Consider the following 72,089-nt stretch of genomic DNA (forward strand, 5'->3'; position numbering starts at 1 on the left):
TCTTTGGGTTGGAGCCAGTCAAGTGTGTCGTACATAGAACAGTGATGGGTCAAATAAGTTTGTGAGTGTCGTCAGAGGTTTAAGAACAGCATCTCCATAGTGGATTATTGGTAGTATGAGTTGCTGAGCTAATTCTTTTCCTGATATCGAGGGTAAAACAATGGATAGATCTATACAGTTGACCAAGACGAGCGTTTACTATTATGATGCAGCTGGGTGAGCGCACTCTGCCGCCGTATCATTCGATTTGCCTGTCCTTAAAGTTGTTACAGCCTGGGCCGGTTTAAATAAATCAGGGTAAGCTCCACCCCCACCGCACGCCGCCCTCAGTGGTGATTTCATTTTGATGTGAATCCACGTGGAACTCGAAGAATCAGCAGTAAAGTGGCCTCGGACGTCCAGTGCCTCCAGAAGTCAAGCGTGTCATGTTGGCCTCGAGAGTTACAAGGCGAGGGATGGAGGAGGGGGGGGGGGGGGGTTGTAATGAGGCCGTTGGGGATAATAGGACAGAGAATGGTAAAGCTTCTATAGACATTATGAAGTATTGCTAGCATATACAACACTATAGCCTGTACTGTGGCTAAGGAAACTCTCATGGAATGTGCCTGGAGATATTTGCAACAAAACATCCACATTTTCAATCATTAGCAGCAAATTCTACCAGACGTGAAATCCATTTTGGCAAGTGGCATTTTTATGAATATCATCAGTTATTTCTGGCTTCATTTGGATCTAGTAAGACACGTTCAGATCAAAACGCTTCCACTGCCTGGATAAACATTGGCACTAGAACCATCTGTGGTTTATGTCTGTGATTGAACAGAGGGAACCGAGTTTGTGCAAAGTTCCAGGAATCCCAGCGATCAACCTTGGAGTTGGTCTGCACATGTTTGAGGGAACAAACAATAAAACACGTCGTGTGTTATGGAAGAAAGAAAACCCAAGGCTGATGTGTATCAATTTGCATGAATTAAAAAAAGAAAAGAAAATCTATCATTAAACATCACATCCCCTCCTGGAGCCGCCGCCTTAACGTGGTGGAGGGTTTGAGCGCCCGAATGATCCTGGAGCTCTGTGGTCGGGGGCTTGGTGGCCCTGTAGGGTCCAGTGTTCATTTTGAAAACATATTTTAGTTTGGTTTTAGTTTTAGTCTTTTGACTAAAATGTAATTTAATTTTAGTCGAGATTTAGTCAAAAAAAGCTTTTCAATTTTAGTCTAGTTTTAGTCGACTAAATTTCAGACTAATTGAGTGGACTTTGCATTGATAATATTCATGATAATCATATTTAATGTTGTTCCTCTGCTTCATGTTTCTGCTCCACATGAACAAAGCTCAGAGCTGATCCTTTAACAGAGAATTTACATGATCTGAGGCTCTTTCAGACGCTTAATACAAGTTTGGATGATTTTAGTCTCTCCTTTTCATTTTTATTTAGTCTGATTTTAGTCGACTCAAATATCTGGACATTTTAGTCACAGTTTTAGTCTCATGAGAAACTTTTAATTTAGTTTTAGTCCAATTTTAGTCACAAAAACATCACTTTGACTAAAATTAAGACTAAATATTTTAGTCGACGACATTAACACTGGTAGGGTCAAACAGGGCAAACAGGTCCTCTAGGTGACGGGTCAGACAAAGAGCGGTTCAGAAGCTCCTCATGAGAGACCAACAGGCCCGGTTAGAACCATGAGGCCGTCCTTCTGTGGACCCACCACCTGCAGGAGGAGCCACAGGGGCTGGTGCAATGTCATCAGCTGCCCCCACGACCCGGCAACGGACAAGTGGAAGAAGATGGATGGATGGTTAAACATCATCAGTGGATACCGTTTCAGATGATCAGAGGAGACAGAGCTACAGTTTCTCCATCCTCCAAGGTCATGCGGGTGGAGTGGCTGAAGGACAACGAGATCATGGACCCGGCCGAGGACAGGAACTTCTACATCACCGTGGACACAACCTGATCATCAAGCAGGCGCGTCTGTCCCACACGGCCAACTACACCTGTGTGGCCAAGAACATCAGGGCCAAGCACAAGAGCTCCACCGCCGTGGTCATCGTCTACGGATTTCCCATCAGCCAGTGCTCCTCCTGTGACCAAAACAGGGAAGATGGCGGCCGCGACACAACGATCTCTCACCAAAGAAAAGAAAAAAGAGTGGAAAAAGAGTGGTCTGTGAGATCAATAAAGTATCATCTTATCTCCAGTAGATTGCATAAAATAACAGAAAATAACTTAATGAAGTATTATTAAAGTAGATTTTAAATGTTTGTTTTTTTAAATGTTTCTCTGGAGCTCCGCCTTATAGAGCACTGAGCACAACTGCACGATCACTCAGGCTACACAGAAATGAATTACAAAATAAATCTAAAACATCGCCTATAGAAATGCTGATGTGTTTTTATTTATTCATGTTAAGGGGTGACAACAGGAACCACTAAATGAAAGTGTTGGTTGATCCAAACTCATTCCTCACGTTTTAAACATATTTGTAGCATCTCGATTTTATACAAGGATGAATTCATTATCACGTTTCACAACTGCAGGGTCACGTTCATACAAAGTAAAGCGAGCCGGCAACTTCAGGAATTTGATAAATGCTTTATATGAGCGAGAATATGGCTCTAAAGGTGAAACTCGGAGAAATATTTACGTTATTCAACTTAAAAGGTGAAACTAGTGTGTGCTATAGACTCATTACATGCAGAGTGACATAAGACTTTATTTGTTAAAGTGTTGATTCTTACAGTCCATGTTCAAAATATAAACATTCTGTGAGATTTTTTCATTTGTGGTTTTACGAGCTGAGCCATAATTATTAACATTATAACAAATAAAGGCCACACATACAGGTGTCTCACTCTGCATGTCATGATCTATCAGATGTTAGTTTCACAGTTTAAAGGTGCATTATGCAACTTTTCATGTGAGAAAAGAGTCGATATTTGAGCGTATTTGACCTTGTACGGCTCCAGGATCAACTGTTTGAAAGGGAGCTTTGTACACAGCAAAAATTGGGGTGTTAATTTGACTCAATTAGAGTCAATTTTAACACTTTCTCAGACTTTATATGGTAAGACACTTTTCTGAGTTAACTTAACATTTTCTAAAGTGTTATCTCAGTTAACACTGAACAGGGTTACCAATTAACCCTTATGTCGGGGTTATAGTTACACACAGAGTATTCAAAATAACACTCAGAGTGTTTATAAATAACACTTTTTTGAGTTACTTGCAGTAACTTAAATTACACTTTATGGAGACTTAATTTTACCCTTTACTGGAGTTAATTCAACATTTGAAGGAGTAATGGCTTTACACTTTACGGTCTTAAATACCAACCTACTTTTCAAAATAAAATCCCATGAGGCATGTTCCTTTAAAACATTTATTCACATTGTGAATGGTGGAACAATGTACATAGCTTTCTCTGACATTTTAAACAAACGTCTTTCCTCACATTGAAACACACTGAAAGCATGGTAGTGATCATCAAAAGTGTCTGTCCACAGGAGGTCAAAAATGTTACAGTCATCAACAAGTAGAACTTCACCAACTTCAAAAAGGACAGGCAGGTTTACCTCCATTGCAGTCCAAATCACAAGTCCAGCTTTACTGTATGTTCAACACCATCAACTCTCGCCCGCTTGTTGAGAACGCTTCTTTTGATGTTTCAGGCAGATATTGTTGACCAGTGACCACATCAACCACTGCTAGGTAGCCGCTGTCATCTTCTTCGGTGGCCCAACAGCGAGGATGTAGGGATGTTGACTTTTGTGATTCTGGAGATGTTCCCCAAGCTGCAGCATGACTGAAAAAAAATACATGACACTATTATTCATAAATGGTAAATTTAAAAGATTGAACACTTGATATTCATTCAAAAATGTATTACCTTGTAAAAACAACACAACAAGTCGTTCAATAGCATCAGATGCACTGATTTTGGGGGCTTTTGGTCCTCCAGGCGGTGGTGGAAGGAGATGAATCAGGAGCAACAGGGATTTCAGTTTGTCATCGAAAGCTAAAAGCAGATAAATCATTGGACATGGTAAATTACCTTTATGGAAATTAAAAGAGATAAATGCTATCAAAAGGACTAGTGTCATTTTAAGTGTGTGCAGGCTATACTCTACTTTTAAAAATACTACCACAATGTGACAACACTCACTTCACCAAGGGTATTTACAGATGATGCTTTGTGCTGTCTGGATCAGGCATCGAAGCTCAGGTGTTGAGTTAAGCTGCTTGGCCTCTCGGACGATGCCTTGGTTTCCTCGTCAAACAAAAGTGTGATGTCCTGATTAACCTACAAACAATAATACCAGACTGACCAGAACTGTACAAACAAGCCACTACTTAAAACATCAAAATGAACATACCAAGCCTTATGTGTCCAGAAACCTTGGATAGATGGAAAGGATGTGACTACTTTTAACCACCAGACTTGTCCTTCAACACGGCCTCAATTACTGATAAAAAGATGGAAGAAAACATTACTTTAGACGAGAGAACAAACAAATTAAAAAGACAAACTAAATACCTCAACTTGTTTCGCAGATGCGGCCTCGGTCTCCCCGACTCTTGGTTGCAGATGCTTCAGAACATACGCTTGCGTAAGACATCTCAGATGCAGATGAAAAAGAGCAGTCGGGAAATTCTTGAAAACAAAAGACGAGTTATACTTTACATTTTTCACACAGTAATGGCTATTTACATATGACAACAATCACACCATCATCTGAGAAAAGCGTTAGCACAGGTTCGCCTAAAGTCTGGTGAAGGTGGTCACTGAATATTTCTTCATCCACTTCTGTTCCAGTTGAACCCTGTAATGTGAGGTTTGCTTCAGGAAGCAAGCAGGACCTCTCAATTACTGAAAGACATTCACAGAAAACAGTTACAAAAAATATTTAATTGACTAGAATTATGAAACAACAGTCTACATGCAGCAGTTTGTGAGGAAATCATGCAAGTCTGGCAATAAAATTTTACATTTAAATATTGTACCAACTCTGCAACAATCCATTTTGTATCAAAATTAGTCTGGGTCGGCAATGAAGCTAAAATGGAGGAGTAAAACTGCAAATTCTCAGTCATCTAGGTGCTGATTTTAAAATGTAACCATGACATTTGCTCAAAAAGTCAAGGTGCATTGCTTTGAACCCTTCTACTTACCAAAACTCTCCAAATAAACATTTACTATAGAGGCCTGTCCAAAATTTAGTTTTGGCCACAATAGTTTTCAAGCATTACCGGCTAAGTTACATCAAAAAGACATCCACGATATAAAGTTTGATCAATTCGGCTCATCCTTCACTAAAGATGTTATTTCTCCTGAGTAGATAGGTAATAATTAAGGAATACTTTACTTTAAATTGTGCTTACCGAAGGGAGCAGCAGAAAATGTCTTGTGCAGGTCCAACGTGTCGTCTGTGTCTAAACTGGCTCAAACCAGTTCAAACTGGTCCTCTGTCTGTGCAGGTGGGGTGGGAGGTGCCAAATTAACTATTTAGGTGTTAAATTCACTCCGGACTAATCAACACTGACAGATAACTCCTATACTGGACACCATTTAACACTTAAAGTAATAAAATAACATTTTAAGTGTTAAAAACAACTCAGATATATTTAACCCTGAGATTTTAACTCTGCAGTTTTTGCTGTGTAGAGAAGCTGATCACTCATTAAGCCACAGGGTCACTACAAGGTCAAACACACTAATATACACGTTTTTCTTCTTTCTTTATTTCAGTGCTCACGACCACACCCATGGTATAGATACAGGCGACATCTCCGGAATCGCCCATATATGGTCATGTTTGAAAACAGTTAAGGGGGAAAACAATTTTGAAAAAATTTAAACTTTCTCTAATTATTCAAAAACTACTGTAACAAATGCAGAATTCTGAATATAGTTTTCGACTAAAGAAAGATACAAAGACATGGGGAGGAGCAAAGTGGTTCAACATCCCATAAATACATGAATAACGGAGAATGCTAACTTGATGCTACATGTTAGTATCGGTCTAATGCTAACGGTTAGCTAGCGCTAGCTACAACTGCCGTTTTTTCACTTCTACTGAACAATCTGCTGTGAGAAAATATCCATATGGGCCCGATTTACACCTGACTTTATTTGTATGTGATAAATGAGTTCATATTCCACCAGAACGTGGTTAAAAAGAGGGAAAAAGTGTGTTTCCCAAAAGATTCTATTTTCCCCCCTTGGCGAGGCCACGCCCCCTTCTATGACGAGATGCGTCTGTGTCTATGGAGCACAAAAACAAAACAGAACAAAGTAATAACAAATATCATTTTAACAGAAGAACCTTTTTCAAAAAGGAACCAAATTTACTGATCACATTTTGACTTTGATTCTGCATAAGTGAAATAAATGTAAACATTGAAGGGCGTCTTACATAACATTTTGGCAAATACTTTTCTCGATTAATGACGACTTCCGCATTTGAACATTCAAACAGTAAATGAAACTCATCACCGGCAACATTATCATTACAGAGATTACAATAATTCCCCATGAAAAGTTGCATAATCCACCAGAACCTAATGCACTTGTTAAGGATGTTCTAATTGTCTGAGTTTCACCTGTAGAGCAGCGGCTCCAGCAGATCCCAGGAAACACCTCAGACTCTCAGTCCAGCAAAGACACTGAACCCTGCAGCTCCCGGGCCCCTGAGGACCCCAGCGGGTGAGGAAGAGGTTCTTTGAATATATATATATGTATATTTATGTAGGCCTATGTATACTTGGTGGTTATACCGCCTTTGCTCTTCCCAAACCCGTCAGACCTTGGAGGCTCAGCAGGAAGGGCCTGGTCCGTACTGGGATGGGAGACCGTTTGGTAACACCAGGAAGCCTAGTGAATGTAGTGGTGGTGGTCGGAGGGGCCGATGGCACAGACTGGTTGCCTCGCTTCCGTCAGTCTACCCCAGGGCAGCTGTGGCTACAATAGTAGCTTACCACCACCAGGTATGGAGTGAATGAATAGTGCAATGTAAAGCGTCTTTGAGTGTCCAGAAAAGCGCTGTATAAAACCAATGCATTATTATTATTATTATTATTACTTTATGTACTCAGGTTTGCCCCTTGAGAGTCAGTGTGTCATTTGCAGGACGGATCTGCTTGAAACACATTTGAAACACGACAAAAACAAAACATGACAAAAGTGTGTCGTGTTTTAATCAGATGTTTTTCCCACAAATGTCTGAGTTTACAAAACAAATGTCCCACAACTAGAAAAAACTCCATAAAAAGCACCATTTCACACGCGCTTCTCCTCCGGCAGATGGCGCTGTTGTAAATGACATTACGCACCCGCACCTTCAGCCACGTCTGGATGATGTGCACGCGCTAACACAACACTGATATTAAGACCGCATTATTATTAAAGGGGGTCAGAGTGGATGCTTTATTAACGTGTGCACCATATACACAGTTAAAGCGGCTGGAGAACGTTTCCTCTTCACTTCCTGATGCGCAGTGGAGGCTTGGAGATGCGCACTTCCTGTATCCACATATCAAACACGTTCTCCGCGCCCGGGCAGCCGCGCGCGTCCAAAACTCGCCACAAAACCTCTCGCAAATAACGCAATCCAAACGCTCCACCGTGACGCCCGCGGGTCCACGACTTAGCCCGTATTTATATTTATAATATTTCAATCAAGTGCCACTGCCTGGTGCAATGCAGGTCCGGCGCAGCCAATGAGGAAAGCGGGCACATGGAGGATAATATTGCAGGTCCGCGGCAGCCAATGAGGAGCTGCGTCTCAAAGCACCACGGCAAACTCTCCAGTGTCACCGCGGACCGGCCACAGCGCACGGATCCTTCCGCGCGCGGGAAGTAGTGCCAGGGAAGTGCAGTTTTGGAGACACATACAAACACAAACACAAACACAAACACAAACACAAACACAAACACAAACACATAATAATACTAAAGTAGGAGTAACGACATCACTGGACTGTGCTTAGTTCTAACCAGGCCACACTTTCACACTTATGGTTGCTTTATTGCCTGGTTGTTAAAATGAAATAGTGCTTTATTTTTAAACACAGAACCGCCTTCTAAAATAATAGAAATAAACGTGTGTGACGGTGCAAGGCGTGGGGGAAGTGTCTCCTCTTCTGCACCAAGTCATGAAAAATGTACATAATTATATTTCAGTTTTATATTTTTTGCAAATTAAATTCAAAATCCAATCCAGAAAGTGTAAATAAAAGCTACAGAATAAGTGAAACCCCACAGATGATGAATACACTTTATTACTCATTACTATTACTTTATAGTGACTCTCATATAAGATAAGATAAATATGCGGCACTTTTGAACTAATATTGCACATCTTTGGCCAAGCATGTTAAAGCACACAGGGCTTTAATATGGGCTGGTATCGGTGCTTAAAGGTGTTTAAAGGTGTTTAAAGGTGTTGTACTTAATCCCCGGATATATCTTATATTCTAACCACTGGTGCATTATTAGCTGCATGTTTCCTGTGCATGAGTGCAGGGGTGCAGGATGCTCGTGCACTGCAGGCTCTGGACACAGTGATTGGCATGTGTCGTCGCTCCAGGCCAGGCCAGGCCAGGCCAGGCTGTCGCTGCTGCTGCTGCTGCTGAATTGAAATAAGGAAGTGAGTGATCCGACGCGGCGCTCGCGCTGGCGGAGGGATACGCGCAGGCATCCCCCCTTTTCTGAGCGGGGCCAATATACACACCGCTATCCCGCCAGTGCAGCTCCATCTAAGGACCGAGCACATCCCCGAGTCTGCCTGCCCATAACCCCACACGCGCACACCACCGTCCGACATGGTACGTATGCCATTCATTCTGCCTCTCCGCACCTACGTGGCTTTTCATGTCTCTGCTTGGATGTTTTTGTGGGGTTTGGGCCGCGTAACCCGCGCACATTACGCACGATCCGCGCTGTAATAACGCGCGCCGCGCCGACCACAGAAAACGCCCGCTTTCCGTTCCTCAGGAGCCTGTGCGCCGCGCGTTCTCCGGGCGCGTTTTCTACTCGTTTTTGTCTCGGCTCCGGAACAGCCGTGTTTGTGCCGACTATTGCGCAGTCCGTGTCTCCATATCACACGGCAGCGCACCCGCCACATCGGCCCAGGTCGCCCGGTCCGTCGGGCTGCTGCTCTCGGATGAAGTCTCGGACCACACCGGGCGGTATCGGCACATCCGCGCGCTGCTGTTCTGAGTAATTACGGCGTAATTCTCCTGCTTTAGGGCGCGTTTTTCTGTCATCCAAGAGGAAGGCGTGTTCGGAAGCGCGTCCCCTCCCCTGGCCCGACACACACGCGCGCCTTTTACGACCCCCTCACTCCTTTATGACACCGCAGTAAACGGGGACATTTGCGTTTCGTTTCGCCCCGATTACGCAGGAGTCTGGAGAAGGTGCGACCTCGGAGGGAAGCGCACCAAGGAGCGGCCTGAGCGCGGCGGCTTCTTCTCCTTCTTCTCTGACGCGCACCATCTCGTGGCGTCGGCGCGAGAGCTGAGCCATGATGGGGGGGGGATATGGCACTGGCATGTCGTGTAATGTAGAGTCTCCTCTGCTCTTTCCTCAACACAGGAAACAAAAGGCTGCGCGTGTGTTGCTCAGCGCTGTGTTGCAAGGCTGTAGCCCTGGCGTACGCGCAGGGGAACACGCAGTTCCGCCTTCAGGTCTGTGCGTTCAGACATGCGCCGCCAGGGCTCTGCAGGCTCATTTGGTTTGCCTGTGTGCAAATCATGTGGATGTGATGCAAATGCTGGCGAACGTGTGCGCGCGGAGAGGCCTTTTCTGCCCCCAGGACCTCGAGCTAAATTGCGCAACAGGGCGAGATATGTGTGTTTTAACTCACCCCCCCTATTCTAAATGTGTATTGAATTGGAGGCGCCCTGGTCCACCCTGACACCTGCGCCCTGCTCTCCTGAAACGGAGCCCTCCCCGCGTGACGTCACTCGCCACCGAAGTTACCGAGTGGAAATGATCTGCTGGTGGAAAACGGGGCCTTCACCATCGGGCTTGATAGATCTTTAATGTCCCCGGGGGAGTCAAGAAGCCACGGACCTCTGTGCCCCGCACCCCCCCCCCCCCTCCTCCTCCCTCCTCCTCCTCCTCCTCCTCCTCCTCCTCCTGCTCCTACTGATCACAGAACCCATATATGGTGTCGGGCCGCCTCGCAGTGTCACGTTGCCACAGCAGTAATTGGAGTGTAAAGAAGTATTGTTATGGGGTCAGCCCGCAGATCGACATCCACAGGAAAAGTGGAATCCGCGCACGTACGAGCCCCTCGTGCCGCATCAGTCAGGCCTCCCCCATTGAGATGGAAGGATCAAATAAGTAGTGAGGCCGCGCTGGCCCGATCCTGCTCCTCTTACGCTCTTGTTTGCAGGCGCGTGTTTAGTGACTGGAAGGACATCCGATCTGCCTGGATGAATCATTGATCACTTTAGGGGCAACACCTGCAGCCTCGCGCCACACTCAGGTCACACACATGAGATATGTGGAACCAGCTATGGCCTGGTTACAAAGGCTCTCCAAAAGTCTTTCATTCGCTGCAGTAGAACTGACTCTTCACATGTTTGACAGTGTCTGATTTTTCCTTGTAGTGAGTCGACTCTTAGGTGTAGCTTGTATAAACTGTTTACAAGCATTAGCAGTTAATCACATTATCTAACATTATCTAAGTGACGGATTAGGAGGTATTTGAACGACTGCCACCTCTATTGAAAGAGCAAAGAGTGCAGTGGGCTCTGGAGTGCAGGAGTGCCTGGCTCCTACTGTGAGCCATCTGGTGGACTGTCCCTCCTCCAGACACGGGGCCCCAGGGCCTACAGTCTTTGTCCATCCTCAAAGAGCAGAGGCTCTGTCACGGCGACATAGAGAAACTCTCTCTCTGTGTTGGGGCTTGTGTCGCTCAGTGGCAAAGTGTGTGTCACACCCATCTGTCACGCTGACAGCTGCTTTGCACCGTTTACTTAGTGAATGTAACAACACGCTCCAATTATGTGATAAACTCACAAACTCAAATCAGTGCATGACTCTCCATCATGTGACGGTATAAGGACGTGAGTGCAGCTGAGGCAATTGATAAAGAAGTTCAAAAATGGCTGTTGTTTGTGGTTTGTTCTGTTTTTCCGTAAACTCTCACCACAATATCCACGTTTTGTTTAGGAAACCGAGGTAAAAATGTGTCAATACTGGTGTTGAATTGAGCTTCGAGTTCTAAGCTTTGACACAGTTTTGTGTCAGAAAGAGAGCAGGTGATGCTCAGCCTCCTCCTCTGCACAGCCTTGTGCTGGAATGAGCCGCCTCCTCACCCCCTCACTCCTAACCCTGTGCTCCTCCTGAGGCTGCTGCTGGGCCCGGAGCAGCTCACTCTCTGCTCCATGTCAGGCCGGAGCTGAGCCTGGTGGTGGAGCTCTGCCATACGCCACAGTGAGCGCTGACTCACGGGAGTTTCCTCTGTGTCACACAGACTGGAAAAGACAGGACACACAGAGGGAAAGGTCTGTCGTGGACAGAGATCTGGCATTGGGTGGAGGATGGCCCCATGGTGGAGCTGTAACTCCAGCCCTTTACTTTTGGGCTTAAGCCAGAGGAGGATCCATAGCCCTGACTCACCACAGCCCACACCGTGGGCCCTCAGACAGACAGCGGGGAGACCCAGAGAGTGCAGAGCGCAGCAGGAGTAACATGCCAGTAATCAGAGTGACTCAGGGAGGAGAGGGGACACAAACAGCAGCCACCGCTGGGGAGCATGTTCCTGCTGGGTGGGATGTCAGTGCGGGCAGAGCTGCTTTGTCTCCTGACATTTCCTTGTCTCACAGATGGGAACTGAGACAGGAAGAGAGCGCGGGGCGGGGGAAGCAGAACAGGTTATTGAATCATGTCAACTAATCTCATGAGCTGCTGAAATTATCCATGAGGCTCGCTGGCTCCATCGATTTGTCCAAGCTCCGAGCTGAGGCGTTTTGTCTTTGAAAAAAATGTGAAAGGTCAGCTCTCTGGTGTGTCACACTCAGCTGCTAAACCTCTGTACGTCTACATACTCATACGTTAGAGTTTTAGTGATGGATCCTGTAACTTACCCCAGGAACAGGAGCTTTACTCAGAGTTATTGTGTGAAGTATTTGATGTGTCTTATGATTGGAATGTGTACTCATAGTCAATTGAGACACACAAACCATTATGTTTTTTTATGGATTTCCACTCAACATGGGCACAGTGTGTACAGTAACTTTTCTAAACTTATTTCCAAATCTCTCACAGCCCTCCTCGAATATGTAGCTTGTAATCTGAAGTAAACAGTAAAGGCTGAGACATACAAACACAAATGCCTTGCCTCTTTCAACTGATTCTGTTTTACAATGGTCTAACCGAACTCAGGGCAAAATTGTCCAACTCATACGACATTTGTCCTTTCGTGCCCCATATGAATCCACATACGCGAGTTTATGAGGCTTGAATCTCAAATAAAGTGGACAAATGTAATCACAAAACCACTAGCAGACTGCTTATACAATGGCAGAAACATGGCAGTGGACTGAAGGAGTTCGCTCTGAGGCACAATAGACTAATCCACCAACCCAGTCTCACACGAGACTGTGACAATGTGACAGTGGTCCACACACCAAAATGTGAACTATTTCACACTTTAAGCTTTTCATTTGTGGAATAGTCGCAATTATCTCCTCCATCAATTTATATTGGGGTCACGTGACTAACAACTACTTCCGTCGTTTGGAAATAAAAAATGGCGGACTTTTAGAATTTTTGGGGGACATAATGCAATATTATAGCTAATTTAGCCACTTAATTGCACATATAATCAAACATCTAGCGAGAAATGTGTAACTTTGAATCATTATTTTTGTGTATTTCAATTTCACGTGCTTGAATTTACGAGTTACATTGATCATTTGTGTCTCGCCTGCAGAAATGTGTAATTGTCGCAATTACACATTTGCGCGTCTCCTATTGAAACACAAATTGTGATCCCCGGTCAAAGAAAAAAAACGCTGATGGTTCCTGAATTAAAATGCAAATTGTAGTGATATATTTTTATAGCTAGCGCCAGACTAAAATCACAAGTGCAGTTCGAAATGATTGGAGCGCACACAGCAGTCTGGCGTTAGCCAGGTTAGTACAGCCACGTTAACAGTAAACCTGACAGTTTGCAGGTGCTTACACATGCCTCTCTGGTGCTTCAGACCAGTGCAACGCCAATAAAAAGATGAATAAATTATAATAATAGCGGTCAAGCCAATGTGCTTGCGTGCCACGAGTTTGGCTCATGAGTTTGGCTCAGCTGTGCGTAACGCGTAACGCGCAAGTAACCTAAGGACACCAAAACAGCTACAACAGACTCCTTATTAACTCATTATTACACCAGCAAATTTACGTTTAAACTTGCACACATGAGGGAACTCACCCTAGATGTCAAGCCGAATGAGTGCGCTCAAGCAGAATCCTGAAGAAACATCCGATGTTTCCTTGGCCATCGTCACGTCCACTTGTAGTTCTTTCATATCCAAAACAATGCTGCTCCAATGCTCCAATGCACAGCAGAGAGGCCTTACACCGCCACACATCTAAGCCATCAATCCACAAATTGTGAAACTGAATCCAACAACGTGATAGAGCCATTTAAGCAGAGTGGATATTAACAAAACAACAGTTACGCTGTGCAGCAGTTCAAAACTTGTGCTTCATGTTTGGTCACGTGATCGTTTTGCGTCACCCTGGATACGCGCAACTTTAATTCCAGATTTCTGTTCAAACCTGTCCACTTATACAGTGTTTATCAAAATCCAAACTTGGACGAGCGTTTAGACATCAAAATATGTAATAATAATAATAATAACAATAATAATAATATTATTTTTGGTCCCTCTGGCCACACAGCGCCCCATTGTGGAATTCTCTTGGAACTGCAAGTACAGTAGTTTTCATAGAAAGTGCTATTAATCATTTCTTTTTTATAGGATCATTTTTGTGTAATTGCACCCAATGATGTCCTATTATCCAGTTACAGTTACTAATAATAATATATATAATATATCTTTTTGTCACAACACAACACTGTTCACTTGCAAGTGTTATTACATTGTGTCAATACTTCCACTTGTTTCAATCTGTTCATTTAAAAAAAATTTTTTTTTGTGTGAAACAGGCACAGTACTCATTAACAAAGCAATACAATTATGATCAAAGTAGTTTGTATGTGTATTTATTCTACAGGAACAATATGTTTTATAAACAAGTACACAGACATAAAGGTTCTAAAGCAAGGGTCACCAACGTGGTGCCTCCGGGCACCCAGGTGCCCATTGCGGCATGTCCAGAAGCCCTTGAGACTTTTTCAAAGGTGTAAAACACTCCATTTTCTTTAATCTGATTCTTAAAAATGTAATTACTTCTGTTCTTGTGACTCAGTACAACTTTAAAATACAGCTTTTCATATAATATGGGGTCAGTATCCTATAAGTAAACAGTGTTCATTTTAAGTCCTTAGGATTTGTTTTTAACTGGTAGTTCTCAAACAAGTCAATGCACTTGAAGTAGCCCTCGGCAGAAAAAAGGTTGGTGACCCCTGTTCTGGAGTAATCATCTGTAGTCAGTAGATGAAATGTAGGATGTGAAAACCCCTCCCTGTAGTGTTGAGTAGTCCACAGCTGAGCAGGAAATTTAAGTGATTTTGACGAAGCCTTTTGGATGAGAGCCGACAATGATTTTTTTTTTCTTATGATTAGCTAATAGACACTGGCCACTTTTTTCTGTAAGATAATAACACTTTTTGGCTAAAATACAGCACCAATTTGTTGAAATACAATTAATTTTGCACAGCTGACTTATCTTCAATCACTATTAAACAAAATCTGATGGTTTAATTATAAACTTTGATAACTTTCTGTTTTGTCCATGTTGAACAGCTAAAGGGTATGTAAAAGTATGTCTGGAAGGAGGCATCTGGGCTGAAGTAAAAAAAAAAATAATTATAGTAGAGGCAATGTAAAGGCATTTTCTGAAAGCTTATGGCAAATGGAGTAAGATGATGTAATTGTAATGCCTGTAACCCACACCTGCTTTTAAATATTTAGGCTAAAGTACTGCATTTGGGCAGTTTTTAAATGCACATTTTACAAGAACCGTTATAGCTATCATCACAAACTAAATTTTGCTGGATCAGTTTTGACCTGATTGTTAATATAAGAGCACTTAAAACTAGGGGGCGCTGTAAATTATTTACATGACCAAAAAAATATTTAGTAAACATGTTAAATGGTATGATATTAGCATGCCAATTACATATGTATTATATCATATATTGACAATCAACATGGGTACAAATATTTGTTTTTAATAACTGTATTTTGAGGGAAAAAAAGCAAAAATAGAAAATTATCATAAATTACTACATTTCCCATGAAACCCTTTCTGCATCTGTAAGTCCATCGCCGCCATATTTGAAGTTCTGTAGTTGCCACATCAGGCTTGGACATTAGGGTTGTAAAATGAACAAAATCGAAATAAACCACCCACAAACTGTAGCGGAATTATTTATAACCTTTAGGAAATATGAAAACCATGCTTACTTCACAGATAACCTTTGCCATTTTAATGTATCACATTATTTACTGTCAGCCGAGTGGGTGCACTATTGTGTTGATACTAACTAGGGTTGACATCCTTAAACCTTGTGCGTTTAGACATCAAATAAACTAGCGGAACTACTTAATATCGATAAATTACTGAGGTAGACCTTAAAAATTAGGAAAATTATTTCGGATGGCTATTTATTTTAACTTTTTCCACCACTACGTGGTTTCCTTGGTAACCAAACAAATGTCATGACCTAACAGAAGTGAAATATGTATTTATTGTAATTCGTTGAAATTAATGTAATTAATAATTTTGAGAACGCTACCGTACATTAAATAAAAACTCTTCCCAAGTGTTTTTTCATATTAAGTTAAAGTTTTTGTTTTGTTTTGTTAACCCGGAAACACTTATGTCGTAATGTTCAAAGGGATTGTTGTTAGTGTTTGGAAGATAGTTGTTCTTTGATGGTCTAAAATACACTGACCACGAAGCTTTCCCATTGTAATTCTTGAGCTACTTCATAAAGGTTGCATATATTTAGGTTATGAATACATAGCTGACCATACATTGAAATTTAAGAACACAACGATCACGTGACCAAACATGAAGCACAAGTTTTGAACTGCTGCACAGCGTAACTGTTGTTTTGTTAATATCCACTCTGCTTAAATGGCTCTATCACGTTGTTGGATTCAGTTTCACAATTTGTGGATTGATGGCTTAGATGTGTGGCGGTGTAAGGCCTCTCTGCTGTGCATTGGAGCATTGGAGCAGCATTGTTTTGGATATGAAAGAACTACAAGTGGACGTGACGATGGCCAAGGAAACATCGGATGTTTCTTCAGGATTCTGCTTGAGCGCACTCATTCGGCTTGACATCTAGGGTGAGTTCCCTCATGTGTGCAAGTTTAAACGTAAATTTGCTGGTGTAATAATGAGTTAATAAGGAGTCTGTTGTAGCTGTTTTGGTGTCCTTAGGTTACTTGCGCGTTACGCGTTACGCACAGCTGAGCCAAACTCATGAGCCAAACTCGTGGCACGCAAGCACATTGGCTTGACCGCTATTATTATAATTTATTCATCTTTTTATTGGCGTTGCACTGGTCTGAAGCACCAGAGAGGCATGTGTAAGCACCTGCAAACTGTCAGGTTTACTGTTAACGTGGCTGTACTAACCTGGCTAACGCCAGACTGCTGTGTGCGCTCCAATCATTTCGAACTGCACTTGTGATTTTAGTCTGGCGCTAGCTATAAAAATATATCACTACAATTTGCATTTTAATTCAGGAACCATCAGCGTTTTTTTTCTTTGACCGGGGATCACAATTTGTGTTTCAATAGGAGACGCGCAAATGTGTAATTGCGACAATTACACATTTCTGCAGGCGAGACACAAATGATCAATGTAACTCGTAAATTCAAGCACGTGAAATTGAAATACACAAAAATAATGATTCAAAGTTACACATTTCTCGCTAGATGTTTGATTATATGTGCAATTAAGTGGCTAAATTAGCTATAATATTGCATTATGTCCCCCAAAAATTCTAAAAGTCCGCCATTTTTTATTTCCAAACGACGGAAGTAGTTGTTAGTCACGTGACCCCAATATAAATTGATGGAGGAGATAATTGCGACTATTCCACAAATGAAAAGCTTAAAGTGTGAAATAGTTCACATTTTGGTGTGTGGACCACTGTCACATTGTCACAGTCTCGTGTGAGACTGGGTTGAATCCACAGGAAACAAGGGGATGGAAAGTTGTTCTGTGGAGGAAGAGTGCCATTATGGACAAACTCGTGTATTCACTTGTGCTTCCGTAAGTGCTGAAATTATCCCAGTAAGCCTCCCAATACTAATCATGGATTTACCTCAATAGTAGGGAGGGCTGCACGCTATATAACGTCACTACCACAGTATTAACTAATGTTTTATCAATACAGCAAGACTCTAGAACACTAAGGTTGACCCGTTTGAGCTGTTCACTTATCAAAAACTGGACTGGAGGAGTATTTTGCTCCATTCATGCAGGTTTGAGTCGTAATGCTGTTAAGTTGAACCCGGAAATATAGCCCTTTTTTTTCATTTATTCCAGTGCCAGTGATTTGCTGGTGGGCCATTAGCTATTAATCGTGGCCTGTGTTTTGTTTTCATCATGTTTCAGTCCCCCTGCTGCCAGTGGAGGGCACTGCAAGGAAGAAACAACATGCTAAGAGAGCAGTTCTTACTCAACAAGTCTAGATATTAGTTTGATTCAAAAATGTGAAAAGCTGCGACATCCAAACCAATCCTTACATCCTGATCATGTCCACGTCCAACTGTTAACTTTGACTGTACTTAATATTGAAATTCAGTCTAGTGTTTCTTCTAGTATTGTCTTTGTTAGGTGTTGATTTTAAATGAACTCTGTTTGAGGGCTGTAAAACAACAGCGAGACAATCATCCACCAAATGAGGAAGGGCATCTTCATGTTGCCACATCACCTTGTGGAGCTTGTGCTTGTGTCTGCATGTGCAGCTTTGGGCAATCCAAGTCCAGCTGTGCCTTTGTTCAGCAGCATCCTATGAGAGAAGATGCTTCCATTCTTTCGTGGAAGGCAGTGTTAATTTCGTCGACTAAAATATTTAGTCTTAATTTTAGTCAAAGTGATATTTTTGACGACTAAAATTGGACTAAAACTAAATGAAAAGTTTTTCATGAGACTAAAACTGTGACTAAAATGTCCAGATAAGACTAGAAGACTAAATGAAAATGAAAAGGAGAGACTAAAATTATCCAAACTTGTATTTATTTATGGTTTATTTGGTAGGGACAGTGCAAGTTAATGAACAAGCCACACCGGATTGTAGCCTTAGGCTAATTTTCATCCGTCGTCCCCCATGCGCACTCTCAAACATCCTGGCCTATTGTACATGTTTTTAGTGGTAGGGGAAACCGGAGTACCCGGAGGAAACCTACGCAGACACGGGGAGAACATGCAAACTCCACACAGAAAGGCCCCGTCCTTGGTGGGAATCGAACCCGGACCTTCTAGCTGTGAAGCACAAGCACTAACCGCTGTGCTACCGTGCCGCCCACATTTGAGCGTTTGAAAGAGCCTCAGATCATTTACAATCACTACTAAAGGATCAGCTCTGAGCTTTGTTCATGTGTATTAAATATGATTATAATGAATATTATCAATGCAAAGTCCACTCAATTAGTCTTAAATTCAGTCGACTAAATTTACTTGCAATTTTACTAAAACTAGACTAAAATTGAAGATATTTTTTTGACTAAATCTTGACTACAATTGAATGACATTTTCGTCAAAAAACTAAAACTAAATAAAAATATGTTGTCAAAAGGAACACTGGTGGAATGCCCCTTGAGATGCAGCATCTCATTTTCGACGGGGTCCATGGAGTCCAAGATAAGACTCACAAAGTCAAAATGGAGAAATTCAATGTTACATCAGCTCTGGGGGTGTAAAACACAGGGACATCTGCAGTCAAGTAATAGTAACTTGAGGTATCTTATATACAGTGAATAAAAGCATTACTTTTACATATACGCTATCAAGAAGTACTTCATCCTCCAGTTGTATTTGGTAAAGCTTGGAGCAGTGGGTGACGCCAGGGCAGGGCCCCACCGGGGAGCACCGCCTCTCTGAAAAGCGAGCCCATTGTGCATGTGAAAGTGTTGGGTTTAGCACAGCTCTGCTCAATAACAGCTTCAGTTATTCACTCAGAGTGTGGCTTTTTCACATAAAAAAAAGGCCAGTGCCGCGTATATGAAGTGGGAATGAGTCACTGTCGGTGGATTCCATTATGGAGCTGGAAGGAGATGCTTCTACGCCGACACAGCAGGCTCCTGTTGGGAGGCAGCAGGAGACCCATGGAAATCACTCCACCTTTCATTATGTCCTCGAACAACCCCGTCTGTGACAAAGATAACAGCGAGTCGGACATTTTATTAAAGCCGTTCATCACTCGGGAGGTGACGCCGGTGGCTCAACACTTTCTGCTTTTGTTGACTTTGTTTTCTACGGAGCATAATGTTACTGGAAGGAGCGGTTACTTTTTATGATGGCAGATGGAAATGCAAATGAAATGTCACAAATGAAACAATGTGTGCAATGCAGTTTTAGTTGATAGGTGCGAATATTTAAATACTTCCGCACAACCATTCCCTGTGTGGAAAACATACTTCATTTGGATTATACGGTTTCGTAAGCTGCTCTGTAAACTAGTGCTTGCTATTTCGCCGTTTTATTACATTACTCTGTACAAGGTCATCCACTCATTCAAACCCCTCTCCTCAAGTGGTTCACCCAGTATTAGGGCTGCACGATACTGGAGTAACTTGCGATTTCGCGATAACGATATTATTGTAACTAGTATTTCAGCAAATTGTGTCAAAGCAAGACTTAATAAACACTACATCAGCAGCACAAAGACTAAAATGTAACTAATAGTGCTGAAAGATATGAAAATTCAAGGTATCGTCATCGCAACAGAAAAATATATTGTCGTCGCATTTATATCGAGATATGAACATTCAAAATATTAAAGAGGGGGTGTTCTGCTTTTTTCAGTCCCATAGCACCAGTCTATATCACACTACAATGATGACAAACCTTCTGTCGGTCTGTAAATGCAGTAAATTAGAATAACTGCCTTGTATAAAACGTCTCTCTCAAAATGGCTGTAGTGAATGTCTTGAAATCGGCCTCTGTCTCTTTAAGAACCTCTGAGCCTTTAGACACGCCCCCTCCACACGCTGTCTGTGGCATCAGTGGGGAGGGGGTTCTGCTGAGGAGCAGTGGTTGGTTACTCGGCTCGGAGGCGTCTCCAGGAGGTGGGGGCGTTCCTAGGAGGACTCAGGCAAACCTATCCCTAAAATGGCCGCCATCAGAGTCTTTACAGATGACTCAGAAATACGTGAATGTGCCAAGGCAACACTTCAGCCATGTTTTTAATGAGGGAGCGACAGAATAACATGATGGAAAGCTTGAGAAAGTCCATTTTGCATAATACCCCCCCTTTAAAATCGAAAAAAGCAAGATATAGATACAGTATATGATATCAATGACATTATAGATTTTCATCAATAAAACCGCACTCTTTTGTATTATGATTTTATTTTTCTGAAAATGTTTTAGTTTTCACCTAAGCCATAGTTATATCCCATCGTATCGAGATATCTGGCATGAATATTGAAATTTTGTCCATATCGTTCAGCCCTAGTAACTAAATTACGAAATGTTTAAATAAAACTTTGACAAGAACTTCATATGTGATCCAGATATTGCATCACCTAATATCTAATATCGCGATACGATTTTTTTTGCGATATATTGTGTAGCCCTACCCAGTATATTTGGGTATTAGACGGGATGAACCCAGCTTCGGTGCACTCTGGTGGGTCCCATCTGTGGCCAGGAGGGTGTCTGTGAGCAGCGGCGTTGGACTGGGGGGGTAAAGGGTGCTGAGTACCCAGGGCCCAGTGCAGGGTGGGGGGCCCTCAAAAGTGCTGCAAAAAGCGTTCTATATTGTCCTTTCTAAGTTTCCTCATAATGGATGCTATAAGAATCAAACACAGCCGGGCTGAAATACAACGGTTGCTACACAGAATTTTAAACAAACAATAATGATGGATGAATTTTCGGGCCCTGACACCCCTTTAACCTGAACGGATCCCATTTTCTCCAGTTTGGCTTTACCCTAATCAAAAAGATGCTTGGGGAAAAAGCACCAAAACAGCCACAAAAAATGAGAAGAAAACAAGGATGTAAACGCAACAAAAATGTGACAAAAATTCAACAAAATTCAACAAAAATTCAACAAAAACTCAACGAAAAAATGACAAAAATTCAACAAAAACTCAACAAAAAGTGACAAAAAACTCAACCAAAATGTGACAAAAAATCAACAAAATGTGACAAAAATTCAACCAAAATGTGACAAAAAATCAACAAAAATGTGACAAAAATTCAACAAAAATTCAACGAAAAAATGACAAAAATTCAACAAAAAGTGACAAAAAACTCAACCAAAATGTGACAAAAAATCAACAAAAATGTGACAAAAATGTGTCAAAAACTCAACAAAAAAATGACAAGAATTCAACAAAAAGTGACCCAAAAAAAAATAATTAAAAAAAAAATGGTCGGACAATTTTTTCACGTAGTAGGCTATATACAATTATGTTATAATAGAAATTAAATGAACTGCACTGTAAAATTGTCACTGTTATGTGGTTAAAGAACATAAAATATGAGCGGGGTCCACCAAGATCGTTTGTACCCAGGGCCCAGAATTAGGTGCTACGCCCCTGTCTGTGAGTGTGGGATCCATCCGGCATAGTGGCTGTACATGCATGTGTGTGTATTCATCGGTCGTTGTGTGTCCTGACCGAATAAAAACAATAATCCTCCCAAATATAATAGTCCGACGCCACGCTGGGCTTGCTCTCCATGTTGTCCAGACAAACATCCCTACAGGGACAATACAGAATCACTTGATAATGGCTGTATGCTATAGAAGTCCAGTATAGGATTTGACCTCATGACCAGTGTGTAAGTTAATTTCATATTTCCCCTTACGAGTCCGAGGCCGAGATCGAAATATCTTCATAATCCTGGTGCCGAGCAACATCCACACGTTCCAGAACCAGGTGCCGTCTTGACTTCGGGCTTTGTCTCGACTGCACGTTGGCAGAGCGCGGCGGATTGTACCGGAGAGCTGTGGTAACGAAACCAAAGCAAGCGCGTAGGCCAAGAAAGTGCTGAACAACGTGAGCAGTGTTTTTGGGCCGTCGGCGGGTGGAGAGGGCGAGGAATGCGGTGACGATACAAACTTTGTCAGAAACGTTGTGTAAGTTATTTGTTTGTAACCCTCCCTCCCTCTTCTGTTTTTCCGACCACAGGCTGACCAACTAACAGAGGAGCAGATTGCAGGTAGGAACAAAACAAATTCCTCGGCTTGACCACACAGCTCCCTCTCTCTTCTCTCTCTCTCTGTGTATTCAAATATTTAGGTCAAAGTGATATGTTCGCTGAAGCTTTCATCAAATCCTCAAGATGATTGTGTTGACTGAAAAAGCCAAATGAAACTGAAAAGCAGGGACTAAAAAGATTAAGCTGCTTCGAAAGAGCCCCGTGTCATTTAAAGTCACTAATGTTCAAATTATGGTTCATCAGTGGATCAGTTAATGGCCATAATGAGCTTTATCGATTCAACGAAACACACGGGCGGATAGAAGGTTCCCATCGGGGCAGTGTTCATTTCGTCGACTAAAATATTGAGTCTTAATTTTAGTCAAAGTGATATTTTTGTGACTAAAATTGGACTAAAACTAAATTAAAAGTTGTTCATGAGACTAAAACTGTGACTAAAATGTCCAGATATTTTAGTCGACTAAAATCAGACTAAATAAAAATGAAAAGGAGAGACTAAAATCATCCAAACTTTCTATTGAGCGTCTGAAAGAGTCTCAGATCATGTAAATTCTCTGTTAAAGGATCAGCTCTGAGCTTTGTTCATGTGGAGCAGCTCCATGAAGCAGAGGAACAACATTAAATATGATTAGAATCAATATTATCAATGCAAAGTCCACTAAATTGAAATACATTTTCGACAAAAGACTAAAACTAAATTAAAATATGTTGCATCGGGGCCTTTCTGTGTGGAGTTTGCATGTTCTCCCCGTGTCTGCGTAGGTTTCCTCCGGGTACTCCGGTTTCCTCTACCACTAAAAACATGTACAATAGACCAGGAAGAATGAGAGTATTTGAGCGTGCGCATCAGGGACGACAGATGGAAATTAGCTACAATCCGATGTGGTGTGTTTACATGCATGAGACCCGTGTACGTTCATTAACACGCACTGTCCCGACCAAATAAACCAATAAACTGCACTGGATAAAATGCCATCTTATCTTAGAAAAACAGCTTGATTTGTACTTGAAATAAGACTTTTGATGCTGATTTTTGACTAGGTTTCGACTCGTCTTGAAAAAATATTGCCAATGGAACAAGCATTAATTTGCTCAAAATAAGACAAATTAACTTGAACGCTTAAAATAAGACACAAAAAAAAACCTGAAATGAGACAAAATGGTCAAAGACAAGAGAAATCTGTCTAGTTCCATTGGCGATATTGTTTCAAGACGAGTCAAAACCGTATCAAAAGCAGCATTAAAAGTCTTATTTCAAGCACTTTTTTAACTTTTAAGATAGGATTTCATTGTTTCCAGTGTGTATGAACGTGTAATGAATTGGTGCAGAGGAATCAGGTCTATAAGGTGTCTTTGGACGTTTTACAGGGAACAATGTACAGTTTATAAAATGCAATGTAAAATAAATGACCATTTAATTAGAGGTCGATCAATGTGGATGCTTCGTGTATAATCCTGTGTGTGACGCTTCTAAACTAAGATGTGTCAGTGCTGAACAGTGACAGCAGGGGGGGGTTATTCGGGGTGCTTTAGGGCTGATTTTTTCAGGACGTTCATGTTCAGTAGGCAATTAAGAGGGAGCTTGTTTTAAAGAGGGGGTGTTCTGCTTTTTCCAGTCCCATAGCACCAGTCTATATCTCACTACAATGATGACAAACCTTCTGTTGGTCTGTAAATGCAGTAAATTAGAATAACTGCCTTGTATAAAATGTCTCTCTCAAAATGGCTGTAGTGAATGTCTTGAAATAGGCCTCTGTCTCTTTAAGAACCTCTGAGCCTTTAGACACGCCCCCTCCACACGCTGTCTGTGGCATCAGTGGGGAGGGGGTTCTGCTGAGGAGCAGTGGTCGGTTACTCGGCTGGTGACCAAAGCTCGGAGGCGTCTCCAGGAGGTGGGGGCGTTCCTAGGAGGACTCAGGCAAACCTATCCCTAAAATGGCCGCCATCAGAGTTTTTACAGATTACTCAGAAATACGTGAATGTTCAGGCATGTTTTTAATGAGGGAGTGACAGAATAACATGATGGAAAGCTGGAAAAAGTCCATTTTGCAGAATACCCCCCCTTTAAAGATAAAAATCTGCAGATTCCAAAACAAAACACGGTAAGTATCTGTCTCCTATGGTTCCGAAATTACAAGTCTACAACATAAAATTTCTAAAACATGATCTGAGGTGAACAAAGTCGTTACCAGTTTTCTTTGTGATGTTTCTCTGTTTCCCTTTGGGCCACTTGTTTTGCGAGGGCTCTTTCAAAAACTCTGACTGAGCTCTTTCGATGCAAAATAAACAGGAAGTCTTTATCACTTTCGGTTTCTAAAGATATCGGCCTTTTAGCTGCGTGATATTGGCCGATATCTTATCTATCAGCCCAATATATCGGTCGACCTCTACAATTCATCGATTAAAGAGACTAAACAGAAAGTGAATAGTTTTATAAAAATGATGCAAATGTCTGGTTGACTAAATTAGATTGTTTGATTTACATCTTTGTCGACTCAAACTAGAAAGTAGGGCTGCTCGATTATTGAAAAAATAATAATCACGATTATTTTTGTCATAATTGAAATCACGATTATTCAAACGATTATTTGTTGCCTTTAAAAAAAATCCATCAAAAAAGTGACAAAAATCCATCAAAAAAGTGACAAAAATCCATCAAAAAAATGACAAATCCAGCAGAAAAAAGACAAAAATCCAGCAAAAAAATTACAAAAATCCAGCAAAAAAAGACAAAAATCCATCAAAAAAGTGACAAAAATCCAAAAAGTAAAAATTTGAAAAAAAAAAAAAAAAAAATTGCAAAAAAAAAAATTGGAAAAAAAAAAAAAAAAAATTTTTGGAAAAAAATAATTATAATCGATTTTTTGCGATTATGCTAATTTGGTAATCGTTTACTGTTGTAATCGAAATCGTAATCGAATTTCGATTAATTGCACAGCCCTACTAGAAAGAGTATTTGACTAAAACCAAATGAAATTCCTCTCCCTTCTCCCTTCTCTCTCTCTCTCACTTGTTTACCAGCTGCTGCTCGATCAATCCCAAACTCGGTTACCCCGTGATCCGATCAGCCTCCTCCTCGTTCGTTCATTACGCCGTTACCTCCGTGTTGCCTGATGGAGAGCGGGGAAGCGATGAGTGCGTGATTGATTCGGCGTCCGTCCTTCCCCTGATAGATCATTAGCTTTTGAAAATGAACAGGAAACGGGGGGGGGGGGGGGACGGTGATCCGCGGCACATCCTGAGTCATGACCGACTGAAAGCATCCGAGCCGTCCTGTTCAAAGCGATTGGCTACAGTCAGAAGAATATCTTTATTTTTTTCTGATAAATAATTGATGTGCGACTAACAAAGGGATTTGCTAAACACCCTGTGTGATTAATTAGTTTGTGCTTTGGCTCCGAGGCTCTAGTTAGTGCACGAGTCAAATCACTGCTACTCAAATGTGCTCAAAAATCATCTGAATATGTGCTGTTTTCTAAAGGGTTCATCCACAACTTTAACCACATGAACAACTGTATTATATATTCATGATGCCTTAATGACACCTTCGCTTAGACTTTAGAGTGAACAAACAATGGTATTAGACTGGTGGTCAGTGTGGTCATTAATAGTGGAACAGCCCTAGCTCTTAAAGGAACAGGCCACCGTTTTTCCACACTGAGATATGTCCTTGCCTGAGCTTAGACGAGTTGATCCGTACCTGTCTGGTCTTTGTGCCCGTGGAAGAGCTCGGTCGCTTCCAACTTCACCCCGTTTGGAGCTAAGGGAATACATTGGGAGAGGCCAAATGCTAACAACATCTGTGGTCGTTTTGCGTGACTGAGCGCACACGCAAAGGCCAGACAGGTAGAACATATCTCAGTATGAAAAACGGTGGCCTGTTCCTTTAATGTCTTATACCTTATTTTAGTGATAAGTAAATTTGAAGCTAAACGATATATTGAGTAGTGGTGGGAACCTCTGGGTACCTCCCGATTTTATACGATACACGATACATGGTTCACGATACGCCGATATCGCGATAATTTGGATTTGAATATTTTATTTCGAGCCACACTGTAGGAGCCATTTTAGAGGCCTTTTGTATGTATTTGTTCCACCAGCCACTAGGTGGCACTGCACTTCCTGTTCGTGTCCAGGTGAGCCTATTTAAGGGCTGAAGGGAGTGGCCTCAGTGCTGCAGAGTGAAGGCAAACAGTTTTTGACCGTGATGTTAAGCTGTTGAAACATGGAAATAAAGTAGGATTCTTCACTTAACACATGAGTACTGGGCTCTTTCACGCGTGCTAAACACCCTTTTACTTTGCCAGCCTAGCAGACAGTGGTACAGGGCCGCTGGCCGCTACATTTAGTCAAAAACTAGCCTCAAGGAACTTGTTGGAACGCCTGGCTGTAAGTAGGCTTTGCGTATTATTGGACATTTTGCATTTCGACCGGGTGCGCCATTGGGGTGTAACCCACGAAGGAGGAAGGAGGAAGCCTGACCGCGGCTGCGGGTAGGGCGTGGGTCTGCGAGGCCTCCATGCACATGGTGGAGGGCCAGACGCTGGAGATTCGCGAGGACGCAGGACCCAGACGTGAACGGAACGGTGCGGCGGAGATTCGCTGCACTGCAAGGAGGAGGTACGATAGCAGCGCGGCAAGAAGACCCGGTACCGTGCGGTGGTGGATCGTACGGCCCGAGGAGCAGATGCCGTTGCAGCGCGAAGGCGGAGAGGAGCACCGCGAGGATCAAAGGCGGGGCTGTGCACTTCGAGGAGCGGACACGGTATCAGCGCGGCGGTGGGGAGCACCGCGTTCATCCTGGATCTTAATTACAGGCGCGGCAGAACGCAGCGATCTTTGTCCCTGTAATGGATGCCTGTGAAGACCCAGGAGCCAGTGATGGCTTTGAGGAGGTGGACTGGGAAGGGCCGGAGATATTCGTTCCACTGAGTGTTGCCTGTGATGAAGCAGGGGCCGGAGATGAGTTTGAAGAAGTGGACTGGGAGGGACCACCGATATATGTCCCAGTGGCGGTTCCGTGTACTGATGCAGGGGCCTGTATGTGTCACGTTGAGTCAGACATCACTTCAACTGTGACAGAGGAAGCCTCTCCAACAGACTCTAGTTCAGAGCTGTTGGTGGACAGTCCACAGGACGTGCTTCCCCAAACTGAGACCAAGGAGGGTATGTTAAACCTCAGTAAAACGAATGAGCCGGTGATTGTGAATTTTGACTGTGACAAAAATGATGCCCCAAGTAAAAATGTCATCTCTGTATTTGTTCAGTGTTGTTTGGTCAAGTTAAATGCAGCTTGCTTTGAAAATCAAGTTTTGGAAATTACTATATGGTCAGCCTTTTCTTTGCAAATGGAGAGCAATGCATTGACAGCGAAAGCTCATGACAAAGTAGCATGTATGTTCTATTTGAAACCAAGGAAAATGTTCAAACATACGAGATGGAAATGTAATTTTAGATTTGTGTAAAGATGTGTACTGATTTATGGCATATGTTTTTGTACCTTTGGATTATGATTGTGATAATGGATGTCTAACTTTTGGTGAAGAAAATGTAACTTTAAATCAAAATGGCTCTTGAATCAAAGGAATTGTAATTGTGTTTCACTCCGTGCTCCACAATTAAGGGGCCGGTGTGTAGGAGCCATTTTAGAGGCCTTTTGTATGTATTTGTTCCACCAGCCACTAGGTGGCACTGCACTTCCTGTTCGTGTCCAGGTGAGCCTATTTAAGGGCTGAAGGGAGTGGCCTCAGTGCTGCAGAGTGAAGGCAAACAGTTTTTGACCGTGATGTTAAGCTGTTGAAACATGGAAATAAAGTAGGATTCTTCACTTAACACATGAGTACTGGGCTCTTTCACGCGTGCTAAACACCCTTTTACTTTGCCAGCCTAGCAGACAGTGGTACAGGGCCGCTGGCCGCTACACACACAATAATTGATATAACTACAATGCATCCCGATTTTTTTAAACATACCATTTTTAACCTTTATTTTAAAGGAACAGGCCAGCGTTTTTCCACACTGAGATATGTTCTTACCTGAGCTGTGACGAGTTCTTTAGGACCTGTCTGATCTTCAGTCACGTAAACACAGCGCAGACGGCGTTAGCATTTAGCCTCTCCCTCTCTCCTCTATAGCTCCAAAACAGGTCAAGATAGAAGCTACCAAGCTCTTCCACGTTTTCCCTATTTAAATATGGTTACGTGAAGTGTTCCACTACAAAGTATAATTACACACAATTAAACTATGTGGATTTTCTAAGCGGATAAAAGGGGGAACTATATTGTAAGGCGTAATAATACCAGGAGTAGTTCGAAATCTGCACAGTAAAGATTACTACCATAGTTAAATAGGGAAAACGTGGAAGAGCTTGGTAGCTTCTATCTTGACCTGTTTTGGAGCTATAGAGGAGAGAGGGAGAGGCTAAATGCTAACGCCGTCTGCGCTGTGTTTACGTGACTGAAGATCAGACAGGTCCTAAAGAACTCGTCACAGCTCAGGTAAGAACATATCTCAGTATGGAAAAACGGTGGCCTGTTCCTTTAACATTCTAGTGCTGCCTGTAGTGCTGCCCTCTACTGTTCTGACTGAATTCTTGATTATTATTGGCCTCTATTGACGGTAAAATCAGTAGAGCCCTGCTACTGCGTTAATATGCATGACATCGCTCATTAATATGCATGACGTCATCAAAAGTATCGATATATCGGAACAAAAGGTATCGTATCGTCCCACAAAATATCGCGATATATCAAAAAAATATCTATCTGGTCACACTCCTAATATTGAGGCAGAAAACTTTGTGATGAAGTCTGTAGTTTTGATAATCATGAACCTATAAATCTAAATGTGATGATTACTGCACTGCAAAAAGTGAATATCAAGCATTGGCTTAAATGTCTTGAAATGAGAAAATGTTTCTTGTTTAAAGCAGTTTTATCTCATTTAGACTTTTTTCCTGATCTGACCAAGTTTATTTTGCTCTTTTGAGGACGTTCGTGACCAGTTCTGAGGTAAATCTCACTTGAAATAAGAAAGTAAAACTGCCAATGAGATGAGACCAATGTTCTTACCCCATTGGCAAAGAAAATGACTTGAAATAAGGACGAAACGTATTGAAACGAGTCAGAAACGTCTCAAAACAAGTGAAATAATCCGGGTCAGGAGCCCACCTACACCTTTCACTGTCAAAACATCTCAAATTCGGATTATTACGCTCAAATTGAGACTTTTATGTTAATCTACTTCATTGCTTTTTGCAGCGTGTAAACAGTTTACAGTAAATGCATTGATAAGCGTATTATGTAACAAATGAGTTGCAATAAATGAAACAAAGTTCACGTCTTAGTTCTCTTAACAGATTTGACTTTTGCTCTTACTAGTAGTTGTACCCATAATGCAGCAGTTTCAGTGTAACATTATAAAACGTCATATTCACAACATCACACCCATTGATTGACCTTTGTACGTGGATCAGAGCGGGGTTAGCTACGTGTGCTAACCTTTACCGTCTGCTTCTGTCCGCAGAGTTCAAGGAGGCGTTCTCCTTATTTGACAAAGATGGAGACGGCACCATCACCACCAAAGAGCTGGGCACCGTCATGAGGTCGCTGGGACAAAACCCCACAGAAGCCGAGCTGCAGGACATGATCAACGAGGTGGACGCGGACGGTCAGTAGCAAAGTTACCCGTGAAATCTGTGAAATGTGGACCGTTTCTGCACAGCATCACAGAAACACGCAGTCGAGTGTGACAGTGGGATATGCCTTCACCGACTGGAGAAACACAATTTATACTGGAGCCTGCAATTTACCTGTTCATTCTATTTAAGGCGAGACACTGCAGGTGAATGGGGGAAAAATAATAAATGTAGAGATGTCAATTTGAAGCTTTTGCTGAACATCACAGGTATAAATATGAGAAAAAAATGTAATGCTTTTTTTCTGTCATTTTATGTTTTCACATACAAAAATTTCAGCATTTTCAGCATTAAAACGGCCAACAAAATCAAAATAATGAATTGAGCCAGATTAAATGTTATGGTTTTATGTTATTGACATATCAGTAACTAAGATTTTTTCTGAGGGGATTTTGGATATTTTGTTTAGTTTTTCAATAAACTAATCATCAGTGAAAATATCTGTAAAAACTCAAATTCCGCCTGTTTTTGTGGTTTCAAAGCTGAATAAATCAGGCTAGGAATTAGATATTAAAAAATCCCTCTGAAAAAACCTTCCAAACCTTGTTGTGTCTCAGCCTGTAAAGTGTGGAGTCTGTGGGAGCTTCTATAAGGGCTCAGGCTCTGCCCGAGTGCGGCTTCTCTCATTCAGAGAAAACCAGCCCTGAAGTTTTGTAGCGAGTGCGCATGCTCGGCCCGTTCTTCCACTTTTCCGCTCCAGCGTCTCGTAGGAGGAAAAACACCATATTTGGGTGAAAGCGTCATCACGGGGCCCCTTAGCAGGACACGTGGATGTCAAATCTGTCAATATTTATGAATGAAAAACCCGCGGGAAAGACGGCCTTTCTACTTCCGGGTCGCCCCCACCTCGCAGACAAAACATCAGAAAATAAACATCGTCATTTTTATATCTGACATGAAAACTAAGATGTAAAGGGAGGAAAATAGATACAAATCTCCACTTCCACCACTGCGGGAAACATCAATACTTTCACCTAAAGTGTCCTGCCTTAAACAGAGAAACAGACTTTGATTTTTCATTTTACATTCAGGTTAATACGATGATGCCCCTATTTTTTCCTTGCAAAACTCCTTTTAATTAACAAAAAAAGGGGTTTCAAACAGATGACACAGCCCTTCGCTTCCTGAGGTTCGACTATTTTGCAAAGACTGAATCCTCATGTGTTTTGTTTTGTTTTCCTCTAAAAATCCTGTGTGTTTGATTGACATGACAGGGAATTAACCAGTCAGGGAAGCCCATGGTTCACTTGGCCCAAAAGAAACATGGTGGGAGAAAAAATCCCACAAAGACCTGAGAAACAGCACTAAACACTGCGTAGTTACATTCACGGTTCGCTCTGAGTGACCGAGTTATTTGAGCAGATCCGTCTTTGGTATTTGAGAGACATCATGCTGCTAATAAACAGTCGGGACGCGGTGATAGGGCTGCTCGATTATTGAAAAAATAATAATCACGATTATTTTTGTCATAATTGAAATCACGATTATTCAAACGATTATTTGTTGCCTTTAAAAAAATCCATCAAAAAAGTGACAAAAATCCAGCAGAAAAAAGACAAAAACCCAGCAAGAAAGTGACAAAAATCCATTAAAAAAAAGACAAAAATCCAGCAAGAAAGTGACAAAAATCCATTAAAAAAAGACAAAAATCCAGCAAAAAAGTGACAAAAATCCAGCAGAAAAAAGACAAAAACCCAGCAAGAAAGTGACAAAAATCCATTAAAAAAAAGACAAAAATCCAGCAAGAAAGTGACAAAAATCCATTAAAAAAAGACAAAAATCCAGCAAAAAAGTGACAAAAATCCATTAAAAAAAGAAAAAAATCCAGCAAAAAAGTGACAAAAATCCATTAAAAAAAGACAAAAATCCAGCAAAAAAGTGACAAAAATACATTAAAAAAAGACTAAAATCCAGCAAAAAAGTGACAAAAATCCAGCAGAAAAAAGACAAAAACCCAGCAAGAAAGTGACAAAAATCCTTAAAAAAAAAGACAAAAATCCAGCAAAAAAGTGACAAAAATCCAGCAGAAAAAAGACAAAAATCCAGCAAGAAAGTGACAAAAATCCAGCAGAAAAAAGACAAAAATCCAGCAAAAAAGTGACAAAAATACATTAAAAAAAGACAAAAATCCAGCAAAAAAGTGACAAAAATACATTAAAAAAAGACAAAAATCCGGCTAAAAAGTGACAAAAATCCATTAAAAAAAAAGACAAAAATCCAGCAAGAAAGTGACAAAAATCCAGCAAATAAGTGACAAAAATCCATTAAAAAAAAGACAAAAATCCAGCAAAAAAGTGACAAAAATCCAGCAGAAAAAAGACAAAAATCCAGCAAAAAAGTGACAAAAATCCAAAAATTTAAAATGAGATTTTTTTTTTTTTTAATTAAAAAAAAAAAATTGGAAAAAAATTGAAAAAAATAAATTAAAAAATTATAATCGATTTTTTGCGATTATGCTAATTTTGTAGTCGTTTACTGTTGTAATCGAAATCGTAATCGAATTTCGATTAATTGCACAGCCCTACGCGGTGATATCCGATGGCTGACATGTTTTACGGTGTGGAGGGTCTCTGGCGTTTACAAAGGCCGTAGGAGTGGCCGGCACATCAGGCCAGTGCTTTGTTGGCCTGTGTTACAAATGCATTAGGGATTAGGTGAGGCATCCATTACTGTCAGCAGATCAAGCACAGTCCAGCTCCCCGCTTTTTTACTACCAACTGTCGAGCCACCGACTGCGCGGGCCAACTGGCTTTATGTTCTGATGACGCGAGGCAATGTGTCGTTGCTTTAGTCACTGCGGCTCCATCATAGCTGACAATGTCCGGCCTGTGCTCGAGCAGATGGGGCAGCAGCGCAAGAGACGAGTGCAGGTGGAGCGATAAACAAGTGTCAGCGTCGGCCACATGGATACTGGAGACTGGTAGATTTTCATGAGGACGTAAAGATGCACTGGATAAATGTTGTGGTTTTAAAGAGGGGGTGTTCTGCTTTCTTTAGTCCCATAGCACCAGTCTATATCACACTACAATGATGACAAACCTTCTGTTGGTCTGTAAATGCAGTAAATTAGAATAACTGCCTTGTATAAAATGTCTCTCTCAAAATGGCTGTAGTGAATGTCTTGAAATAGGCCTCTGTCCCTTTAAGGCAAGGCAAGTTTATTTGTAGAGCACAATTCATACACAAGGCAATTCAAAGCGCTTCACAGTTGCACAAATACAAGAAAACAAATAGAATCAATAAAAACATCGACATAAAATTAATCAATTACAGTTAAAGGCGAGAGTGCAGATAAAATACTTTCAGTCAAAAAGAACTGTTTTCAGCCTGGATTTGAACATTGTCAGAGTTGAGGCCTGTCTCACATCCTCGTGAAGACTGTTCCAGATTTTAGCTTTAGCCTCACCGTGTTTAGTCCTGACTCTGGGAACCACCAGGAGGCCCCTCCCTGAAGTTCTCAGGGCCCGAGGTGGTTCATACGGCTGTAACATGTCAGAGATGGACTTTGGAGCTAAACCATGAAAAGACTTGTACACAAGACTTTAAGAACCTCTGAGCCTTTAGACACGCCCCCTCCACACGCTGTCTGTGGCATCAGTGGGGAGGGGGTTCTGCTGAGGAGCAGTGGTCGGTTACTCGGCTGGTGACCAAAGCTCGGAGGCGTCTCCAGGAGGTGGGGGCGTTCCTAGGAGGTCTCAGGCAAACCTATCCCTAAAATGGCCGCCATCAGAGTTTTTACAGATGACTCAGAAACACGTGAATGTGCCAAGGCAACACTTCAGCCATGTTTTTAATGAGGGAATGACAGAATAACATGATGGAAAGCTTGAAAAAGTCCATTTTGCAGAATACCCCCCCTTTAAAGTAAATCAGAATTACAAAACCATTGTAAAGGGACAGACAGCTCAAGTGCGTTGGGTATGAACTAGAGATTGACCCATTGATTAGTTGACGTTAGCATTAGCATGCTGCTGGTGCTAGCTTTTCACTCACTCTGCGATTGAATTCTCCCTGTTCAGAGCTTTAAAATGAGTATAGCATGTCCATCTTCACTTGGATTAAGTTGGTGAAAGTTGTGTTTTTAAAATGGTGAGAGCCATCGGATATTTGGGATTGACTGGCCCATCCCGTTATTTTTTCAGGACTGGTGCATCCCTCGTCTGAACGTTAACATAAACTCCTAGCAGGTCCAGTCTTAGACCTGATTGGGTTTCGGTCTCGTGCTTGTGGATGCACCCACTGGCCCAGGTGAACCACTGGGAGAATGGTGTCCTGCATACGTTCCTGCTCCACATTCTTCACTGCAGTTCGAGACTTTGTTTGAGTTGATTAGAGGAGAGTCGCTAAAGTTTGGGGGTGTCCTGGGAGCTGGCCGTCCTTGCCGGATCAGAGGATGTTTGCCGTCAGTACAGCAGCATTGCTCTGTCAGCTTATAGGATTTCGCAAATGAGACAGCATCGATCAGGAGCGTAATCAATCGCACCCAGGATCAGCTGTCCCTTTATTAAAAACGTCTTCTACCACTGCCGTCCTCGCCCTCCCTCCCTCCCGCCCGCCCCCCTCCTCTCGTCAGTTCCACCCAGGGGCAATCGCGCATGCACACATCACCAACATCCCCTTGTTCTGCCTCTGCCTCCCTCGGCTGATGCAATCTAGGTCAGACGGCAGCGCAGCTAGTAATGGAAAATAAAAGTGGTTACATAAGGCCCGCTCTTCGCAGCTCTGCACATCCAGTACCCACATCGGCAGCCATGGGACGTCAGGCGGCCCGTTGAAAATCAGCTTTATTTACCAAACGAGGCTGCGGTGATGCATTACAATTAGTGGATGAGAGATGGACCGGAGAGGCAGAAGAATGGGCTCCGGGCTATTTGACCCATGCTTTATGTACATTGCGCATCGACGTATCAAGTAAAAATGCCCTTGTTTACTACGACCACATCAGAATGCACCGACAGACTGTGGCGTGTGTATTATGTTTCAGATCGGGTCAGGGGAAGTATTGACAAAGCGATACAGTGTAGGGCACAAGAGAAGCAGTAAATGACTAAACCAATTCAATATAAATGAATCAGGCTGTGACAGTTCAAAGGAAGTCAGGTATAGGTCTTTATAATAACCATAGCTGTTATAGAAGCCTTTACCGATTTGAGCCTGTACAAATGTGCCCATTTTGTTTGCCATGTGTAAAAATGTTTGCATTCTATTCCCGCACAAATGAATAGGGAAGCCGGGCGTTTTGTCTTTCTGTGGTTTCTCGATCGTTGGATGTGCATCCGACGCCACAAAAAGCAGAAACTTAACTGGATTTGATCTAGCATGTAGCTCAGAGGACACTTTCAAGCAGCCATTTTCTACCTAAAGTCAAACCTCAAAAGGTCTGCACATTCATGAATGATTTCTAACTAGGCCGTGACCTCACCTAAATGTGGTCGATGCGTGGGCAGCAGCTGAAAACATCTGGATCGTTCATAAATTGTGATGTTTAGTTGCTTATGCTAAAAGCTATAGATAAAATACATTGAGTAGGCAAACGGACGCTGTAGCCGATTTGCTAACAGTCTGCACTCGGCTCCAACAGCGCCCCCTTTTTATTCCTATGACGTCCCACTCCTTGCAGAGATATGACTCAGGTGTAAAACTTGATGTAGGGCTGCTCGATTATTGAAAAAACAATAATCACTATTATTTTAGTCATAATTGAAATCACGAATATTCAAAAAAGTAAATTTGTTGCCTTTATTTTATTTATATATTTACTAATAAAAAAAACAATGCTGAATATTTTCTGTTTTCTGAACAGTACAAATGATTTCAAGTTTGCCTGGATTAAGGAGAGGTCTCTGTTTCACACCTCCCCCCTGCTGGCCGGCCCTCACACCTGCGCAAGCAAACTGAGCAGCGCGGCCTGATGACATCATCACACAGCGCTGTGTGTTTCTATGTCAGGCAAAAGCATGAGCCACGTCACGAGAAAAGCGAAGGGAAAATAATCCCAGCGCCGTGAAATAATGCAAGTCTGCCTTGCAAAAAAAAAAAAAAAAAACGATGCTAATGCTAATTATGTAATCGTTCAGTGTAATAATCGAAGTCGGAATCGAATTTTGATTAATTGCACAGCCCTAACTTGATGGATAATATCTGTAGAAAGCTTTAATCCTGAGTTACATTTCAGTGAAGTAGCATTTTAAATCATTGACATAGAAAGACGGCAACACATTATGCTAGGGGGCGTGGCCTAGCGAGGTTGTGGAAATCCTTATTAATTTCACGCTTTTAAGATGTTTTCTTTTCTCTTTTCTGACTATAAGCATGTTTAATGTGGCACACACAAAGTCAAGTATCGCCCATATATGGTCATGTTTGAAAACTGTTAAGGGGGAAAACAATTTTGAAAAAATCGACACTTATTGAATGTAGTTTTCGACTAAATAAAGATATAAAGACATGGGGAGGAGCAAAGTGGTTCAACAGCCCATAAATACATTAAAAAAACGGAGAATGCTAACTAGATGCTACATGTTAGCATCGGGCTAATGCTAACGGTTAGCTAGCGCTTGCTACAACTGCCGTTTTTTCACTTCTACTGAACAATCTGCTGGGAAAAAATATCCATATGGGCCCGATTTACACCTGACTTTATTTGTATGTGATAAATAAGTTCATATTCCACCAGTAAACGGCTAAAAAGAGGGAAAAAGTGTGTTTCCCAAAAGATTCTATTTTCCCCCTTGGCGAGGCCACGCCCCCTTCTATGACGAGATGCCGTCTGTATCTATTACGGATTGTTTTACAGAGCAGATTGTCCCTCGAAAGTTAGCTGTCAGCTTGTAGCATGGAGCTAATGTTAGCAATATGGGTTAGAATTCTCCGTTATTTATGTTTTGATGGGCTGCAGAACCACTTTGTTCATTTTTGTGTCTCTTTGTCTTTATTTGGTGGAAAATACATCCGTAATTCAGCATTTGTTTTAAGCAGCGGTGGAGCGAAAGGTAAAAGAGTAAACTCGTCTGTATTTATAACACGGTCGGCACGGCAACAGTGAAGTTTCCTCTACACATTTCACTTCCTGCAAGTGCCGAATGAGGAAGTGAAATAATAGAATGTCAAAAGAGGGAAAACTAGACAGCAAATGCATCAAAATCAATGATTATTTTTAAGATTAATGATTGTTTTGTCCACAATTATCACAATGTTCATTCAACAGGCAAAAAAGACAGAGTGTGATAATGCAAAGGCAACACATTCTCTGGTTTCTGATCCACCTCTGCTGCTGCTGTAGTATGACTAAACACCAGCCGTCTTTACACAACCTAAAGCTTTCTCCTCCTGCATCGCCGGTGACCACACACACACGCGACGCCCGAGCCTCACACCGTTTGCGTCAGCGCCTCGTGTGTGTGTGTGTGTAATCGCGCCATCATCTCCCACTCGGTTCACTCCTTACATTCTCTCCTCTTCACATCGCCTTTCTTCATCTGCCGCCCACCAGGCCTCCCCTCCCCCTCCCCCCCCTTCTGGACTCTGTTTGCCTCCCACCATTTTCTCTATTCTCATCGTCCTCCTTGCCTTTCGTTCTCCGCCCGAGATGCGAGAAAACGCTGCGGGAAATTACTCCAGGGTGGGCTCGGTTGAAAGAAAGAAAACGAAACAAAAAAAAAAAGCATCTTGGCACTTGCGTTTTTTTTCTCTTGAGATGAAAGTAGCCGTGTTCGCCGCTCGCTACAACCGGAACACAAGCGGAGCTGTCAGTCATCGCGCTGAATCACGCACTTTTGCCTTTCTCCCAAATTTATACTGATTTAATTAGATTTTTTTGTTGCTAGTTTAATAATATTGCCTTTATGTCAATGCCTGCATATCTGACTAATAGAGAATTTGCTTTGGAAATCCAATTAACTGTACGTACAGACATGCTCTTCCTACTGCCCCTTGGTTCCTGTTTTCGGAGGAACTATGTGCCGTGGGTATTTGCTCCGATGTCCAGAATGTGTTCTCGTCAGGGTTTTATTTTAGGCCAGTGTTTCCCAACAGGGGTGGACCTTGGGGATGTGTGAGTGCTGAGCAGGAGGCGCTCGGGTTTGTTTCATAACTATCGATTCATTGAGAAGAATAGACATAAAGTGCTGAAGTTCGATTACGATTTCGATTACAACAGTAAACGATTACAAAATTATCACTGTTTTTGTTGGTTTTGTCAGACACTAAGGTTAGAGATGTTAAAGATCTTTTACCTTTACATGTTTCAGCGCCATCTGCAGGCCGTCATCAGAAGTATCACCGGCGTGCGGTGACGTGTCACTTATCAGCTGTTCTTACTTCCGAGGCGTGACCAGTCTGACGGTCCCAACAGGTCCGTGACGAAGGAGCGTTTCTCCTGTCCCACACCTGGGACACCCTCCTCCAATGATTACGCCCCCTGTCGCCCTGAATCCACCGGGCAGCAGGGGGCGTGACCAGTCTGTCGGACCTGCTGGGACCGTCAGGGGGCGTGACCAGTCTGTCGGACCTGTTGGGACCGTCAGACTGGTCACGCCTCGGACGTAAGAACAGCTGACAAGTGACACGTCACCGCACGCCGGCGATACTTCTGATGACGGCCTGCAGATGGCGCTGAAACATGTAAAGGTAAAAGATCTTTAACATCTCTAACCTTAGTGTCTGACAAAACCAACCTAAAAAGTGATACTAGAACACAAGTAGAGACAATGAACGTTACGAAGATTACAAAATTAGCATAATCGCAAAAAATCGATTATAATTTTTTTTTTCTTTTTCAATTTTTGTCATTTTTTTTTTTTTCTTTGGCCATTTTTTTTTTTTTGCAAAGCCGACTTGCGTTATTTCACGGCGCTGGGTATTATTTTCCCTTCGCTTTTCACGTGCCACGGCTCGTGCTTTTGCCTGACATAAAAACAAACGGCGCTGTGTGATGATGTCATCAGGCCGCGTTGCTCAGTTTGCTTGCGCAGGTGTGAGGGCCGGCCAGCAGGGGGCAGGTGTGAAACAGAGACCTCTCTTTAATCCAGCGTTAATTCCGTCGACTAAAATATTTAGTCTTGATTTTAGTCAAAGTGATATTTTTGTGACTAAAATTGGACTAAAACTAAATGAAAAGTTTCTCATGAGACTAAAACTGTGACTAAAATGTCCAGATGTTTTAGTCGACTAAAATCAGACTAAATAAAAATGAAAAGGAGAGACTAAAATCATCCAAACTTGTATTGAGCGTCTGAAAGAGCCTCAGATCATGTAAATTCTCTGTTAAAGGATCAGCTCTGAGCTTTGTTCATGTGGAGCAGAAACATGAAGCAGAGGAACAACATTAAACATGATTATAATCAATATTATCAATGCAAAGTCCACTAAAATAGTCTTAAATTTAGTCGACTAAAACTAGACTAAAATTGAAAAGATTTTTTCGACTAAATCTCGACTAAAATTACATTACATTTTAGTCAAAAGACTAAGACTAAAATAAAATATATTGTCAAAATTAACACTGCTTTAATCAAGGCGTGCTTGAAATCATTTGTACTTTCATGACTGTCCAGAAAACATACAGTGCAGTGTTTTGATTAATAAATAAATAAAATAAAGATAGGCTTTTTTTTTTAAAGGCAACAAATAATCGTTTGAATAATCGTGATTTCAATTATGACAAAAATAATCGTGAGTATTATATTTTCAATAATCGAGCAGCCCTATTTGTTTGTACTTATGAAATATTTTATGTATGTGAACCCCTGCTTTAAATGCTTTAGTTGTCTATTTTTGTCTGTGTTTTTATTAACTCCGCTGAATGCCCCCAGTGCCCCTCGCTTCTCCTATTGTGAACTCTCTCGCCTCTCTCGGCCTCGCCATCACAGCCTCTCTTTCTCGGGCGCCACCAGCCGCTTCTGTGCGTTAGATAACAGGTTCTCGCATTGTTTCCCCAGGCCACGAGATCACCATCTGCCCCTTCATCAAACCCCAACCACAACCACGCACTGTCCCATCGCCATCCAGACCCGTCTCACGCTCTGCCGCTGTTAATCACCCGCAATCCCCTCTGCCGCGGGGCTAATCCTCCAGGGTCCCGTACTGTCAGTGACCTAAACACACCATCCCATTTCAGATGTGCACGTCGTTCGCCTTACGTCCGTCCCGTTGTGGAACATGAGCACACCCGCGGCGCCCCTCAAAGCTCTGCGGTCCAATCAGCAGGGCCTTCCTTTGCTCCTCCCCCCTGTGGCTTCTGTCGAACTCCAGATGTTCTCCTGTCAAGAGGGTCTGATCTCCCGCTAATCCCGCCTTGACAACAGCAACGTGCTATTGATCCAGCTGCATGTGAACAGGCCACACAGCAGCAGCTCGTGTTCGCTTTGTGCTCCGCAAACACAATCGCATTCAACTACTACATTAAACGACTGTGTCATGACATTGGCGGCTGACAGGAGGAAAGGAAAAGGAGACATGACTCAAGGCGTGATTAAAAAGTGACTCAAGGTGCGCTTTGAGGGAACACTTTCATAACATGGGTAAAAAGTTCATTTTGCGTCATTTATAAAAGGATCATCGAGAGTCGCTCTTATGTGTTTAAAGGAACAGGCCACCGTTTTTTCCATACTGAGATATGTTCTAACCTGAGCTGTGACGAGTTCTTTAGGACCTGTCTGATCTTCAGTCACGTAAACACAGCGCAGACGGCGTTAGCATTTAGCCTCTCCCTCTCTCCTCTATAGCTCCAAAACAGGTCAAGATAGAAGCTACCGAGCTCTTCCACGTTTTCCCTATTTAAATATGGTTACGTGAAGTGTTCCACTACAAAGTATAATTACACACAATTAAACTATGTGGATTTTCTAAGCGGATAAAAGGGGGAACTTGTCATGGTTGTGAGGTGGAACGAAGAAAGTAAAAACCCCAAATGCAGGACTGCAACAAAACTGGCGATGTTTAGTGAACGAAAACCAAAATAACAAAATCCAGAGACAAAACTAAAACAGACCGGGGCTGACATAGACAATGACGCGACAAAGGACAAGGGAAACACAGGGGTATAAATACAAGAGGAAACAGGGCACAGGTGAAACACATCAGGGCGGGGCAGGCAGGTAATGAGGGAAGTAAAGCAAAATCACAAGGACAGAACACATGTCAAAATAAAACACAGGACAAGACCAAAGACAAAACATGACAGAACTATATTGTAAGGCGTAATAACACCAGGAGTAGTTCGAAATCCGCGCAGTGATCTTCACTTTACTGTGCGGATGCCAAATTACTCCTGGTATTAATACGCCTTACAATATAGTCCCCCCTTTTATCCACTTCACGTAACCATATTTAAATAGGGAAAACGTGGAAGAGCTTGGTAGCTTCTATCTTGACCTGTTTTGGAGCTATAGAGGAGAGAGGGAGAGGCTAAATGCTAACGCCGTCTGCGCTGTGTTTACGTGACTGAAGATCAGACAGGTCCTAAAGAACTCGTCACAGCTCAGGTAAGAACATATCTCAGGATGGAAAAACGCTGGCCTGTTCCTTTAAGTGTGTGGCTCTGACAGTGACAGCCCTGGTGGTAGTGATTTATCTGGGTGCCTGAAGCCCTGCAGTGTACAGTGTGTAGCTACATCATAGATGAGTGGTCATGGGCTGTCCTGATTCACGCCGCCCACACACAAGTTTCCCGAGGAGGAGTTCGTCCGCACCTCCTCAGGCCGCTGCATTGTTCATCACAGGAGGAAGGAACACATGAAAGCGGCTCCTCTGTGTGATATCTCATGTTACAACATCACTGACCGTAATGTCCCCAGAGGAAAGATATGGCCCATACGAAAACGTAAATCCTGCCCGTGATCCCACAGAGAAACAGGAAAAGAGACAAGGCACCAGGATGGAAATCATAAACAGTTAAAGTCATAAAGTAACTGTTTTCTTCCAGTTTGATTTCTCAGTTATTCTCATATCAATGAACAAAATAATATCAGTAAATATCAATGTAGACCAGCTGTGTGTGTTTGACGGGACATTGCGTGCTGGATACTGTGCAGAACTGAACGCTGGTTGACGTTGTCCCACTTATTGATGCCGGCTTTTAAGTAATTGCAATTTTGTGCTGATTAAATGCGCCTCATTGATCATCCGTTTCAGGTAATGGCACCATCGACTTCCCGGAGTTCCTGACCATGATGGCCAGAAAAATGAAGGACACAGACAGCGAGGAGGAGATCCGCGAGGCTTTCCGGGTATTTGATAAGGTAAATGCACTTTTAAAAGCTTTATGAGAGAAGGATAGATCTGAATGCTCGGCAGAACAAGTTCATGCACAGTGTCATCCCTAAAAGAGGAACTGAAATGACGTCTAAATCAGTGGTTCTCAACCCAGATCATGTAGATAAAATATACATACTAGGGCTGAAACAATTAATCGATTAAAGAGGGGGTGTTCTGCTTTTGTCAGCCCCATAGCACCAGTCTATATCACACTACAATGATGACAAACCTTCTGCTGGTCTGTAAATGCAGTAAATTAGAAAAACTGCCTTGTATAAAATGTCTCTCTCAAAATGGCTGTAGTGAATGTCTTGAAATAGGCCTCTGTCTCTTTAAGAACCTCTGAGCCTTTAGACACGCCCCCTCCACACGCTGTCTGTGGCATCAGTGGGGAGGGGGTTCTGCTGAGGAGCAGTGGTTGGTTACTCGGCTGGTGACCAAAGCTCGGAGGCGTCTCCAGGAGGTGGGGGCGTTCCTAGGAGGACTCAGGCAAACCTATCCCTAAAATGGCCGCCATCAGAGTTTTTACAGATTACTCAGAAATACGTGAATGTGCCAAGGCAACACTTCAGCCATGTTTTTAATGAGGGAGTGACAGAATAACATGATGGAAAGCTGGAAAAAGTCCATTTTGATGAATACCCCCCTTTGATCGACAACTAATCGATTACTAAAATATCAACTATTTCAGTAATCGATTAATCGTTTTCTAGTAAACACAGACTAAAATAGAGCAAAAATGACATGACAATTATGTATTTTGGATGAAAACCTACTTTGTTTTTAAAGTGAGGGTCTGCAGTGTTTTGTACATTGTAAATTTCATGAATATCTGTCTTTGTCTCGTCCAATCAAAGCAGAATTAGCACAAAGAGCCTCCCACAAATGTTTACTTTAAGTTTACTCCATCAACATGTCCTCAAGCGACGCCACTTTAGTATAATGTGGTCAAAAAATTTAAAAAATACAATTTCCGTGCACAGCCAAGCGATTAATCGATTAATCGTGAAAATAATCGGTAGATAAATCGATTATCAAAATAATCGTTAGCTACAGCCCTAATACATACTTTTTTTTAGCTCATATTATAATATTTTATTGTTGCATATGTGCTATTTTACCAGAGGGCCATTATATGTTCGTAATTTGATGAATTTTACTGTAGCCATTAGTTTTTTTGCTTTTATTATGTCGGCTAATGTTCCGATTTCTCATGGTGTGACCCGAGCGGGGGGTCACGAACCCCCTTAACTGTTCTAATGGGGGTCGCGGCTCCAAAAGGTTGAGAACCACTGGTCTAAATTACACCTGGACTCGACGATCCCTTGTGTAAAAAAACCTTAAAATAGTTGTTGTGGTTTCCGACCCGGCCCATATCCGCTCATTAGTCGGCCTGAGGGGGATTCGTCCTCCGGCTTCGAGCCTGTGGGATTCTTTGTGGTTTTCACACATAAACCATGTTTCCAGGACGGGAACGGCTACATCAGCGCCGCAGAGCTCCGCCACGTCATGACGAACCTGGGGGAGAAGCTAACGGACGAGGAGGTGGACGAGATGATCAGAGAAGCAGATATCGACGGGGACGGACAGGTCAACTATGAAGGTAAACGTTTGAAATGAGTCCGTCCTGTTGTGTCGTTAGGGACGACGGGACGAACAACATTCAGGCTGTAAATGGAAGTTTTATCTGATATGTCCAACAACAGTTCTAATTTGTTTAGCGTTACTATGCCTCCGGCTAAGCCCCGCCCACCACCTTCAAGGTTAGTGCTAGATCGTATGCTCGGGAGGGACGGTCTGCTGTGAAAACGTGAGATATCATGACACAAATTAAGGTTAGGGCCAGGGAAATGGTTCACCTCTTAACTCCCGTCTGAACCGAGAGGAGCTTTTTCCTCACGTCATCACATTTTTTTTTTGGGTGTTCAACTCATTTTTGTATCTTTTTTGTCATTTTTTATCACATTTTTTTCATTTTTTCGTCCATTTTTTCGTCAATTTTTAATCAATTTTTTGTCATTTTTTTGTCTTTTTTTTGGTCAATTTTTAATCCATTTTTTGTCATTTTTTGTCACATTTTAATCAATTTTTTGTCATTTTTTTGTCATTTTTTAATCCATTTTTTGTCATTTTTTATTAATTTTTTAGTCATTTTTTTGTCACATTTTTGTCATTTTTTCGTCAATTTTTAATCAATTTTTTGTCACATTTTTTGTCAATTTTTTCGTAATTTTTGTCACTTTTTTGTCACATTTTTGTCATTTTTTTGGTCAATTTTTAATCCATTTTTTGTCATTTTTTTGTCTTTTTTTTGGTCAATTTTTAATCCATTTTTTGTCATTTTTTTGGTCAATTTTTAATCCATTTTTGTCATTTTTTTGTCTTTTTTTTGGTCAATTTTTAATCCATTTTTTGTCATTTTTTGTCACATTTTAATCAATTTTTTGTCATTTTTTTGTCATTTTTTAATCCATTTTTTGTCATTTTTTTGTCATTTTTTATTAATTTTTTAGTCATTTTTTTGTCACATTTTTGTCATTTTTTCGTCAATTTTTAATCAATTTTTTGTCACATTTTTTGTCAATTTTTTCGTAATTTTTGTGTGGAATTTTTGTCATTTTTTCGTCAATTTTTTGCTACATTTTTGTCACTTTTTTGTCACATTTTTGTCATTTTTTCGTCAATTTTTAATCCATTTTTTGTCATTTTTGCGTGACATTTTTGCCACTTTTTCACCAATTTTACGTCACTTTTTTGTCACATTTCCATCATTGTTTTTTTCCAGAAGCTTTTGGACTGGGGGTAAAGCCAAACTGGAGAAAATGTGCTCGGTTCAGGTGGGAGTTAAGGGGTTAATTTTAAGGATTAGGGTTAGGGTTAGGATTATTTGTATTTTTAGACAAACCAACTCATAGATCTATACAAAATCACAGCAGACCGTCCCTCCGGAGCAGACGATCTAGCACTAACCCACCTTCAATGTTGACACAAGATCCGATATCGCAAGAAGCAACAATCACCGATATCTCGCACCTGACTGAGATTTACACAGCGGGAGGCAACATAAAAATGTGCATTATTTTCACTTACGTCATGATCTACTATTTGTAAGTCTTGAAACAATTTAATGAAAGAAACAATAGGTTAAGAATCTGAACGGACCAGGCTGCGTTAAATATTAGCACGTTATTCACAACAGTTTTCGAATATCGCAGTTTTTTTTTTTTAAATATCTATTGCAGTCGTGACTTATCAATCCCTGGCTGTTACTATAAACAAGCTGGCCGTCCCGAGCCGAAGCAAAACACCCTCGGACTATTTATAGAGAACAAACGATACCGAATGGCCAGCAGCTAATATCATTTTTTATGGACAGACTATATAAAGTGGGAGTACATAATGCTCCGCTTAAGCGTTGCTAGCATAACGGCGCTTTGAATTTTTACTACCAACTTTGCCGAGTGGTTTTCTCCGACTGTTATGTTTTATGGCTTTGTGGTGCGAGTCTGTGTCATGTTAAGTTACCTTGAACAAACTAAAAACCCAAACGGCGAGATAATCCGTAGCCCTAACATGGTTGTTTAGTCCAGTGGTTCTCAACCTTTTAAAGCCGCGACCCCCATTATAGCAGTTAATTAGGATCGTGACCCCCACCCGGGTCAGACCATGGGAAAAACAGGGACATTAACCCCTTAACTCCCGCCTGAACCGAGCACATTTTCTCCAGTTTGGCTTTACCCCAATCCAAAAGCTTCTGTGAAAATAGCGACAGAACTGAGACGAAAACAATGATGGAAACGTGACAAAAAAGTGAGAAAACATTGACAAAAAAGTGACGAAAAAATGGCAAAAATGTCACCAGAAATTGACCAAAAAATGACCAAAAAATGTGACACAAAAATGTGACAAAAAAATGACAAAAATGTGATAAAAAAAATGACACAAAAATGTGACACAAAAATTACAAAGAATTAATAAAAAATTGACAAAAAAATTGCACAAAATTGACAAAAATGTGACAAAAAATGACAAAAAAATTATGAAAAAGCTACAAAAATGAGGTGAATGCCCAACAAAAAAATGATGGAAGAAAATCTGATGACGTGAGGAAAAAGATCCTCTCGGTTCAGGCGGGAGTTAAGAGGTTAAACCTATATAACTCTTAAAAAACAAAGAAAAAACAATGGCTAAAACAAAAATGTAAAAAATTAAATTTTGAACAAATAATGGCACCCTGGTAAAACAGCATGTTTGCTACGACACCATAATAATAATATTAAAATATATATTTTATCTATGTGCTCTCGCGACCCCCCAAATTTGTCTCGCGACCCCCTAGTGGGTCCCGACCCCCAGGTTGAGAACCCCTGGTTTAGTCTAAAGCCGGTGAGACAGATTAGAGCAAACGGCATGTGAGGACGCAGGCCAGACCGTTTCATTTTGACACATTTGTTCCTTTATGGGGCACCTGCGAACCCGCATATGCATTGAATACGAACAGTGCAGCGGTATAGACGTGCACAGAAGCTGCCAGAAGCCGCTTCACTGTCCCTCCCCCTCACGCTGTGCTCATTCTGCACAGGCCCGTTGATATAATTCTTGGCTGAAAAGTGTCCTACTTCTTCACCCCCTTTGTGCGGCAGCCAGAAAACGGACAGGCTGCTCGAGAACAGCCTCCATTGTAGTAGATTAATACCGGTCCAGTCGTCACGTTATTGTTTAACAGTGAAATCAAAGTATTACAGGGAAAAAAATCGAACATTCATTTCCACATTTCGCACATTTTTTTGGCTCAGTTGTCGCCCGTTGTGTCCGATTTACTTCTCCAATATGAATATTTTCCATAAATGTGTAGATTTGTTATTTCTGTGGCCTTAAAAACACTATAAAGGCAATAAAAAGCATTACATTTGACTTCCTTCTACCTGATTAAATCCTGTATTGGTAGATGAGCTCATATTTAGTGAAGTTTTATGTTTATCTTCCTTTCATGGAGGTTATTTGTGCCATTTCCAACAGGGAACCTCAATGGTCCCTTAAGAGGAGACACTACAGGCAAAACTCAATTTTTTCAGTTTTCAGGTTTTGGGCCAAATTGGTCTCTGAACATATAAACTTTCACCTGGAAACAGAAAATATGCCTAATCTTCACAATAACATGTTTAAATATTGCGCTGATTCAATGTTCCCCCATAGACTTATATGGGAGAACACAATTTCAAGGGCCTTTTTCTCAAAACACATGTTTCTGTCATTGTGGCGACACTATGTCCACGTCAGTCGGACCTAAAGACTTCACATTTTCCAGCCTTGGACTGAACAATATTTGGAAGATTTTTTCAGAAGGTTTTTTTTATTATTTAATCCTTAGCCCCATTTATTGAGTTTTGAATGTCAAAAAAAAAGGCGAAAATGAAGTTTTTTACACATTTTCCCACTAAAAAACAGCTTATTTTAAAACTAAACAAGAAATCCAAAATCCGCTCTGAGAAAGTCTTGGTAACTCATTCATCAATAAAATGAAACCATAAATTTGAATGTAGCTCTGTCCATTATTCAGATTTCGTCGCCGAAAAGATGGTAAATTTGGGGCATTTTTAGGCATAAAACACCTTGTTCTTATATGAAAAGATAAAATGACAGAAAACTTGCCATGTATTTTTTCTCACATTTATGCCAGTGATCGACAGCAACAGTTTCAAATTGGTATCTGTAAATATACATTTTTTCCCTATTCACCTTAATGTTAATGAATTAGCAGTAGTATGAGGTGCAGATAACAACATATTTAAATCCTGTTTTATCATTTTTACGCCCGATAATGCTAAGACAGATAGACGGCGTCCGGCTTATGCGAGGCTGTTTTGAGACAGAGGAAAAAACGCCCCAGAATATCTTTGTCTTGGATGAAAGGCAGTGTCGTGTAAACAGCCTTTAATCAATCGGGTCTAATGAGCTGAACATGGAGCCGCGTTGGAAAAGAGACACTAATTAGCGTGTGTTCTGAACCTGCTCGGCTTGATTAAAAAATTAATAAAGCGTTTAACAATTTATCAGGCGAGTGCTCCGGAGGCTGACGTCCCCTTGTCTTGTGTTCTCTCCGCAGAGTTTGTACAGATGATGACTGCGAAGTGAAGCTTGCCCGCCCCCCCTCCTGTCCCTTCTTAGAAGAAAACAAAAAAGAAAAAAATCAACAAAAAAAACAACAACAACAAATGTTTTACTTACCTCTTGGGAAAATGTTCATTTATTCATACTGTTTCTGTATAGAAAATAATTGAATGTTGAAATAAAATATCCTTCTGTCCACACAGGAAAATATAAAAATATACAAAAAATATCTGCATGAAATGATGGTTAGTGATCCTGTCCCTCCCCCCCCCCGGAGCTCAGTTTAGTATCAGTACTTATCAATAAAATACTACAACAACCCTGTACCTACTACCTTCAGACTAAAAAGCTAAAGCATTTGGCCGACTCCCTCCAGTTCCATTTGCTTGTGGTAAATGTCTGGGCTGGCCATTCTTCTGTTTTCTGTTGTTCATGCATGCAGCTTGAGACTGGAGCACTAACCCTGCCCCCCCCCCCTTCCGGGTGACCAGAGCGTGCGATTCCACTACTAGAAGCTGTCCTCTTGTTGGTTTGGTACAGTTTTTTTTTTTTGTATTTGGACAGAAACCCTGTACTGTTAAGATGAGAGATTACTTCAAGCGTCAAGTGGAATGGGATTAATCATATGCTAGATAAAAAGAGAAAAAAAAAACTATGTATAAAAAAAAAAAAAGACATATTATACGGAAGCCGCGAGTGGCCATGGATTATTTTTTCCCCTGCAGTCGTGTCGAGTGACAGTCAATTTTCTCATGACAAAGCTTTAGCATTATGGAAAGTCCTCTATAGCTTCATGTGTTATCAACAGAAGCAACAATGGCTTTACGAGAAAATCAATGTTTAAACCAGAGACAACCTTAATAACCACGTGAAGTCTCTGACGTTGGTAAAGGAGTATTGGAGTTAGGATGCTTAGAGTGAAGTGGGTACATCTGTGTTGGATCAAGAAACCTATCTATCTATCTATCTATCTATCTATCTATCTATCTATCTATCTATCTACCTATCTACCTATCTACCTATCTACCTATCTACCTATCTATCTATCTATCTATCTATCTACCTATCTATCTATCTATCTATCTATCTACCTATCTACCTATCTATCTATCTATCTATCTATCTATCTATCTATCTATCTATCTATCTATCTATCTATCTATCTATCTATCTATCTATCTATCTATCTATCTATCTATCTATCTATCTATCTACCTATCTATCTATCTATCTATCTATCTATCAAACTGGAGGGGAAAGTTTGGAATCAATGATCGCTCGCGGCTTCCGAAATTTTCAAATGTTTGGCATGTTCTTTTGTTTTTTGTTATGGTTTTTGGACGGCCATCTTAGTAGTTGTGCGTCCTGCCCTTGAACGGAGGGGAGGACTTTTAAAAGAGTCTTACGGTGAGCTTTATTTACTTTTTACTTTTTTTCTCGCTGAGATGGAGCGTCTGTCCTCTTTTCTTGCAAGAGAGAGAGAATCACTGGCCTTCACGTTTCTCTTTTTTTTTTTTTTCTTCTTTCTGTTTGTTCGACTCGGGCCCGGGGGCGAGGGCGAGGGCGAGGGCGAGCTGTCCGCAGCGCCGCCGCCGTCCGCCGCCGCCGCCGTCCGCCCGAGTTCAGTTTACATTCATTCCAAGTTGTACATGCTAGTCTTTTTTTTTTTTTTTTTTCAAATAAAAAGACCATGAACTTTACCGTGTCTCATGTCATTTTTTTTTTTAGATTGAAACGTTGATATGAATCCGTAAAGGCGGCGTGACGATAATAAACGATCTGAAGCGTCGCCTCGCTCCCCGTCCGCTGTCGTCGGGCGTAACTGTTCCGTTGCGCGGCGCCTCGCTGGGGGAACCGCTGTTTGCTCTCAGCCGTGAACACACATCCATGACGCCTCTCTCTCCCTCCGGACCGCCCGTCGCTAGGCAACAGGGCCATGCTGTAACTGGGATGTTGGGGGCGAGCGCGAGTTGGAATAAACCCTCCTGCTCGCGGAGAAGGCTTCCATGTTGGCTTGTCCTAGTAAGGCAAAGCCAGGCCGCCGCCGCACGCCGGTTTTAACAGCTCGGAGCACACGGAGAGCCGCGGACGCCGTCGGAGAGAGCGGAAAGTCGAGGGAGCTCCGCGTTGTTTTACTATATTTGGAAAAGGGCAAAGGAAAGGAGCAAAGATAGATAGTCCACCCACAGACGAAGAGCAGCCGCAGGATCAAGCGTGAATCTCACCAAGCGCTCACTTTTATGTAAGTTCGCTCCTATAGGGTTAGTACTAGTACTCTACACCTATTCCCAATACACTGCATAAGCCTATCCCTTACACCACTCAAAGCAGGTCAGTGACACAAAATGGCTTTTATCCTGAAAGCAGTACTAAGTAACGTGTTTACCTTAATAAACCCTCCCCGTAGTCCCTGTGGGGGTGATACAAGTGTTTATGGGATGATTGGAGGGTCTTTCATCGCCCCCTGGTGTCTCTGAACAGAAAACCATGTTTGCAACTTGGCTGCCACCGGTCCGGAGAAAGCAATACACACTAATGGAATCACGAAGAAGAAGCTAACATGCTAACGGACAAAGCTAACGTCACTTTAAACAGTATTTACAGCCACACTGCAAAAAGTAAATATCAAAAATATCAAGCGTTGTCTTAAATGACTTGAATTGAGGAAATGTTTCTTGTTTTGAGCGGTTTTCACTCATTTAGACACTTTTCCTGATCGGACCGAGTTTGCTTTGCTTGTTTGAGGACATTTCAGACCAGTTCTAGGGTAAATCTCGCTTGAAATAAGAAAGTAAAATTGCCAATGAGATAAGACCAATTTTCTTTCCCCATTGGCAAAGAAAATGACCTGAAATAAGGACGAAATGTATCGAAACGAGTCAGAAACATCTCAGAACAAGTGAAATAATCTAAGACAAATGCCCAACAACTTCTTAACTAGTCAAAACAACTAAAATTTGGATTATTGTGCTCAAATTAAGATGTTTATACTGATCTAGTTAATTTCTTTTTGCAGTGCAAGTGTGAGTGAAAAAAAACATTTCCATTGTATAATTGGATGCACAGTAACCCTCTCTCCCTTCGCCTTTCCTGTCAGCGTAGTATTTACTCTCAAAGACAATTTATACGTTAAAAAATCGTAACTTGCTACGACACCTGCAGTTGCGCTTAGTACTGCTTTGCTTAGTAAAGTTACTTAGTACTGCTTTAACCTTCTTCACGGACAGGCTCCAGTTTACATCACTGACCAAATCCAGCGCTGCACTTCAGCTCGGAGTCAATACCTGCTCATGGCTCCTCGGACCCTTTACAAAAACCCGAGGAGGCGGGTCCTTCAAAGCCGCCACTTCCCCGTCTCTGGAGTGAACTTCCTCTGTCACTGCGTTCCCTCGATTCTGTGGAGACTTTTAAAAAGCAATTTAAGACTCGCGGCACGGTAGCGCAGCGGTTAGCGCCTCCGCTTCACAGCTAGAAGGTCCCGGGTTCGAGTCCCACCAGGACGGGGCCTTTCTGTGTGGAGTTTGCATGTTCTCCCCGTGTCTGCGTACGTTTCCTCTGGGTACTCACTGCAAAAAGTATTTAACTAGATCAGTATAAACATCTCAATTTGAGCACAATAATCCACATTTGAGCTGTTTTGACTAGTTAAGAAGTTGTTGGGCATTTGTCCCAGATTATTTCACTTGTTCTGAGATGTTTCTGACTCGTTTCGATACATTTCGTTCTTATTTCAGGTCATTTTCTTTGCCAACGGGGAAAGAAATTGGTCTTATCTCATTGGCAATTTTACTTTCTTATTTCAAGCGAGATTTCCCCTAGAACTGGTCTGAAATGTCCTCAAACAAGCAAAGAAACTTGGTCCGATCAGGAAAAGTGTCTAAATGAGTGAAAACCGCTCAAAACGAGAAACATTTCCTCAATTCAAGTCATTTAAGACAATGCTTGATATTTACTGTTTGTAGTGCTCCGGTTTCCCCTACCACTAAAAACATGTGCAATAGGTGAATCCTCCAGCCAGGTGATTCTGACCATCAGCCTGGCTCCACATCATGGAGATGGGTCCCCGGGCGTCGACCACTGCTCCTGACGGGTCGCCCCAGCGGCATCGAAGGATGGGTTAAATGCAGAGGACAAAGTTCCCTACGGGGACAATAAAGTAAACAAACAAACAAACAAACAATAAGACTCATCTGTTAAAAAAGGCTTTCGAGAGCAAATAGAGCTGCCTCTTTGAATACATATTTTTTACTGTCTTTTACTGTTTGTTTTAGTTGCTGTCCACTGTAAAGCACTGTCTGTGAAAAGCACTATATAAATAAAGATTACGTACTTACTTAACCTTAATAAATCCTTTTCGTAGTCCTTCTGGGGGTAATGCAAGTTCATGGTATGATTGGGGGGGTCTTTCATCTCCCCCTGGTGTCTGGCCAGAAAACTACACTTGCAGCTTTCCCTGCTCCGACCCAGCTACCACCAATACACACTAATGGAATCACAAAGAAGAAGCTAACAGACAAAGCTAACTGCGGGCTAGCGCCACTTAAACAGTATTTACAGCCAAGTTTGAAAGGAAAAAAAAAAGATCTCCACTGTGTAACTGGATGCACAATATCCCTGTAACGGATTGTTTTAATTTGACCTGTTTCCTGGGCACGTCATTTCCGGTAATCATGGTAGGAAGTGTTTAAACGTGTGTATGTTGACACGGCGGGAGGAAGGCATCATATGGTTCTAACTTACTCTTAGCTCCTGGCTGAAAGGCGGATAAAAGGTAACTTTGATTGTACAACGGTTATGTTTATTGAATTGGTTGAACTGACATATGTTTGTTTTTAGCTCTTACGGTGGTATTGTGTACTCTATGGAAAATAAAGACGGCAAACACATCCACTTGTACGCTTCATCTCTCAGCTAGGCGGCTACAATCCCTCTGTCCCTTTGTCTTTTCTGTCAGCGTAGGATTTACTCTCACGGACAATTAATGAGTAAAAGAACTTAACATGCCACGACACCTGCAGTGCCGCTTATGGCCTTTAGGGGCATGGGTGACTTAGTTCTGCTTTAAAATGAAATAAAACTTGCTGAGCTCTTTCTTGACCCCGCCTAATGGCCGCTGTCGTGAGGTTTGACTGACGTCTGGGACAGTCTGCCCGTGACTTAACACGCTGCCCCGGTGCTCCCGAGCTTGTAACGCTGTCATGTCGTTGAATTTACCACACAACAAACGAGAGACAAATGCACGTCCCCCCCCCCCCCCCCCCCCCCGGGCCAATCACAGACGAGACCAGGCGGGGCTTGAGTCCGCAGGTTCACTGGGAAAGGCAAAAGGCCCGGCGTGGGGAGGGACACCTGAGCACCCCGGGGTTTAAATTAAGCACATCAATATTTCAGCGTGTAAATGAAGCGGCACCGCGGAGGCTGAAACGCGAGAAGGATTGACCGGCCAACGCTATCGGGTGTCAGGCAGAGGCAGGCAGCTGTCCCCTGGAAAGTGCATCACCTCCACCACAGCGAGGGGGTGGCCTGGTGAGGGCTGCGGCAGCGGCGGCCGACCCCCGTGTTGTGGTCGACGAGCGTGTTTGGGTGGAAGTGGTCGGACATGTTGTGTGTACGTGTGAAGTGTGAGTTACTGTCCACATTAGGGCTGCAGCTAACGATTATTTTGATAATCGATTTATCTACCGATTATTTTCACGATTAATCGATCAATCGCTTGGCTGTGAAAGGTGCATAGAAATTGTATTTTTTCAATTTTTTGAACACAAAGAGCTAAAGTGGCGCCGCTTGAGGACATGTTGATGGAGTAAACTTAAAGTAAACGTTTGTAGGAGGCTCTTTGTGCTAATTCTGCTTTCTGATTGGACGAGGCAAAGACAGATATTTATGAAATTTACAATGTACAAAACACTGCAGACCCAAACTTTAAAAACAAAGTAGGTTTTCATCCAAAATACATAATTGTCATGTCTTTTTTGCTGTATTTTCGTCTGTGTTCACTAGAAAACGATTAATCGATTACTGAAATAGTTGACAACTATTTTAGTAATCGATTAGTTGTCGATTAATCGATTAGTTGTTTCAGCCCTAGTCCACATGCATGAAGGAGAAGAGGGACTCACCATTAGGGCTGGACTTTGGTTGGTTTTAGTTTAAATATGGCTAGAACCAGTGTGAATTTCGTCGACTACAATATTTAGTCTTAATTTTAGTCAAAGTGATATTTTCGACGACTAAAATTGGACTAAAACTAAATTAAACGTTCCTCATGAGACTAAAACTACGATTAAAATGTCCAGATGTTTTAGTCGACTAAAATAAGACTAAATAAAGATGAAAAGGAGAGACTAAAATCATCCAAACTTCTATTGAGCGTCTGAAAAAGCCTCATATCATTTAAAGGAACAGGCCACTGTTTTTCCACACTGAGATATGTTCTTACCTGAGCTGTGACGAGTTCTTTAGGACCTGTCTGATCTTCAGTCACGTAAACACAGCGCAGACGGCGTTAGCATTTAGCCTCTCCCTCTCTCCTCTATAGCTCCAAAACAGGTCAAGATAGAAGCTACCAAGCTCTTCCACGTTTCCCTATTTAAATATGGTTACGTGAAGTGTTCCACTACAAAGTATAATTACACACAATTAAACAATGTGGATTTTCTAAGCGGATAAAAGAACTATATTGTAAGGCGTAATAATACCAGGAGTAGTTTGGCATCCGCACAGTAATCTTCACTTTACTGTGCGGATGCCATGATGTGACTGAAGATCAGACAGGTCCTAAAGAACTCGTCAAAGCTCAGGTAAGAACATATCTCAGTTTGTGGTCATACCGCCTTTGCTCTGCCCAGTCCCGTCAGACCTTGGAAGCTCAGCAGGGAAGGGCCTGGTCGGTACTGGGATGGGAGACCGTTTGGGAACACCAGGAAGCCTAGCGAATGGAGTGAGTGAGTGAGTGGTTGGTGGTGGTCAGAGGGGCCGATGGCGTAGACTGGTTGCCTCGCTTCCGTCAGTCTACCCCAGGGCAGCTGTGGCTACAATAGTAGCTTACCACCACCAAGTATGGAGTGAATGAATAGTGCAATGTAAAGCGTCTTTGAGTGTCCAGAAAAGCGCGATATAAAACCAATGCATTATTATTATTATTATTATATGTAAAAACAGTGGCCTGTTCCTTTAAATTCTCTGCCAAATGAACAGGTTTGTGCTTTATTCATGTGGAGCAGCTCCATGAAGTCGAGGACCAAGATTAAATATGATTATAATGAATATTATAAATGCAAAGTCGACAAAATTAGTCTTAATTTTAGTCAACTAAAACTAGACTAAAATTGAAAAGGTTTTTTTGACTAAATCTCGACTAAATAAAATCGAAACAAAATCAAATATGTTGTCAAAATTAACACTGGCTAGAACTGGGAGCTCATTGTCACAAGCCTTTTCCAGGGAACATTTCTTTCAAGGTTTATCAACTGAAAGAAAAATCAGGAAACCCAGTGAGTGCTACAATCAATGCAGTGATCCTGAGTTGAGCTCCTGAGTTCATCTTCATAGGATCACAGTGTTTGTCGTTATACGTCGCAGACACGCATGTCATCTCTCATTCCCAGCAGCAGCTTTATATTTAACACTAAACACCTTTGCAAGTGCTATGCCGCGTGACATCCATCTAAAAGGCGACGTTAGCAGCACTGCCTGTCCCGATAGCATCAACAGCTCAGCTTTGTTCGCACGTTGTCACCAGCTGTAATAAAGAAGTGCGCATAGGCCCTTTTATAGCTCACCAAGCGCACTCCAAATTACACACACACACATCGACCCACGCTGATGCCAACACTTCTACAAAATTCATCTTCCCAACTCTCTCTCCCCCCCAAGTCCTTGAGTATTGTAATTTCCCCTCGTTGTTGCATATTTCGGCGGCATTTGCATCACACCACTGATAATTGCCTTCATGAGTGAGAGTTTTAGAGGTCAGGGCATCATCGGGTTTGACTGAAAAGCAACACAAACATGGAACAGTTGTCGAAATCAGGTCTGAATGGGGTTTGAACTAGGACTAAACCGGTCTGAACTAAATCAGGGCCAGGGCCGGATTGGGACTGAAAAACAGCCCTGGACTCTGACCAGCCTGGCCCAAATTAGAGTAGTTGTGACACTTCCACAAATTCATATTTTCACCTCTTTCCACCCGCCTAAACCAAATGTATTCTGTCCTCTTTTGGCTCATTTGAAAGCTAAGACCCACAAAACTGAGCTTTTTCCTTGCGCTGTTGCTGTGTTTGTGTCACCTTTTGTATGTTTTTTTTCTTTTCTTTTTTTTGTCTTTTTTGTCACTTTTTTGTTGAATTTTTGTCACATTTTTGTTGAATTTTTGTCACTTTTTTGTTGAATTTTTGTCACTTTTTTGTTGAATTTTTGTCACTTTTTTGTTGAATTTTTGTCACTTTTTTGTCACATTTTTTTCACATTTTTGTTGAATTTTTGTCACTTTTTTGTTGAATTTTTGTCACTTTTTTGTTGAATTTTTGTCACTTTTTTGTTGAATTTTTGTCACTTTTTTGTTGAATTTTTTTCACATTTTTGTTGAATTTTTGTCACTTTTTGTTGAATTTTTGTCACTTTTTTGTTGAATTTTTGTCACTTTTTTGTTGAATTTCTGTCACATTTTTTTCACATTTTTGTTGAATTTTTGTCACTTTTTTGTTGAATTTTTGTCACTTTTTTGTTGAATTTTTTTCACATTTTTGTTGAATTTTTTTCACATTTTTTCACATTTTTGTCACATTTTTGTTGAATTTTTGTCACATTTTTGTTGAATTTTTAATTTAATTTTTTCTATCATTTTTTGTTGTGTTTTTTTGTCCGTCTTTTTCTCATGTTTTCATCCTCGATATTTTGATGCTTTTCTTTTTAGCTTTTAGATTTGGGTAAAGCTCGGTTGAGGCGGGACCAGTGGCCCTTCTGTGCTCTTCCAGAATGGACATATGGCCAGTCCGCCCCTGATCTGGGCCGATCTAGGCCTAAATCCTGTCAGGAAAACCGAACAGAACCAGGTCTAAACATGGACTAAGCCTGTAATAAACCGGGACTGCGATGGGAATCAACACGATCCTCCTGTTTTCCTAAATGTGTTTGTCATTCCCAGTGTTGTGCTCATCTCAGCTGGTTGTTGGTTGGGGAGATGGAGGAGCTGCAAAACGCCGCATAGGCTGGGGCACTTCTCACTCTGCAATGCAGCGTAACACCCCCACCCCCCTCCCCCCTTATCCCTCACACGCTCCGCTATATCCCCCACTGCCCCATCACCAAACGCCAGTCTTAAATCAGCCGGTGCCTTTTCAATTACCGGGGCTCTCCCTAACTCTGGCTCCGGCCTCTAATAGCCACAGCGAGCTCGTGTGATTTCTGGCCCCGGCGCTCTCTCTTTTACCGCCCTAATTTACCCGGCAGACCCGCGTTTGTCTTGCAGTGTGTTTTCATTTTATGGACTCCAATCACTCTCTCTTTGCCCGTTTTTAATAAGCTGCGCCCACTTGAGATCTAAGGGGGGGGGGTTTGAATCGACGGCGTAAGTGGCGGAGAATTCCTACTTTGCTGCTAAAGATGAATTTATTTGTGGATGTTTTTGGCCGGTCGGACTTTCTTTGACATCAGAGATTGTGAGGAGGTGCAGAGCGGGGAGAGACGTTCAGCAGATTGGACAGCCAGGAGTTGAGAGTAGAGCAGTGTGTGTGCAGCAGCCTGAAGACTAGACCAGTGGTTCTCAACCTTTTGGAGCCGCGACCCTCATTATAACAGGTAAAGGGGTTCGTGACCCCCCGCCCGGGTCACACCGTGAAAAATAGGAACATTAGCCGACATAATTCTCAAAAAAAAAAAAAAAAAAAAAAATGGCGGGAAAAAAAATTCATCAAACTACGAACAAATAATGGCACTCTGGTAAAATAGCAAACACACAGCACGGTAGCGCAGCGGTTCACAGCTAGAAGGTCCCGGGTTCAATTCCCACCTGGACGGGGCCTTTCTGTGGAGTTTGCATGTTCTCCCCGTGTCTGCGTAGGTTTCCTCCAGGTACTCCGGTTTCCCCTACCACTAAAAACATGTACAATAGGTGAATCCTCCAGCCAGGTGATTCTGACCACCACATCATGGGTCCCCGGCGCGGCACGCGTCGCCCCAGCGGAATCGAAGGATGGGTTAAATGCAGAGGATACATTTGTCTAGGGGGACAATAAAGTAAACACAAACAAACATGCTCCAATAAAACATTAGACTATTGGTGGGTTGCAGGTTCTAGAATATGATGATGTCATCGGACCCAGCGGGGGACAGGGGCCAGTTTTTCCTATTAACAGCATTACACTTTCACAAGTCGTAGCTAAAAAGAAAAAGTATGAATTACAAAAATGATCATTTTTATCAGTCACTGGGTCCATGATCTCTCTGTACAAGACCAAACATTTCCTCAAAAACTAAATAATTTTTCCTCTATATAAAAGTATAGGCCTGTGACGCTGTGATGTCACCTGCAACCCAGCAATATGCTAATGAAAATATGTATATTATATCTAAATGATCTGGGGACCCCCCAAATTTGTCTCGCGACCCCCTTGGGGGAGAACCACTGCAGACGACCAGCTGTACGTGTGTGGCTAAAGATTTAAAGGGTGGGGTATTATGTAAAATTGACTGTTTACCATACCTGAAGTTATGTTTCCACCCACTCGCTTGTGCATCTTTGAGTAGTCTTTGAATCTTCCCACTGAGGCCCATGGTAGCTCCCAAAAAGCTCTTCCTGGCGTGCTATGTATAGACACAGACGCATCTCGTCATAAAAGGGGGCGTGGCTTCACCGAGGGGGAAATAGAATCTATGGAGAAACACATTTTTCCCTCTTTTTAGCCATTTTCTGGTGGAATATGAACTTATTTATCACATACAAATAAAGTCATGTGTAAATCAGGCCCATACTTTGTCGCAACAGATTGTTCTGTAGAAGTGAAGAAACGGCAGTTGTAGCAAGCGCTAGCTAACTGTTAGCATTAGCCCGATGCTAACATGTAGCATCAAGTTAGCATTCTCCGTTATTCATGTATTTATGGGCTGTTGAACCACTTTGCTCCTCCCCATGTCTTTGTATCATTATTTAGTAGAAACTATTTTCATGATTCAGCATTTGTTACAGTAGTTTTTGAATAATTAGAGAAAATGTTCATTTTTTCAAAATTGTTTTTCCCCTTAACTCTTTTCAAAAATGACCATATATGGGCGATTCCAGAGATGCCGTCTTGTATCTATCCAGGAAATGCTTTCCACCATCGATTCATCGCAAAGTAACACGGGCCGCAGGCATTTTGTTCCTCTTTGTTGAAACAGCTGCGCAGCAAACGGGAGCAAAAGGAGGGCGGGGCTTTCAGGGCAGAGCTTGAAAATGTGTAAGACTACTGAATATTTAGATCCATATTGCATTGTGACCTTATTGTGTTACTATGTCAACCTGTGGGAGTGGGAACAGGTTAAAGCAGGGGTGCCCAAAGTGGGGCCCGCGGGCCAAATTTGGCCCGCCGAAACAATTCTGTTGGCCCGCCAGAGGGTGACCTACTTTTGCGCTGCGTGTGATTATTACTAATTCTCTCCCATTCATTCTCAATGGTAAATTTGGATGCAGTACACTTTTTGGCCACCAGCGTCAAATTGGGGGCGCTGTTTCACTCCTTTCGCAAAAGTTAAGGAAACACTGTTGTGTCTTGGTGTTTATCACAGAGTGTTTCCCAGTTTTCCAACTTGTATTGCAAAGGTTCTTGACATTAACAAAGGTTCATGTTAAAAAAATGGCTTATAAAAGAATTTATGCTGAACTGATACTTTCAAAATGATCTAATGTTGCATTTTCTTTGAGTTAACAAAGGAATGAGGTAAAGTCACTGTAGGTGCTGTAGATACAGGTGTTTTTTTTTACATTTTGCACTATATTGCTACAATTGTTGATTTTGTTCTACTAAAACTAGGCTTTTGCCAGAGTTAACATTTGTTTTAATGTAGCATGTTATTTGCGTAGGTAGAATCAAATGCAAATGTACAGGCTATCGAAAATAATATAAAGTAACTATGATTATTTGCAGTTATATGTGTTTCGTGCCTGACATCACCGTATTTGGCCCACGACCCACCGGCACTTTTTCATTTTGGCCCTCGGAGACAAAAAGTATGGGCACCCCTGGGTTAAAGTGTTAAAGATGTGTTTGAGGTTACCAAATACCTGCAGAAAGCAGAATACTCCCTCTGGTTGTTGCTTTGGTTAATGTATGGACATTAACCTCCAGAATGCTTTGTTTTTAAAGATCTTAGATTTACCAGCCCCTTGAAATAATGACTTTTTATAACGTTAATAGACAGTTTTGATGAGTGAAAAGGGCCTGTTTCTGTTCTCTTAACACTTCAACATAGAGCAATGACTTTACTTCCTGAGCACTTTGATATTTCACATTTTAAAGATTTGTGTTTATATTTTGATAAAGCTGTCCAAAAAAAAAGCGGCGAAGCTGTGCAGACAAACCCGGTGACTCCTCTGTCCTGCGTCTATGTTTACCTGCTGCAAGAATAGGCTCATCCATCTTTGATTGTTGTGAAATATTATGGCGGTGTCGGGACAGCCTGCCTCCCCAAACCTCATGCAATATTCAGAGGTGATGATATAAGATTCCTCCTAATGAAAAAACTGCAGCCAATGCAAACAGGCCTTTAATATTCTGTCACCAGCGGGCTCCGGGACTCCAGCTGCTAATTCATCACCGCAGTTTTAATATAGCATCTGTTTGGAAGGTAAACAGGGTCAAGCTGCACTTTGTATTGCTCTTGTTTGCTACAGAAAACAGGAGATTGTGATGCGGGATGCCCTTCCTGACGTTCCCAGCTGCATGCGGTCACTGGAGCAGGCGATCGGTCGAGAGGAAATGTGTATTACAACAGACATAATCAAAGAGCGCTTCATAAAGGACCACTACTTATGAATTCTCCACACAGCTGGGTCAGTACCCACAGCTGCCCTGGGGTAGACTGACTAATCTGTGCAATCCAGCTACACCACATTCGTACACACACAGTAAGTTTAGTGTTTTTTCCCAAAGGACAGTGTGCACCAAAGCTTTAAAGGAACAGGCCACCGTTTTTACACACTGAGATATGTTCTTACCTGAGCTGTGACGAGTTCTTTAGGACCTGTCTGATCTTCAGTCACGTAAACACAGCGCAGACGGCGTTAGCATTTAGCCTCTCCCTCTCTCCTCTATAGCTCCAAAACAGGTCAAGATAGAAGCTACCAAGCTCTTCCACGTTTTCCCTATTTAAATATGGTTACGTGAAGTGTTCCACTACAAAGTATAATTACACACAATTAAACAATGTGGATTTTCTAAGCGGATAAAAGGGGGAACTATATTGTAAGGCGTAATAATACCAGGAGTATTTGGCATCTTCACTAAGACAAAACTACTTTGAGCAGTTAGTTAAAGAGGGGGTGTTCTGCTTTTGTCAGTCCCATAGCACCAGTCTATATCACACTACAATGATGACAAACCTTCTGTTGGTCTGTAAATGCAGTAAATTAGAATAACTGCCTTGTATAAAATGTCTCTCTCAAAATGGCTGTAGTGAATGTCTTGAAATAGGCCTCTGTCTCTTTAAGAACCTCTGAGCCTTTAGACACGCCCCCTCCACACGCTGTCTGTGGCATCAGTGGGGAGGGGGTTCTGCTGAGGAGCAGTGGTTGGTTACAAAGCTCGGAGGCGTCTCCAGGAGGTGGGGGCGTTCCTAGGAGGACTCAGGCAAACCTATCCCTAAAATGGCCGCCATCAGAGTTTTTACAGATTACTCAGAAATACGTGAATGTGCCAAGGCAACACTTCAGCCATGTTTTTAATGAGGGAGTGACAGAATAACATGATGGAAAGCTTGAAAAAGTCAATTTTGCATAATACCCCCCCATTGTAACCAATTCACCTCAGGTCACAGCACAGTAGACAGATGTTTTACTCCACCCTGGACGTGAAGAGAAGCTGAAAAGATACAAGTGCCCTCTCGAACACGTCAGTAACACAGTTGGATAAAACCCGGCGTGGACATAAAGCAGACACCGCAGGGAGCCCCGTCACGTGCCGAAGCTCACATGTTCTACACAGTGCGGGATCTGAAACCTATTGAAACCGCCCCGGTGGCTGCATGGGGGGCGGGGGGGGGGGGGGGGGGTGAGGCCCACCAGGCTTACATGCATTAACCTCTGCCATTATAATCACGTCGGCTGCGTTGTGCTGTCATTGTCCGCGTAGGAATGTTTTGAAGCGGACGTCCCCGGCCCTACTTCTTTTTCTGCACACGCCACACATTTAAATGCATGTACGTACAAAAAACCCCCATGCTCGGGGGGGTTTCATCCTGTGCAGGCAAGTCCTTTTATGGAAGATGCAGCGGATTGCATCAGCAGCTCTTCCACTGGGAATAAACAAGCCGGACAGGAGGCGGAAAACGCGCGGTAAATCAATGCGAAAGAGGGAAAAAAAAAAGTGAAGGATGGGAATGAAGCTGGGAGAAAAAGGAGGTTTCGGGAAAGAGAAGGGTTTCTCCACTTGCGGGGATTTCCTTTACACCGATGATTTTTCTTCTTCTCTTCTTTCCCTTCCACCACAACATAATCTAATTGCATATTCCCACACGCTAGGTTGTGGGTTTTGGGGGTAGGGTTTGATGATTAAAGAAATAATAATAGACTGGCACCGAAAAGAGGGAGATGGTGGAGGAGAGATGAGGAATGACAGGACGGGAGGAGGGACGGAGGAGAAGAAGAAAGCGAGAGGCGGCAATGCAGTGGCGCACAGATGCAAATGCAACATAATGCAGTGGTGCCGACGGAGGCGCAGGCTCGGCAAGGACGTCTGAAGGGAGGGGGGGGGAGAGGAGTCCCGGCGGGAGGAGGGGCGCTGCTGAATATTATTTGGACTGCACCCCTGACCTTGGAGTCTGTAACGTGTGAGTTTACACGAACGTGCACGAAAGGAGAAACCCGGGATTTCAAGCAAATGAAATACGGTGCAAAGTGTTGATGATGTAACTCCGGCTTCCTCCTGACAGCAGGGATGTGAATGGTTCCAATAGGGATGGAAGAGTTCGGTAAAGGGCTGTCACGGTATGAACATTTGACCTCACGGTTATTGTGACCAAAATGATCACGGTTTTCGGTTTTATCGCGGTATTTTTTTTAAATGTGTGTTAATATGTTCAGAAAGCATTGATCGTCTTGCACAAACAGAAATCGTTTCAAAAAAGTTTAACAGTGCTTGTTACATTTAAAACAAATACAGACAAAGCCTTTTCACATCAAAGTAAAGGAACTATAACGATGTGTTGTTGATGTTTCGAGGGTTTTACATGGACTATTTATAGCGTCAGAAACGAAGATAAACCGTCTGTATCAGGAAAACTGTTGTTGTCCTTCCAGTGAGCTTTCGCTTTGCAGATTTGGGAAAATGCCTCAGACAGTGATTATTATTAAATTCATAAAACTGCGGCGAGAGTGAATCTATTGCAATCTGCCACCGGGAGCCCCGTAACGCATTGTGCCATCGTGCGGAGGTATCCGGACACGGCTTATGCTGGCGGTGGCGCTGCAGCCGCACTATGGGGCCACTCGTTACATTCTCCCTCAGCCCAAAGTCCCACATCAGCATTTCAGCTAAAGCGCTAACGTTAGCTTCCTGCTATAGAGGGAGACGGTCATGCTAACGTTAGCTTCCTGCTGTAGAGGGAGACGGTCATGCTAACGTTAGCTTCCTGCTATAGAGCTGTGGGAGACAGTCACGCTAACGTTAGCTTCCTGCTATAGAGCTGTGGGAGACGCTAACGTTAGCTTCCTGCTATAGAGCTGTGGGAGACGGTCACGCTAACGTTAGCTTCCTGCTATAGAGCTGTGGGAGACGGTCACGCTAACGTTAGCTTCCTGCTATAGAGCTGTGGAGACGGTCACGCTAACGTTAGCTTCCTGCTATAGAGCTGAGACGGTCACGCTAACGTTAGCTTACTGTTATAGAGCTGTCGAGACGGTCACGCTAACGTTAGCTTCCTGCTATAGAGCTGTGGGAGACGGTCACGCTAACGTTAGCTTCCTGCTATAGAGCTGTGGAGACGGTCACGCTAACGTTAGCTTACTGTTATAGAGCTGTCGAGACGGTCACGCTAACGTTAGCTTCCTGCTATAGAGCTGTGGAGACGGTCACGCTAACGTTAGCTTACTGCTATAGAGGGAGACGGTCATGCTAACGTTAGCTTCCTGCTATAGAGGGAGACGGTCACGCTAACGTTAGCTTCCTGCTATAGAGCTGTGGAGACGGTCACGCTAACGTTAGCTTACTGTTATAGAGCTGTCGAGACGGTCACGCTAACGTTAGCTTCCTGCTATAGAGCTGTGGAGACGGTCACACTAACGTTAGCTTACTGCTATAGAGGGAGACGGTCATGCTAACGTTAGCTTCCTGCTATAGAGGGAGACGGTCATGCTAACGTTAGCTTCCTGCTATAGAGCTGTGGGAGACGGTCATGCTAACATTAGCTTCCTGCTATAGAGCTGTGGGAGACGGTCACGCTAACGTTAGCTTACTGCTATAGAGCTGAGACGGTCATGCTAACGTTAGCTTCCTGCTATAGAGCTGTGACGGTCACGCAGGAGAGTCACAGGTTCGAAGTCTTGCTGCTTTAGAGACACTTTTTCCTGCACGTTCCACAAACTGAACTCTGAGGCTGATCCTGCGCTGTCGTGTCGGACATGATTCCAGCTTCGAGAAAGTTTTGTTTGTGTCGCAAACAACAAAGTGCGCATGCGCGGAAACCGCAGCAGATGAGCCGGTGGCTGGTGAGGCTCACCGTGCCGACACCGCGGGTGCCGTTATTCACCGAGATAATAATAAAAACACAAAACAAGACGGTCATTTCCACCGGGGTTTTACCGCTACACCGGTTACCGTGACATCCCTAGTTCGGTGTATATCCTATAGGAGAGTCCACGCTGCAGGAGTAGATTAGTTGAAAAATGTGTCGTGCCAGAAGAATATGTTACTGAATCATCTAAGCTCCGGGAGAATTTGCTGATTTGACCGATGACCAAGACATTTAAAAGCTTCAGTGCAAAAGTGGTCGGCTGACGGCCAATCTGCAACATCGACCCGTCCGACCAGCGCCAATTAATCACTCACTCACTCACTCTCACCACATCCTCGCACGGGCACTGAGGGTGAAGCGTCTCACCGAAGAACACAATGGCCGTCTGCACCAATGCCTGCACTGCAAAAAGTAATTAACTAGATCAGTATAAACATCTCAATTTGAGCATAATAATCCAAATTTGAGCTGTTTTGACTAGTTAAGATGTTGTTGGGCATTTGTCCGAGATTATGTCACTTGTTCTGAGATGTTTCTGACTCGTTTCAATACATTTCGTCCTTATTTCAGGTCATTTTCTTTGCCAATGGGGAAAGAAAATTGGTCTTATCTCATTGGCAATTTTACTTTCTTATTTCAAGCGAGATTTACCCTAGAACTGGTCTGAAATGTCCTCAAACAAGCAAAGTAAACTTGGTCCGATCAGGAAAAAAGTCTAAATGAGTGAAAACCGCTCAAAACAAGATACATTTCCTCAATTCAAGTCATTTAAGACAATGCTTGATATTTACTTTTTGTAGTGTGATTAAAAAGTTTAAAAAAAATGACCACAAAAACTGCAAAAATATGACAAAAAACTACAAAAATATGACAAAAACTGCAAAAATATGACAAAAAACTACAAAAATATGACAAAAAACTGCAAAAATATGACAAAAAACTGCAAAAATATGACAAAAACTACAAAAATATGACAAAAAACTGCAAAAATTACAAAAAACTACAAAAATATGACAAAAAAATGACAAAAACATGCACTGCAAAAAGTCATTAACTAGATCAGTATAAACATCTCAATTTGAGCACAATAATCCAAATTTTAGTTGTTTTGAACTGGTCTGAAATGTCCTCAAACAAGCAAAGCAAACTGGGTCCGATCAGGAAAAGTGTCTAAATGAGTGAAAACCGCTCAAAACAAGAAACATTTCCTCAATTCAAGTCATTTAAGACAATGCTTGATATTTACTTTTTATAGTGTGGACCCTGGGTATAAGACAACATGAGCCACTCCTGTATGTCATTACACGTGCAGACTGTGACTGTGATGTTCACCGTCCTCATACACTCAGCCATTCTGTGCAAAAAGACAAAACGTTTCTGTAAATGTGACTCATTCAGGCTTATTTAAGATGTAGAAAGCCTTTGGGGAGAGACCTCTGAAGTACATGTTCTCCTCTCTTGATACGCTCCCATTTTGAATGTTGTAATCAAATCACTCCTCAATGCAATTTAGAATCCAGCAGATATGGTACACAGGCGTGAAAACTAGGGCTTCTGCGGGCCACAGGAAACCGTTATCCCGCGCGGCTCTGCCTTTGCGCTAAACGTTACATAATGTGATTTCTCGCCGACCGGGTTGACATCAGATCCAGCGCCGCCCGAGCCTCCAGAATGTACGTGCACGTGCTCGGCCGGCTGCTCAATTATTCATGGCCAATATAAGCTGCGCCGGAGCAAAAACACAATGGGCTCGGATGTACCTCGACACTGAAGAAGTCCCGGTGAATAGGCGGCTTAAGGAAATGTAGCCAAAGCTGTCTGCGCTGTTGCTCTTTACAGGTAATCGAGCTTCAGCTAATTTAGGGGGAGCGAGGCATGCATTTTTGATAGAATATAGTCTTTTCAGTGGTTGTGTCTGGACAACTTAGTCCCTTTGAGCGGGGACCGTTTGGCACATTTCACATATTCAGCCCTGTCTATAAAATGTATGCACGGGAAACATTCATTAAGACCAGTAGTTCTCATTTAAAGGTCCTATATCCTGCAAAATCGACTTTTTAGAGCTTGTAGCTATGTTGTTATGCTATTTCCTTATCAAAAACACCCCCAGAGTGGTTTGTGGCTTCAGTCACGCAGCTCTCAGTAATCCTCCTGAATCCTGCTCTCTGAGGCTCCGCCCTCCTGTTCTCTGAGGCTCCGCCCTCCTGTTCTCTGAGGCTCCGCCCTCTCCTGGTGAACGACTGACCTGTTCAGTTGTGTCGTAACAGCGGAACGGAAGTGCTCAGCATCTGTAATGTACTGTCTTAATTCTATGCTTACGGACAGATTTTCATTCAGCTTTTCATTATTTCTGTCGTAAGAGAGAAACAAAGAGAAAAAAAAAAATAGGATGTGCCCGAGGTGCTTCCAGGTCAGCTGTGGCCAAAACAAACACTTCCCCTGAACGTGTGTTAGCATATTAGCATGTGTGTTAGCATATTAGCATGTGTGTGTGTGTTAGCATATTAGCATGTGTGTTAGCATATTAGCATGTGTGTGTGTGTTAGCATATTAGCGTGTGTGTCAGCATATTAGCATGTGTGTGTGTGTTAGCATATTAGCTTGTGTGTTAGTGTAAGCCACTTTTCTGTGTTGTGGTGATCTTATTGTGAAAAACCGGAAGTGAGCGAGAGAGTTGTGAAGGTGATTGTGATGCGGGCCTGACTGAGGTGACGCCGGAGCAAATAAAATACTTCATAAAATACTTCATACATTTATATTCATACTTCATACTTCATATTCAGGAAGGTTTGCTCACAGCAGATCCTCTGGATGAGTTGAGAGGAGCGTCAAATATGGGTGTCTCACCACAGGCTTGGTCGAGAGCGGGTAGGGCAGTAAAAATGCCTGCACGCTTTAGGGATTTTGTCACCTACCGTTGAGTGTTACCATATTTTGGTGTTTTTTTTATACTGTTAGGATACACTAGGTCAGTGTTTATACAGTATGTATGCTGTTCCTCAACATATACATTTTTTTTTTTTTTTTTTGCCATGTTTTGTTTGCAAACGAGGACGTTTGTTTTTTTTTTGTTGGGGGGGAAATATGTAAGCCACTTTTCTGTGTTGTGGTGATCTTATTGTGAAAAACCGGAAGTGAGCGAGAGAGTTGTGAAGGTGATTGTGATGCGGGCCTGACTGAGGTGACGCCGGAGCAAATAAAATACTTCATACAAAGTTTATGCTGTCGCCTTCCTTGCCTCTGCATCAAGCCTTCTCCACCCAAAACGCTCGGTTACATTAGCATATTAGCATGTGTGTGTGTGTTAGCATATTAGCATGTGTGTTAGCATATTAGCATGTGTGTTAGCATATTAGCGTGTGTGTCAGCATATTAGCATATTAGTTTGTGTGTTAGCCATTTATGAAGCTGTGTTGCAGATGTCAACTCCGTATAACTGCATCGTGAAGTAATTTCACTTATTGCTGTTTATTTATATTACGGTAAAGTATGTGCGGAGAGAGGGGGCGGAGTTAACTGAATCGAAGCGTTGTGTCTTCCGGGTTTGAAAAATACCTCCAGAAAACACTTATATTTATCACAAAAATGAGTGCTCCATAGTGGTAGAGGTACAATATATCATATACATGCCTATACTTAACTTTGGAATGGCTAAAATAGCAGGATATAGCTCCTTTAATGCAGCATTGGAACCCAATCCACACAAAAAAAACAGGGTGCCTTCAAAAACGTACGAAGCCACAGATATGCGAACTCCAAACACCACGCCAGTCCGGAGCACTGAGTTAGAGTGTTCCCTCACTGTGCAGGTCATGAAACACGCAAAAGCTCCACGGGAATCCATCTTGGAAACGTATCGCCATGACGTGTGTGATCAGCTGCACACGGTCCACCCTCGCTGACCATTTACGTGATCTTTTCCAGTTACTGTGACCAACTCTTACAGCCTAGACTGACAAAACGACTGCTCACTTCTGCTCACGGCCCCCATTTTCAGATTTAATAATTCAATAAAGCTCAGCCTAAAATAATCTGCGCTGTCTCACGGCTGCCAGGAACAATTCCATTATCCCGATGCGGCGCGGCGGCGGTTTGTGCTTAGATCACGCGTTTGTTTGGTCGTGTCCTGACCCCCTCGGCGCCTCTGTCTCCGCTCTCCTCGTGCTGTCAGTCCAAAGACTCTCTCAGTGCTTTGTTGCAGTCGGCTCCGGGCCTTGTTTCATGCCGGAGGGGGGTGAGAATCGAGAGGGTTCACTGCAAAGGAAGCCAAATGAAGAAAAGCACGAAGAGAAAAGAATATTAATCTTGATTTATGAATTCCATTGAGTTGGATTATTTGACTTGCACTTTCTCCACATTTGTTGCTTTGTTGTAAATACCACTTGCAAAGGCCGTCGTGCTTTGGAAATCAAGCAGGATGATGTGTAAGTTGCAGGGGCGGACTGGGACTGGAAAACAGCTCTGGACTCTGACCAGCCCGGCCCAAATTAGCGTAAATGCGACACTTCCACAAATACATATGTTAACCTCTGACCCCCCACCTTAACCAAATGCATTCTGTCCTCATTTGAAAGCTAAGACCCACAAATCTGACCTTTTTCCTCACTTTTTTTCATTTTTGTTGAATTTTTGTCACATTTTTGTTGAGTTTTTGTCACTTTTTTGTTGAATTTTGTTGAATTTTTGTCACATTTTTGTTGAATTTTTGTCACTTTTTGTTGATTTTTTGTTGAGTTTTTGTTGAATTTTTGTTGAATTTTTGTTGAATTTTTGTTGAATTTTTGTCACTTTTTGTTGATTTTTTGTTGAATTTTTGTTGATTTTTTGTTGAATTTTTGTCACTTTTTTGTCACTTTTTTATTGAGTTTTTTTCACATTTTTGTTGAATTTTTGTTGAATTTTTGTTGAATTTTTGTCACATTTTGGTCACATTTTTGTTGAATTTTTGTCACATTTTTGTCACATTTTTGTTGAATTTTTGTCACATTTTTGTCACATTTTTGTTGAATTTTTGTCACATTTTTGTTGAATTTTTGTTGAATTTTTGTTACATTTTTGTTGAATTTTTGTTGAGTTTTTGTTACATTTTTGTCGAGTTTTTGTCACATTTTTGTCACATTTTTGTCACATTTTTGTTGAATTTTTGTCACATTTTTGTCACATTTTTGTTGAATTTTTGTCACATTTTTGTTGAATTTTTGTCACATTTTTGTTGAATTTTTGTTGAGTTTTTGTTGAATTTTTGTCACATTTTTGTCACATTTTTGTTGAGTTTTTGTTGAATTTTTGTCACTTTTTTGTTGAATTTTTGTTGAATTTTTGTTGAATTTTTGTTGAATTTTTGTTGAATTTTTGTCACTTTTTTGTCACATTTTTGTCACATTTTTGTTGAGTTTTTGTCACATTTTTGTCACATTTTTGTCACATTTTTCTTGAGTTTTTGTCACATTTTTGTCACATTTTTGTCACATTTTTGTTGAATTTTTGTCACATTTTTGTCACATTTTTGTCACATTTTTGTTGCATTTTTGTTGCATTTTTGTTGCATTTTTGTTGTGTTTTTTTGTCCGTGTTTTCTCACGTTTTCCTCCTCTTTCTCGCTATTTCGATGCTTTTCTTTGTAGCTTTTAGATTCGGGTAAAGCTCGGTTGAGGCGGGACCGGTGGCCCTCGAGCCGGTGGCCCCTCTGTGCTCCTCCGCCCCTGGTAAGTTGTGCTTTGGCTCAACACCAAACAATTTCATCCTTTGTTTTTGTGAGTGTTGGGGGTTGACGGGGAGGACAGTGAGTTTTGGGAGAATATTGCATGTGAAAGGTGCTGACAGCGGCCCGTGTGGGGAGAGCGGCGCGTTGATTCCCAGGACGGGACGGTCAGCCAACAGTCAGCCGGGGCTTATCCACAGCTGTGTGACTGACAGAGGGCCAAGTGTCAGAGCTGCGCAGGCGGTGAGGAAACACACTGTCATGAAAAACATCAGCACTATTCAACAGAGATTATGTCTTTGTGAGGAAGAGCTAAAAGGAGTGTTTATCTGGGCTGAAGGAAATGGTTTTGTACCTCATCAAAATGCTGAGTGGATAAAGGTGTGGCAAAGAAATGGGTGGCAATTACGGTTAAAAAAATAGTACATTTATAGGACATACACAAACCCAGTGAAAGCTTGACATTGAACAATTACCATTCTGTCCTTGTCGAGAGAAAGTTATGAAATAATAATCGGAAAGAGGATAATGATGCTTCTGCTCGAGCTCAAAGACAAGTGCATAAACAGGAGAGACTTTTCAGAATTCAGCTCAGGTTTCTAACATGGCGTATACATTTTTCAGCATCTAAGGACAGGCTTCAAAGAAAGTGGCTTCAAAGAGCGCGCTTTCCAAGGAATGATTACTGACGTTAGGAAAATCCTATCCATCCATCAATATTTTACATAATCGTGCAGCGATTCATCTCTCCAGCCCGCCCACTTTCTGCCCTTGTTTGATAAATAATCACATGACGCGCACGACTTCTGCTGCGGAGCCCTACCTCGGAAGACTGGGGAGG

The 72,089-nt window shown here is 42.1% G+C and overlaps 1 protein-coding gene across 1 annotated transcript; it reads left to right on the top strand.

Moving 5' to 3' along the window:
* The first annotated feature begins 22,447 nt into the window (after positions 1 to 22,447).
* On the top strand, positions 22,448 to 49,344 carry LOC306974561 (calmodulin-1-like). Its single transcript, XM_079571863.1, has 5 exons — positions 22,448 to 22,559; positions 30,087 to 30,230; positions 42,391 to 42,497; positions 43,981 to 44,116; positions 48,620 to 49,344. The coding sequence occupies exons 2-5, from the start codon at positions 30,161 to 30,163 to the stop codon at positions 48,646 to 48,648; spliced, it is 342 nt and encodes a 113-aa protein (XP_079427989.1). The 5' UTR covers positions 22,448 to 22,559; positions 30,087 to 30,160; the 3' UTR covers positions 48,649 to 49,344.
* Positions 49,345 to 72,089: the final 22,745 nt, after the last annotated feature.

This window comes from Gobius niger, assembly GCF_951799975.1.
Source record: "Gobius niger genome assembly, chromosome: 15".
Classification (NCBI taxonomy): Eukaryota; Metazoa; Chordata; class Actinopteri; order Gobiiformes; family Gobiidae; genus Gobius; species Gobius niger.

Coding starts and splice junctions, on each gene's coding strand:
- LOC306974561 (XM_079571863.1), top strand. CDS start 30,161: ATGAGGTCGCTGGGACAAAACCCCACAGAAGCCGAGCTGCAGGACATG. Junction 30,231..42,390: donor CAACGAGGTGGACGCGGACG/GTCAGTAGCAAA, acceptor CATCCGTTTCAG/GTAATGGCACCATCGACTTC. Junction 44,117..48,619: donor CGGACAGGTCAACTATGAAG/GTAAACGTTTGA, acceptor TTCTCTCCGCAG/AGTTTGTACAGATGATGACT.